At 41.8% G+C, this 72089-nt stretch overlaps 6 non-coding genes across 6 annotated transcripts; 3 read left to right on the plus strand and 3 right to left on the minus strand.

Moving 5' to 3' along the window:
- Positions 1-24870: 24870 nt before the first annotated feature.
- Positions 24871-24943, plus strand: trnar-ucg (transfer RNA arginine (anticodon UCG)). Its single transcript has one exon. It is a non-coding gene; the product is annotated as a tRNA-Arg (tRNA).
- Positions 24944-29011: 4068 nt separating this feature from the next.
- On the minus strand, positions 29012-29093 carry trnal-aag (transfer RNA leucine (anticodon AAG)). The gene has a single exon. It is a non-coding gene; the product is annotated as a tRNA-Leu (tRNA).
- A 13909-nt stretch (positions 29094-43002) lies between these two features.
- On the plus strand, positions 43003-43076 carry trnan-guu (transfer RNA asparagine (anticodon GUU)). Its single transcript has one exon. It is a non-coding gene; the product is annotated as a tRNA-Asn (tRNA).
- Positions 43077-45149: 2073 nt separating this feature from the next.
- On the plus strand, positions 45150-45222 carry trnar-acg (transfer RNA arginine (anticodon ACG)). Its single transcript has one exon. It is a non-coding gene; the product is annotated as a tRNA-Arg (tRNA).
- A 1770-nt stretch (positions 45223-46992) lies between these two features.
- On the minus strand, positions 46993-47074 carry trnal-aag (transfer RNA leucine (anticodon AAG)). Its single transcript has one exon. It is a non-coding gene; the product is annotated as a tRNA-Leu (tRNA).
- Positions 47075-49082: 2008 nt separating this feature from the next.
- Positions 49083-49165, minus strand: trnal-cag (transfer RNA leucine (anticodon CAG)). Its single transcript has one exon. It is a non-coding gene; the product is annotated as a tRNA-Leu (tRNA).
- Between the last annotated feature and the right edge of the window lie 22924 nt (positions 49166-72089).

A 72089-nucleotide genomic window follows, 5' to 3' on the forward strand; every position in this document is an offset into this window, starting at 1 on the left:
ACAGCCAAGGAGAAGCTGGCTCAGGTGCAGCAACAGATGGGAGGGCCAACCCTGAAACTCATCAGTGAGGTGCCAACACGCTGGAACAGCACACACAGCTGTCAGGGCTGCATGATGAGAGGGAACCAGTGTGGGAACCTCTGGCCTCTCTAAGACAGATTTGACTCCACTGACAGCTGAGGAGTTCACCACCATAGGAGAAGCACTTCTAGTAAACAGAGGTCATTCTAGTAGCCTGGTCCCTCTGTGGTTGAGCTATAATTTTAGGAAATATGGTCATTATTCAATGGTGACGTCTCTCTGCTGAATAATGTAGAACTGAACGGATCCACTGGACCTTCTTTTTACAAACAGCAGCATGCAGCAGCTGTCCTGAGTGGAAAACTGCACATTTCTGTTGGTGAGAGTTAATCAAGTGATGGACTTTGTCTCTCAACAGAAGCTGTGTGGAAAAACCCTGCAGCTACGAGCGCTTCAGATTCTGAGAGTGATTCTTACGCCATTGGCTGGTTTAACCTGGCGTCTGACCATGGAGGTGGCCGAGAGGAGCGTGACATGGCTGCACAGGTAAATCAACTAAAGCAGAGTTACTCTTTGGCAGCAGGCCAGGCTGACAAATGCTAATGTCTCTGACTGACTGACAGATGAAGTTGGACCATTGTTCAGCAACAATGATGCATGACCACAAATCGTGGCCTGTGTCTTGATGAAGCTCACAAGACTGTTAGCATCATTTTGAGATTCGTAGTAACTCTCACTCCATGACTGTAGCATCATTTTGAGGTTGTAAGCAACTCTCACTACATCACTGTCGCATCATTTCTCAGGTTAGTAGCAACTCTCATTACATCACTTTAGCATCATTTTGAAATTAGTAGCAACTGTCATTGCATCACTGTCAGCATCATTTTGACATTAGTAGCAACTCTCACTACATTACTGTAGCATCATTTTGACATTAGTAGCAACTCTCACTACATCACTTAAGCATCATTTTGAGATTCGTAGCAACTCTCACTACATCACTTAAGCATCATTTTGACATTAGTAGCAACTCTCGTTACATCACTGTAGCATCATTTTGAGATTCGTAGCAAATCTCACTACATCACTGGAAGCATCATTTTGAGATTCGTCGCAACTCTCACTACATTACTGTGGCATCATTTTTAGATTTTTAGCAACTGTTTCCACATGACTGTAAAATCATTTTAGGTTAGTCGCAAATCTCACATCACTGAAGCATCATTTTGAGATTAATTGAAACTCTCACTACATCACTGTAGCATCATTTCTTAGATTAGTAGCAACTCTCACTACATCACTGTAATCATCATTTTGAGGTTTGTTGCAACTTTCATTACATCACTGTCAGCATCATTTTGACATTAGTAGCAACTCTCACTACATCACTGTAGCATAATTTCTTAGGTTAGTAGCAACTCTCATTACATCACTTTAGCATCATTTTTAAATTAGTAGCAACTCTCACATCACTCTAGCATCATTTTGAGGTTCGTAGAACTCTCACCACATCAGTGTAGCATCATTTTGCATTACTTGATTATCATTTCTTATTTGAGAAGAAACTCTTATTACATGACTGTCGCATAATTTTTAGATGAGTAGCAACTCTCACTACATGACTGTAACATCATTTTGAGGTTAGGAGCAACTCTCACATCACTGAAGCATCATTTTGAGATTAGTTGAAACTCTCACTACATGACTGTAAGCATCATTTTGAGCATCCCAGCAACTCTCACTACATCACTGTCGCATCATTTCTTAGGTTAGTAGCAACTCTAATTACATCACTTTAGCATCATTTTGAGATTAGTAGCAACTCTCACCACATGACTGTAACATCATTTTGAGGTTAGGAGCAACTCTCACATCACTGAAGCATCATTTTGAGATTAGTTGAAACTCTCACTACATCACTGTAGCATCATTTCTTAGGTTAGTAGCGACTCTCATTACATCACTTTAGCATCATTTTGAGATTCGTAGCAACTCTCATTGCATCACTTTAGCATCATTTTGAGGTTAGTCGTGACTCTCATTACATCACTGAAGCATCATTTTGAAAATAGTAGCAACTCTCACTACATCACTGTAGCATCATTTCTTAGGTTAATAGCAACTCTCATTACATCACGTTCGCATCATTTTGAGGTTCGGAACAACTCTCATTATATCACTGCAAGCATCATTTTGATGTTCGTCGCAGTTTCACTACATCACTGTAAGTATCATTTTGAGGTTCGTCGAAACTCTCATTACATCACTGTCAGCATCATTTTAACATTAGTAGCAACTCTCACTACATCACTGTCGCATAATTTCTTAGGTTCGTAGCAACTCTCATTACATCACTTTAGCATCATTTTTAAATTAGTAGCAACTCTCACATCACTCTAGCATCATTTTGAGGTTCGTAGAACTCTCACCACATCAGTGTAGCATCATTTTGAGGTTTTTAGCAACTCTCACCACATCACTAGAGCATCATTTCTGAGGGTAGTAGCAACTCTTACTACATCACTGGAGCATCGTTTTGAGGATAGTAGTAACTCTTACTACACCACTGTCGAATCATTTAAAGGTTCCTAGCAATTCTCACTACATTACTGTCAGCATTATTTTGAGGTGAGGAGAACTCTCACGACATTACTGTAGCATCAATCTGATGATAGTAGCAACTCTCACTACATGACTGTAGCATCATTTTGAGGTTTTGAGCAACTCTCACTACATCACTGGAGCATCATTTTAATGTTAGTCGCAACTCTCACCACATCACTGTAGCATCATTTTGAGGTTCGTAGCAACTCTCACCACATCACTGTAGCATCATTTTGAGGTTCGTAGCAACTCTCACTACATTTCTGTGGCATCATTTTGAGATTTTTAGCAACTCTTTCTACATTATTGTCAGCATGTTTGAGGTTTTTCGCAACTCTCACCACATCACAGTAGCATCATTTGTTAGGTCAATAGCAACTCTCATTGCATTACTGTAGCATCATTTTGAGGTTAGTAGCAAATCTCACTACATCACTGAAGCATCCTTTTGAGAATAGTTGAAACTCCCACTACATCACTGTAGCATTATTTTGAGGGTAGTCGCATCATTTTGAGATCATTAGCAATTCTTCCGACATCACTGTCGCAATATTTTGAGGTTTGTAGCAACTTTTACTACATTACTGTCGCATTATTTTGAGGTTCGTAGCAACTCTTACTACATGACTTTCAGCATCACTTTGAGGTTATTCGAAAGTTTCACTCCTTTACTGTTAGCATCATCTTGAGTTCATTAGCAATTCTTCCGACATCACTGTTGCATCATTTTGAGAACTTTTGCAATTCTTCTGACATCACTGTCGCAATATTTTGAGGTTCGTAGCAACTCTTACTACAAGACTGTCAGCATCACTTTGAGGTTGTTCGAAACTCTTACTACATTACTGTAAGCATCACTGAGATTATTAGCAACTATCACTGCATTACTGTTAGCATCATTTTGAGTGCATTCGCAATTCTTCGGACATCACTGTCGCATCATTTTGAGATCATTACCAATTCATCTGACATCACTGTCGCATTATTTTAAGGTTCATAGCAACTCTTACTACATTACTGTCAGCATCACTTTGAGTTTATTAGCAACTATCTCTACATTACTGTTAACATCATTTTGAGTTTATTAGCAATTCTTACTAAATCACTGTCGCATTATTTGGAGGTTCGTAGCAACTCTTACTACATGACTGTCAGCATCACTTTGAGGTTGTTCGAAACACTTACTACATTACTGTAAGCATCACTGAGATTATTAGCAACTATCACTACATTACTGTTAGAATCATTTTGAGTTTAATTGCAATTCTTACGACATCACTGTCGCATCATTTTGAGATCATTACCAATTCTTCTGAAATCACTGTCGCATTACTTTGAGGTTCGTAGCAACTCTTACTACATGACTGTTGCATTATTTTAAGGATCATAGCAACTCTTACGATATTACTGTAAGCATCACTGAGTTTATTAGCAACTATCACTAAATTACTGTTAGCATCATTTTGATTTTAATAGCAATTCTTATGACATCACCGTCAGCATCATTTTTAGGTTACTCGCAACTCTAACCACATGACTGTCAGCATCACTTTGAGGTTATTCGAAACTTTCACTCCATTACTGTTAGCATCATTTTGAGTTCATTAGCAATTCTTCTGACATCACTGTCGCATCATTTTGAGATCATTAGCATTTCTTCCGACATCACTGTAGCATTATTTGGAGGTTAGTAGCGACTCTTACTACATGACAGTCAGCATCACTTTGAGGTTGTTCGAAACACTTACTACATTACTGTAAGCATCACTGAGTTTATTAGCAACTATCACTACCTTACTGTTAGCATGATTTTGAGTTTAATAACAATTCTTACGACATCACTGTCGCATCATTTTGAGATCATTAGCAATTCTTCTGACATCACTGTCGCATTATTTTGAGGTTCGTAGCAACTCTTACTACATTACTGTCAGCATCACTTTGAGTTTTTTAGCAATTCTCACGACATCATTGTAGCATTGAATTGAGTTCATTCGCAACTCTTACTACATGACTGTCAGCATCACTTTGAGGTTATTCGAAACTTTCACTACATTACTGTAAGCATCACTGACTTGATTATCAATTATCACTACATGACTGTTAGCATCATTTGGAGTTCATTAGCAATTCTTCCGACATCACTGTCGCATTATTTTGAGGTTTGTAGCAACTCTTACTACATGACTGTCAGCATCACTTTGAGGTTATTCGAAACTTTCACAACATTACTGTAAGCATCACTGACTTGATTATCAACTATCACTACATTACTGTTAGCATCATTTGGAGTTCATTAGCAATTCTTCCGACATCACTGTCGCAATATTTTGAGGTTCGTAGCAACTCTTACTACATGACTGTCAGCATCACTTTGAGGTTATTCGAAACTTTCACTACATTACTGTAAGCATCACTGACTTGATTATCAATTATCACTACATGACTGTTAGCATCATTTGGAGTTCATTAGCAATTCTTCCGACATCACTGTCGCAATATTTTGAGGTTCGTAGCAACTCTTACTACATGACTGTCAGCATCACTTTGAGGTTATTCGAAACTTTCACTCCATTACTGTTAGCATCATTTTGAGTTTATGAGCAATTCTCACGACATCACTGTAGCATTGAATTGAGTTCATTAGCAACTCTTACTAAATGACTGTCAGCATCACTTTGAGGGTGTTCGAAACTCTTACTACATTACTGTTAGCATCATCTTGAGTTCATTAGCAATTCTTCCGACATCACTGTCGCATTATTTTGAGGTTCGTAGCAACTCTTACTACATGACTGTCAGCATCACTTTGAGGTTGTTCGAAACACTTACTACATTACTGTAAGCATCACTGACTTGATTAGCAACTACCACTACATTACTGTTAGCATCATCTTGAGTTCATTAGCAATTCTTCCTACATCACTGTCGCAATATTTTGAGGTTCGTAGCAACTTTTACTACATTACTGTCGCATTATTTTGAGGTTCGTAGCAACACTTACTACATGACTGTTAGCATCACTTTGAGGTTATTTTGAAAGTTTCACTCCATTACTCCTAGCATCATTTTGAGTTCATTAGCAATTCTTACTACATCACTGTAGGATCATTTTGAGATCATTAGCAATTCTTCCGACATCACTGTCGCATTATTTTGAGGTTCGTAGCAACTCTTAGTACATGACTGTCAGCATCACTTTGAGGTTATTCGAAACGTTCACTCCATTACTGTTAGCATCATTTTGAGTTCATTAGCAATTCTTACTAAATCACTGTCGCATCATTTTGAGATCTTTAGCAATTTTTCTGACATCACTGTCGCATTATTTTGAGGTTCGTAGCAACTCTTACTACATGACTGTCACCATCACTTTGAGGTTATTCGAAACACTGAATACATTACTGTAAGCCTCACTGAGTTGATTAGCAACTATCACTACATTACTGTTCGCATCATTTTTATTTCATTAGCAATTGTTCCGACATCACTGTCGCAATATTTTGAGGTTCGTAGCAACTTTTACTACATTACTGTCGCATTATTTTGAGGTTCCTAGCAACTCTTAGTACATGACTGTCAGCATCACTTTGAGGTTATTCGAAACACTTACTACATGACTGTAAGCATCACTTTGAGGTTATTCGAAAGTTTCACTCCATTACTGTTAGCATCATTTTGAGTTCATGAGCAATTCTTACTAAATCACTGTCGCATCATTTTGAGATCTTCAGCAATTCTTCTGACATCACTGTCGCATTATTTTGAGGTTCGTAGCAACTCTTACTACATTACTGTCGCATTATTTTGAGGTTCTTAGCAACTCTTCCTACATGACTGTCACCATCACTTTGAGGTTATTCGAAACACTTACTACATTACTGTAAGCATCACTGACTTGATTAGCAACTACCACTACATTACTGTTAGCATCATTTTAAGTTCATTAGCATTTCTTCCGACATCACTGTCGCATCATTTTGAGATCTTAAGCAATTCTTCCGACATCACTGTCGCATTATTTTGAGGTTCGTAGCAACTCTTACTATATGACTGTCAGCATCACTTTGAGGTTGTTCGAAACACTTACTACATTACTGTAAGCATCACTGACTTGATTAGCAACTACCACTACATTACTGTTAGCATCATTTTAAGTTCATGAGCAATTCTTCCGACATCACTGTCGCAATATTTTGAGGTTCGTAGCAACTTTTACTACATTACTGTCGCATTATTTTGAGGTTCGTAGCAACACTTACTACATGACTGTAAGCATCACTTTGAGGTTATTCGAAACGTTCACTCCATTACTGTTAGCATCATTTTGAGTTCATGAGCAATTCTTACTAAATCACTGTCGCATCATTTTGAGATCTTTAGCAATTCTTCCGACATCACTGTGGCATTATTTTGAGGTTCGTACCAACTCTTCCTACATGACTGTCAGCATCACTTTGAGGTTGTTCGAAACACTTACATCATTACTGTAAGTATCACTGAGTTGATTAGCAACTATCACTACATTACTGTTAGCATCATTTTAAGTTCATTAGCAATTCTTCCGACATCACTGTCGCAATATTTTGAGGCTCGAAGCAACTTTTACTACATTACTGTTGCATTATATTGAGGTTTGTAGCAACTCTTACTACATGACTGTCAGCATCACTTTGAGGTTATTCGAAACTTTCACTACATTACTGTAAGCATCACTGACTTGATTAGCAACTATCACAACATTACTGTTAGCATCATTTGGAGTTCATTAGCAATTCTTACTAAATCACTGTCGCATCATTTTGAGATCATTAGCAATTCTTCTGACATCACTGTCGCATTATTTTGAGGTTCGTAGCAACTCTTACTACATTACTGTCGCATTATTTTGAGGTTCGTAGCAACTCTTCCTACATGACTGTCACCATCACTTTGAGGTTATTCGAAACACTTACTACATTACTGTAAGCATCACTGAGTTGATTAGCAACTATCACTACATTACTGTTATCATCATTTTGAGTTCATGAGCAATTCTTCCGACATCACTGTCGCAATATTTTGAGGTTCGGAGCAACTTTTACTGCATTACTGTCGCAATATTTTGAGGTTCGTAGCAACACTTACTACATGACTGTAAGCATCACTTTGAGGTTATTCGAAACACTTACTACATTACTGTAAGCATCACTGAGTTGATTCGCAACTATCACTACATTACTGTTATCATCATTTTGAGTTCATTAGCAATTCTTCCGACATCACTGTTGCAATATTTTGAGGTTCGTAGCAACTTCTACTGCATTACTGTCGCAATATTTTGAGGTTCGTAGCAACACTTACTACATGACTGTAAGCATCACTTTGAGGTTATTCGAAACTTTCACTACATTACTGTAAGCATCACTGACTTGATTATCAATTATCACTACATGACTGTTGGCATCATTTGGAGTTCATTAGCAATTCTTCCGACATCACTGTCGCAATATTTTGAGGTTCGTAGCAACTCTTTCTACATGACTGTCAGCATCACTTTGAGGTTATTCGAAAGTTTCACTCCATTACAGTTAGCATCATTTTGAGTTTATGAGCAATTCTCACGACATCACTGTAGCATTGAATTGAGTTCATTAGCAACTCTTACTAAATGACTGTCAGCATCACTTTGAGGGTGTTCGAAACTCTTCCTACATGACTGTCAGCATCACTTTGAGGTTATTCGAAACGTTCACTCCATTACTGTTAGCATCATTTTGAGTTCATTAGCAATTCTTACTAAATCACTGTCGCATCATTTTGAGATCATTAGCAATTCTTCTGACATCACTGTCGCATTATTTTGAGGTTCGTAGCAACTCTTACTACATTACTGTCAGCATCACTTTGAGTTTTTTAGCAATTCTCACGACATCACTGTAGCATTGAATTGAGTTCATTAGCAACTCTTACTAAATGACTGTCAGCATCACTTTGAGGGTGTTCGAAACTCTTACTACATTACTGTGAGCATCATCTTGAGTTCATTAGCAATGCTTCCGACATCACTGTCACATTATTTTGAGGTTCGTAGCAAGTCTTACTACATGACTGTCAGCATCACTTTGAGGTTGTTCGAAACACTTACTACATTACTGTAAGCATCACTGACTTGATTAGCAACTACCACTGCATTACTGTTAGCATCATCTTGAGTTCATTAGCAATTCTTCCGACATCACTGTCGCAATATTTTGAGGTTCGTGGCAACTTTTACTACATTACTTTCGCATTATTTTGAGGTTCGTACCAACTCTTCCTACATGACTGTCAGCATCACTTTGAGGTTATTCGAAACTTTCACTCCATTACTGTTAGCATCATTTTGAGTTTATGAGCAATTCTCACGACATCACTGTAGCATTGAATTGAGTTCATTAGCAACTCTTACTAAATGACTGTCAGCATCACTTTGAGGGTGTTCGAAACTCTTACTACATTACTGTTAGCATCATCTTGAGTTCATTAGCAATTCTTCCGACATCACTGTCGCATTATTTTGAGGTTCGTAGCAACTCTTACTACATGACTGTCAGCATCACTTTGAGGTTGTTCGAAACACTTACTACATTACTGTAAGCATCACTGACTTGATTAGCAACTACCACTACATTACTGTTAGCATCATCTTTAGTTCATGAGCAATTCTTCCGACATCACTGTCGCAATATTTTGAGGATCGTAGCAACTTTTACTACATTACTTTCGCATTATTTTGAGGTTTGTAGCAACTCTTACTACATGACTGTCAGCATCACTTTGAGGTTATTCGAAACTTTCACTCCATTACTGTTATCATCTTTTTGATTTCATTAGCAATTCTTATTACATCACTGTTGCATCATTTTGAGATCATTAGCAATTCTTCCGACATCACTGTCGCATTATTTTGAGGTCCGTAGCAACTCTTAGTACAAGACTGTCAGCATCACTTTGAGGTTATTCGAAACGTTCACTCCATTACTGTTAGCATCATTTTGAGTTCATGAGCAATTCTTACTAAATCACTGTCGCATCATTTTGAGATCTTTAGCAATTCTTCTGACATCACTGTTGCATTATTTTGAGGTTCGTAGCAACTCTTACTACATTACTGTCTCATTATTTTGAGGTTCGTAGCAACTCTTCCTACATGACTGTCGCCATCACTTTGAGGTTATTCGAAACACTTACTACATTACTGTAAGCATCACTGACTTGATTAGCAACTACCACTACATTACTGTTAGCATCATTTTAAGTTCATGAGCAATTCTTCCGACATCACTGTCACATTATTTTGAGGTTCGTAGCAACTCTTCCTACATTACTGTCAGCATCACTTTGAGTTTTTTAGCAACTATCACTACATTACTGTTAGCATCATTTTGAGTTTATGAGCAATTCTCACAACATCACTGTAGCATTGAATTGAGTTCATTAGCAACTCTTACTAAATGACTGTCAGCATCACTTTGAGGGTGTTCGAAACTCTTACTACATTACTGTTAGCATCATCTTGAGTTCATTAGCAATTCTTCCGACATCACTGTCGCATTATTTTGAGGTTCGTAGCAACTCTTACTACATGACTGTCAGCATCACTTTGAGGTTGTTCGAAACACTTACTACATTACTGTAAGCATCACTGACTTGATTAGCAACTACCACTATATTACTGTTAGCATCATCTTTAGTTCATTAGCAGTTCTTCCGACATCACTGTCGCAATATTTTGAGGTTCGTAGCAACTTTTACTACATTACTTTCGCATTATTTTGAGGTTTGTAGCAACTCTTACTACATTGTTTTTGCATTATTTTAAGGTTCGTAGCAACACTTACTACATTACTGTAAGCATCACTGACTTGATTAGCAACTACCACTACATTACTGTTTGCATCATTTTAAGTTCATTAGCATTTCTGCCGACATCACTGTCGCATCATTTTCAGATCTTAAGCAATTCTTCCGACATCACTGTCACATTATTTTGAGGTTCGTAGCAACTCTTACTATATGACTGTCAGCATAACTTTGAGGTTGTTCGAAACACTTAGTACATTACTGTAAGCATCACTGACTTGATTAGCAACTACCACTACATTACTGTTAGCATCATTTTAAGTTCATGAGCAATTATTCCGACATCACTGTCGCAATATTTTGAGGTTCGTAGCAACTCTTACTACATTACTGTCGCATTATTTTGAGGTTCGTAGCAACTCTTAGTACATGACTGTCAGCATCACTTTGAGGTTATTCGAAACACTTACTACATTACTGTAAGCATCACTGACTTGATTAGCAACTACCACTACATTACTGTCTTATCATTTTAAGTTCATGAGCAATTCTTCCGACATCACTGTCGCAATATTTTGAGGTTCGTAGCAACTTTTACTATATTACTGTCGCATTATTTTGAGGTTCGTAGCAACTCTTAGTACATGACTGTCAGCATCACTTTGAGGTTATTCGAAACACTTACTACATTACTGTAAGCATCACTGAGTTGATTAAATTACTATCACTACATTACTGTTAGCATCATTTTGAGTTTATGAGCAATTCTCACGACATCACTGTAGCATTGAATTGAGTTCATTAGCAACTCTTACTAAATGACTGTCAGCATCACTTTGAGGGTGTTCGAAACTCTTACTACATTACTGTTAGCATCATCTTGAGTTCATTAGCAATTCTTCCGACATCACTGTCGCATTATTTTGAGGTTCGTAGCAAGTCTTACTACATGACTGTCAGCATCACTTTGAGGTTGTTCGAAACACTTACTACATTACTGTAAGCATCACTGACTTGATTAGCAACTACCACTACATTACTGTTAGCATCATCTTTAGTTCATTAGCAATTCTTCTGACATCACTGTCGCATTATTTTGAGGTTCGTAGCAACTCTTACTACATTACTGTCGCATTATTTTGAGGTTCGTAGCAACTCTTCCTACATGACTGTCACCATCATTTTGAGGTTATTCGAAACACTTACTACATTACTGTAAGCATCACTGACTTGATTAGCAACTATCACTACATTACTGTTTGCATCATTTTAAGTTCATTAGCATTTCTGCCGACATCACTGTCGCATCATTTTGAGATCTGAAGCAATTCTTCCGACATCACTGTCGCATTATTTTGAGGTTCGTAGCAACTCTTACTATATGACTGTCAGCATCACTTTGAGGTTGTTTGAAACACTTACTACATTACTGTAAGCATCACTGACTTGATTAGCAACTACCACTACATTACTGTTAGCATCATTTTAAGTTCATGAGCAATTCTTCCGACATCACTGTCGCAATATTTTGAGGTTCGTAGTAACTTTTACTACATTTCTGTCGCATTATTTTGAGGTTCGTCGCAACTCTTAGTACATGACTGTCAGCATCACTTTGTGGTTATTCGAAACACTTACTACATTACTGTAAGCATCACTGAGTTGATTAGCAACTATCACTCCATTACTGTTAGCATCATTTTGAGTTCATTAGCAATTCTTACTACATAACTGTCGCATCATTTTGAGATCTTTAGCAATTCTTCTGACATCACTGTCGCATTATTTTGAGGTTCGTAGCAACTCTTCCTACATTACTGTCGCATTATTTTGAGGTTCGTAGCAACTCTTCCTACATGACTGTCACCATCACTTTGAGGTTATTCGAAACACTTACTACATTACTGTAAGCATCACTGACTTGATTAGCAACTACCACTACATTACTTTCGCATCATTTTAAGTTCATGAGCAATTCTTCCGACATCACTGTCGCAATATTTTGAGGTTCGTAGCAACTTTTACTACATTACTGTCGCGTTATTTTGAGGTTCGTAGCAACTCTTAGTACATGACTGTCAGCATGACTTTGAGGTTATTCGAAACACTTACTACATTACTGTAAGCATCACTGAGTTGATTAGCAACTATCACTACATTACTGTTAGCATCATTTTGAGTTCATGAGCAATTCTTCCAACATCACTGTCGCAATATTTTGAGGTTCGTAGCAACTTTTACTACATTACTGTCGCATTATTTTGAGGTTCATAGCAACACTTACTACATGACTGTAAGCATCACTTTGAGGTTATTCGAAAGTTTCACTCCATTACTGTTAGCATCATTTTGAGTTCATTAGCAATTCTTACTACATCACTGTCGCATCATTTTGAGATCATTAGCAATTCTTCCGACATCACTGTCGCATTATTTTGTGGTTCGTAGCAAGTCTTACTACATGACTGTCGCATTATTTTGAGGTTCGTAGCAACTCTTCCTACATGACTGTCGCCATCACTTTGAGGTTATTCGAAACACTTACTACATTACTGTAAGCATCACTGACTTGATTAGCAACTACCACTACATTACTGTTAGCATCATTTTAAGTTCATTAGCATTTCTGCCGACATCACTGTCGCATCATTTTGAGATCTTAAGCAGTTCTTCCGACATCACTGTCGCATTATTTTGAGGTTCATAGCAACTCTTACTATATGACTGTCAGCATCACTTTGAGGTTGTTCGAAACACTTACTACATTACTGTAAGCATCACTGACTTGATTAGCAACTACCACTACATTACTGTCGCATCATTTTAAGTTCATGAGCAATTCTTCCGACATCACTGTCGCAATATTTTGAGGGTCGTAGCAACTTTTACTAAATTACTGTCGCATTATTTTGAGGTTCGTAGCAACTCATCCTACATGACTGTCAGCATCACTTTGAGGTTATTCGAAACACTTACTACATTACTGTCAGCATCACTGAGTTGATGAGCAACTATCACTACATTACTGTTAGCATCACTTTGAGTTCATTAGCAATTCTTCCGACATCACTGTGGCAATATTTTGAGGTTCGTAGCAACTTTTACTACATTACTGTCGCATTATTTTGAGGTTCGTAGCAACACTTACTACATGACTGTGAGCATCACTTTGAGGTTATTCGAAAGTTTCACTCCATTACTGTTAGCATCATTTTGAGTTCATTAGCAATTCTTACTACATCACTGTCGCATCATCTTGAGTTCATTAGCAATTCTTCTGACATTACTGTCGCATTATTTTGAGGTTCGGAGCAACTCTTAGTACATGACTGTTAGCATCACTTTGAGGTTATTCGTAACGTTCACTCCATTACTGTTAGCATCATTTTGAGTTCATTAGCAATTCTTACTAAATCACTGTCGCATCATATTGAGATCATTAGCAATTCTTCTGACATCACTGTCACATTATTTTGAGGTTCGTAGCAACTCTTACTACATTACTGTCAGCATCACTTTGAGTTTTTTAGCAACTATCACTACATTACTGTTAGCATCATTTTGAGTTAATGAGCAATTCTCACGACATCACTGTTGCATTGAATTGAGTTCATTAGCAGCTCTTACTAAATGACTGTCAGCATCACTTTGAGGGTGTTTGAAACTCTTACTACTTTATTTTTAGCATCATCTTGAGTTCATTAGCAATTCTTCCGACATCACTGTCGCATTATTTTGAGGTTCGTAGCAAGTCTTACTACATGACTGTCACCATCACTTTGAGGTTGTTCGAAACACTTACTACATTACTGTAAGCATCACTGACTTGATTAGCAACTACCACTACATTACTTTTAGCATCATCTTGAGTTCATTAGCAATTCTTCCGACATCACTGTCGCAATATTTTGAGGTTCGTAGCAACTTTTACTACATTACTGTCGCATTATTTTGAGGTTCGTAGCAACTCTTCCTACATGACTGTCAGCATCACTTTGAGGTTGTTCGAAACACTTACTACATTACTGTAAGCATCACTGACTTGATTAGCAACTACCACTACATTACTGTTAGCATCATTTTGAGTTCATTATCAATTCTTCCGACATCACTGTTGCATTATTTTGAGGTTCTTAGCAACTCTTACTACATTACTTTCAGCATCACTTTGAGGTTATTCGAAACTTTCACTCCATTTTTTTTCGCATCATCTTGAGTTCATTAGCAATTCTTCCGACATCACTGTCGCAATATTTTGAGGTTCGTAGCAACTTTTACTACATTACTGTCGCATTATTTTGAGGTTCGTAGCAACTCTTCCTACATGACTGTCAGCATCACTTTGAGGTTGTTCGAAACACTTACTACATTACTGTAAGCATCACTGACTTGATTAGCAACTACCACTACATTACTGTTAGCATCATTTTGAGTTCATTATCAATTCTTCCGACATCACTGTTGCATTATTTTGAGGTTCTTAGCAACTCTTACTACATTACTTTCAGCATCACTTTGAGGTTATTCGAAACTTTCACTCCATTTTTTTTCGCATCATTTTGAGTTCATTAGCAATTCTTACTACATCACTGTCTGGAAGGTGTCCCATGTAACAAACTGATCAATGTGGTTCTAATGTTCTGGTTCATTTCTTGTCCTTCAGAAAAATGAAATTCATTTCTTACTGTCATGAACTCAGACTGTGTGTTTAATGTTAACATTTTAAAAAATTCTACTTTGTCAATGAACTAATTCATTTGATATTGAAGTCTGCACCTTTCAGTGTCTGTCAGGATGGCTGAGCGGTCTAAGGCGCTGCGTTCAGGTCGCAGTCTCTCCTGGAGGTGTGGGTTCGAATCCCACTTCTGACAAAGGACGTTTTCTCCACATTCCTGTGCATCCACAATGGAAACCAGTTGAAGCTGCTCTCCACTGATGGGAGTGAGTGGTTGAACTGGCAGCAGAGGAGGCAAAGGAGCTTCCCTGTGAGGGTCCAACATTGCCTGGTTTCCTCCAACATGGAGGAGCCACCAAAACTGATCTTCAAATGTTGGATCAAAGTCTACTGATCCACCTTTCTCATGTTGATGAGGTCATCCAGCCTGATGATCTCGAGGTTCTCCTTTGAGTGGTTCCCTCTGGGAGAGTTCTCTCTCTGTAACTTGTGTGTGTGTTTGCTCGTATCCTGTTTCTCCTTGACAGCACTTTAGTGTTTTTACCACTGGTGTCTCATCTGTGGTTCACCTTTTATTTGACTTCTTTGTCAAAGATGAAGGTGTTTGTGGTCATTCATCAATCATGTGATGGCTCATGTGACTGTGAGTCTGATGAAGAGCATGAGACTCTTAATCTCAGGGTCGTGGGTTCAAGCCCCACGTTGGGCGTTCATCTTGAACATCCCTGCTTGTTCTCTCACTTTCTGCAGCTGTGATTGGGAATTGAAAGAAAAATCACTGAATGAACAACACAAACACAGGCTGTGTCTGAAGTTCCACACCTGCACCCGACTCAAAATGAAAAAACCAGTGTGGACTCAATTGTATCCACTGTCAATACTGATTCTGGAGAAATTTCTTTGTGTGTTTTGATGGACGCGAGCCAAGCAGAAATTTCCCATAATGCAATAGGGTGGCGTTTGGTCAGTGTTGAGCAGGCGTCAGTCTGACAATGATCTCGTATTATTGTGTCATCACTTGACCAGACCCAAAAGTAGGCTCAGGTATCAGTTTCTTCTCAATGCTAATGTCTGCTAGCTTAGTCTGCTACTTTGATGGCTCTGCCTGCTCAAAGGTCCAGACCCCTGGATGTGGTGGTTCCTACCTGAACATAGATTCTGTCAGCTCATGTTGTTAAATCAACTCACCAGGAACACCAGTAGATTTCAATGGACTGACAATGAGTCTCATTGAATGGGTGTCTCGTCCAACGAGAAACAATCAGTCTCAGGTTGAAGCTCATCAATGAGGTCTTGTGGATCAGTGGCTTGCATGAATGAATGAGTTGGAAGACTTCTTGGAAATTAAAGAGGATTTAATACAATTAAGAAAACCCTTAAGACAGAGTGATAATTCCAGCAGAGTAATTAAGGCCCATATTGAGTAGCAGGTATGAATTAGCCTGGATTTATCTGAGCTTAAAGACGGCAAAGAGGCAGGTGGAAAGGTGTGTAGGATGAACGATGGTGACCTCCAACCAAATGAAGAGGACTGAGTGGAGGCTGACCAGCTCTACGGAGTCAGGCGGAGTTTGGCAGCGAGACAGGAGTCCAGGCCTGAATCGGTGAAAACCAACGTAACCGGCTTACGTTCTCAGCTGGATTCTCCCATCGATGTACGACGCCTCTCCAACGAACTGGTGGGAGGACCGCCTCCAAAGCCTCCACCTCGTCGACCGTGGTTCCCGCTGAGATTCGCTCGATGAAGAAGGGAAGCGCGTTGATGGGCTACCCTCTGGTCTCAGGCTGCTGGCTGCCTGGACTAAGCTGCTCTTCTCCGACACAAAGGTGGCTTCTCTCTCTTCAAGGCTCACAGGAGGTCAAGAGTGTAGCGACCGTGAGCCGAGATCGATGATGAATTACAAAAATAGAAAATCAAAAAATAAATTAGAGGAATAGAAAAGAAAAGGGGGGGGGCGGACCAGCTGCTCTAGGAGCTCACACACAAAGGGCAGAAACAAGAAGCACTGAAGAGAGCGCCAGCAGTGGATGGTGCCACCACTGTTACAGTAAACTGGTCCGCCTCAGAGCAGTGACCTTTGACCTGTGAGGGGTTGTTGGCCAATCAGCACACTTTGCTGTCTTCAGTCCTTCTCAGATATCAACAAATGAAGCTGGTTGAACAGACAGCAATCATCATCACTCAGAGACATCACCTGGAGAGGAAGACTGCTCAGAGTTCTGACAATGACAGTGAAGAGGCAAGGAGAGCTGGACAACCACAGACAGTGAAACATTCGGAACATCATGTTGATACACGTGTGTGTGTGTGTGTGTGTGTGTGTGTGTGTGTCAGAATCGGAATCAGAATCTTTTATTTTCGTTGTACGGGGGGGGGGGGTACAGTGACAATAGTTAGAGTGCTCTTCCAGAGCCACCGTGCACCACAGAATGCAGATACAAAGAAAAGATAGAAAAGATAAAAGCAAGATAAAAGACACTGTTAGAACAGAAAGATCCATAAACCCACCAACCAGAGGTGTGTCTGGTACAGATGTGGAATTATTGGCTCACACAATGTTGAGGACACTGGAAGAAGACAAACAAAAAAGGCTGGTGTGATCCAGACCTTCATCAAAAATGGTCCTGGAGAACTGTTCAATGTGTCAGGACTTCTGTCCATTGTCTTCTGCTTATCCTGTTCAGGGTCATGGAGGGGTGGAGCCTATCCCAGCAGCTTTTGGGCGACAGGCCGTGTTCACCCTGGACAGGTCACCAGTCCATCACAGGGCCAACACATCCACAGAAAAACATTCCAAGCCAGACTCAGGAGGATCTCTCCACCCTACAGACTGTAAAGGAACCATCAAAGATGGCAGTTGGAGTTCTGTGGATCTGTGCTGGATTCCTCGTCCTCACGGACCAGAAGTCTGTCTGAAATACGGCACTGATTGATGATCTTTTCATGAATCTGGAAAAGCTTCTAAAATGAAAGGAAAACAATCCTATCTTCTTCATGTCTCAAGCCAAATCAAACCAAGAGTTCTTTTATCATATTTTTTTGACTGGTTGGTTGTTGAAAGAGAGCAGGACAGGACAGACAGCAGAAGACAAATATAGAGAAGGAAAGACAAAAGACAGAGAGAAAGGAGGGAGAGAATGACAAAAAGATGGGAACAAGATGAGGGTGAAAGACAAGCAGAGAGAAAGACAGAGGGACAGGGGGATGGAAGACAGACACACAACAAACAACAGCAGCAGCAATAATAGTAAACTAGCTGCCAATGATAACGTCTCCTGGTCGCTGAAGCAATCAACTTCATAATAGGAGGATTGAAGAGCCAGGAAATAAAATATTAGCACAATACTGATGTGAATGTTCGTGCAATACTGAGAACACTGATATGAAGACGACTAGTAGGGGCGGCACGGTGGTGCAAGAAGACAAACAAAAAAGGCTGGTGTGATCCAGACCTTCATCAAAAATGGTCCTGGAGAACTGTTCAATGTGTCAGGACTTCAGAAGCTCTAATCCTCTCTAAGGTCCAGTGAGAGTGGAAGAGATTATAAATGAGAGAAGCAGGGCCCTCACTCAGAACTGAACCAGCTCAGTTGGGAGAGCCTTAGACTGAAGATCTAAAGGTCCCTGGTCCGATCCCAGGTTTCAGCAGAGGAGCAGCATTGACTTTACTTTCCAGTGGAGGAACTGCAGACATGAAGGAAACTAACATCTTGTCCTGTGCATTCTTGTGACATTCAGGACATTTTTGGAACCTCTTGTTGGATTTTGCCACAGAGAATCAGAGCCAATCAAAAGCATGGTGGACTTCAACATGGAGGACTGAACAAGTCAAGAAAGCATCAGTTTGACCTTCACAAGTGTTTCTGTTCCTGTCTCAATGCTGTAGAAAGAGCCTGAGGAGCTCAGAGGGTAGAGCATCAGACTTTTAATCTGAGGGTCCATGGTTCAAGTCCCTGTTCAGGTGCTGTGGAGGTTCCAGTGTTTGACAACATGGTACTAGATGAAGTTTAGTGTTGAACAAACTGTCATCATCAAAAGTAGAAGTGTTCTTGTCTTGCCACTGTGAGACAGTTGCTAGAAAACTGACCAATAATAATTTCATGTGGCATGCAATTAACAAAACACCCACATTGATGGTCGAGGGGGGGGCTGGAGCCTATCCCAGCATCTACGGGCCGGAGCCTGGACAGGTCGCCAGTCCATCACAGGGTCAGCACACAGAGACGAACAACCATTCATACCTACGGTCAATTTAGAGTGTCCAATCAGCCTCGTCCCCAATTACATGTCTTTGGACAGTGGGAAGGAGCCGGAGTACCAGAGAGAACCCACGCATTCATGGGGAGAACATGCAGGCTCTACACAGAAAGATTCCCCACCCGAGCCTGGACTCAAACCAGAACCTTCTTGCTGTGAGGCCACAGTGCTCACCACTGCACCATCATGCTGCCATGCTCTCTTCTACTTTCCTCAATTGTGTTTCTTTCATGTCCTCCTGAGATCAAAGACAGAATTCTAGCTACTGTCAAAGCCCTGATGACATCATCAGGAATTCTGACTTTGATCTGGAGACTCTTGCTTTAATCTGAATTTGATCTGACTAATGTTTTAGTTTAGGTTGCATGATACCGACCACCTCATTTCTCCTGATGGACTGGTGACCTGTCCAGGGTGAACCCTGCCTCTTGAACAATGTCACCTGGGATCGCCCCCCCCCCCCGTGACCCTTAAAGGATAAGAACAGAAAGTGGATGGAGGGATGGACTCAACACTGAAATCAGCTGATCTGATCCACATTCTAATGTTTCCTGTCCCTCTTTAGGAGTCAATGAGAATAGAAGTGTATATAATAATGTATATCCAACCTTGTAGTATCTTTCCAAAGCTTTGAGTATTTCTTCTTGTTTCTACTTGTAGTTTTAGTGTCTGGATCTTTTCTTTTGATGTCCTGCTGTCTGCTCTTTGCTTTTGGAGCTTCCTTCAACAACTACCAGGCCTCCTGGGTACTGTAGGAAACATGGTCAAGTTCTTCTGACTTCTCCAGGAACGTCCTGCTCTCATTGGTCTGTCTTCATTTTGACTCCTCCCACTGCCACAATGACCAGCCTTTATACTCTTGGTGACTGGGGTCCTGGTTGCTGCAGGCCTCAACACCAGCCTGTGGTTGTGAGCAGGGCAGAACAGAACTGACAGTATCTCCCATGCAGGACCTGGGTCAGCGCCTGGTGCCAGCTGGGGCACCGCTTTAACCTGGACCCCTGGAAGATCTTGTCCAGGAACTGGTCTTTTTCAATCGAAACAGCGTGAAACTTCAAGTAAAGAATTAAAATTATTTAATTCACAATGAGGCCTCTGTCATAAAACAAAGGAACAACTGACTACCTCACCATGACTTCACCCTGATAACCAGGAGGTAACCTGGTAGTCAGAGCAGCAATGCTCAGGTCTGTGGACTCAAAGGAGGGTTCTTCTTTTGGTCACAGGTTTGAAGATATCAGTGGAAGAGAGAGGAGAGGCTGTGAGAGACCTGCCACACCTCTCCAGTGACCTGGGACATGATGGCAGTGGTGGGATTTGAACCCAGGCCTCCTCAGAGACTGGAGCCTTAATCCAGCCCCTTAGACCGCTTGGCCACACTACCTCACTGTGCTGCTCTCTGAGTTGGTCTGCAAAAGGCATTTTGAAGAGGAAGTAACAGTGATATCAAACTGATTCTGAAGGGGGACCCCTTCCCTCCACGGTCACAGGAAGTGACGACAGCGCTGCTAGAAGCAGGAAAGAAATGGTAAAAGGACTCAGTTTGTACAGAGCCTTTCTACCTCAGCAGCACTCAAGGAGCTGAACAATGTCCTCTCATTCACACACTCACACACTGATGCTGAAGGCTGCCATGCAAGGAGCCAACCTACTCATCAGAAGTATTTAGGGGTTCAGTATCTTACTCAAGGACACTTTGACATGGTCACTGGAGAAAGTGAGGATCAAACCAGCCACCCTTTGGTTGCCAGACGGCCACGCTACTCCTGAGTCATGTGACCTGGATAAGATGGTGAACTACAGCTGATCGCCATGCTAGCAAACCTCTTTTGTTTGGTTTGGTTGTTGTTTAGTGACTGTGGATGAATACACAGGAGAAGTTGAGCATAAATTTGTGTTCCCTGTTCACTTGAATATCTGCAGGAGTGTGAGGTGGAAATAATAGTTGGAGGAGAATGAGAGTTCAGTCTCAGCGCTATGACCTGTGCTGACACTAAAACATGTCAGCCCACAGAACAAAGATGGCAGTCCTCTGGGAAAGCAGGTACACCACACATACATGAAGAAACCCTACAGGAAACAAATATGTTGCCAGAGACTTTTACTCTGTTTTTGTTGTTTACCCAAGAACAGGATTGGAGGGAGACTGATGGTCGCTGTTTGGGTTTTTGGAAAACAAGGAGGCTGTGGGTTCAAGCTGGATTCTCAGAGACTATTTCCCCAACCTCTACATTGGTATCTACACTGTCATCCAGTCATGTGACTGAAGTCATCCAGTCACGTGACTGAAGTCATCCAGTCACGTGACTGAAGTCATCCATTTATGTCAGTGATGTCACTTGGCAGGACTGTCATTGCCGTCTCATTCTAGAAAAGAATCCAGACTCCACCTGTGGCTCCATGATAACTGATGGACCTCTGGTTGGAGGCTGGACGATGATGTTTGGACTGGAAGGAAAACTCCTTGTCCAAATTCCATTGTGTTCAAGTTTAAAGTCCCACAATAAGAAGTAGCTGAATCTGACAGGTGGAGGTTTGGAACTACAAGATGGTGATGTTTCCTTGACTTGATGCTCTGACTGTCAGGGTAGATGACAGCGTCTTTCTGCTGCTGCATCTGAGTGGCTATGATTGGAGCTTTTACCTCCCAAGGTTGTCTGGTTCCAGGGGAAATTTTAGAATTCCAGTCCCCAACCTGGGCTGTTCTGAAACTCTTCTCCTGAATCACTCCTGAGCTGCAGCAAGAACAAATACCAGTGCCAACCAGATCAACTTAATGGCTGCTAACAGCCTCAGACACTTGATTTCCATCAATCTGGAGCCAAGAAGGCCCTCACCTGTGGTTCTCCTCCAGGAGGGTCCAGGTTCTGCCATTGTGGCTCCTGGTGCCACTGCCAGAGAGCCTCAGCTGCACACTGCAACATTTCAACAGGAGATTGACATTCCTTCAAATGTCCTGACATCTGATTCCAATGGTTCTGTTCCATATTTATATTTTAAATCAATCACACAATGAAAGCTGCCTCAGCTGCTTTAAGAGAGAGAACAAGCTAAGAGGTCTGAAACCAGTAAAATATGCTTTTCTGTGTGCAAACTAGTGAGGGGCATGGAAGGATATTTTACCACCAATACAGAACCCAGACTTTAGTCATGTGATGAGATGGCGACTCTGATTATGAAGTTAATGGACAAAATGTGACTTGAAAGAAAACACATTCCTTCAGCAGACTTTGATCCAACATTGAAGTTAGAGTTTGGTGGCTGCTCCATGTTGGAGGAAACCAGGCGATGTTGGGACGTCACAGGGAAGCTCTTTTGCCTCCTCTGCTGCCAGTTCAACCACTCACTCCCATCAGTGAGAGCAGCTTCAACTGGGTTTGGAGTTTACCATTGTGGATGCATAGGAATGTTGGTCCTTTGTCAGAAGTGGGCTTTGAACCCACGCCTCCCGGAGCGACTGCGACCTGAACGCAGCGCCTTAGACCGCTCGGCCATCCTGACAGAAACTTAGATGCAGACTGAATTAATTCATTGACAAAGTAGAATTTTTTCCACAGGAGCTACTGGCTCCTTAGTTGTTGCATTTATTGTTAACATTAAACACACAGTCTGAGTTCATGGCAGTAAGAAATGCTTTGCCACAGATGTAAAGGCAACAAATACACAGAATCAGACATTAAATAAACCAATATGTTTAATAGAAATTGATCCGTCAGCCATGCCGCCAACGTGCAGCACCCCTGCCGGCTCCCGCGCCAGCCCGTCCACGGGCTCAGAGTCATCCGCCAGGACCAGCAGCATTCGGGCAGCCCGTCCCCCGGCCCCAGCACCAGCACCAGGCCAACAAGCGGTGGACGGTCCTCCCGCCCACCTGGACCCAGCGGCACATCCTCCGGCCCACAGGGATCCAGAGGGAGGGTCCTCACACAGGCAGTCCTGCAGTCGCACGAGGACATTATTAGGGGAATAACGGGGATCAGTGAGCGGCTCGACCGCCTGATAAATGTTCTGGAACGTTTAGTGGACAAAATAAATTAATCTGGCTTCAGGAATCGTGTGGTAGCTTCTTACCCTTTCACACTGTGGAAATGAAATTCTGGCGTGCGAGGACGGCTGCCCGGCCGGGATCGATGTCCATCCCTCCAGCCTCTGCGCATCGATGATCTGCACATTGGAGTGGAAACCCTTACGATGAACGTAAGCGTGTTCCTCATGGGACGGCATTTTTCTGGCAACATGAGTGCAGTCATTAGAGAATTAGACATTAGAGAATCCGGCTCTTGCTGCAAATTAATATTGGTCTGTTCAATGATCAGGTCCCCCACCCAGGGCCTGGCCTGGCCGAGGGTCGACTGACTCACCCCGGAATGGTCCGCCATCTCCCGCTGGAAGGCTTTTTGGACCCAATGTATGTGCGGTTATCAAAAAATGCCAGTTACCAAACACCGCCACAGGGTGTCGCCAACTGACCAAAGTGCAGTTAACGCAAGAATCGGCTTTCCGCCAACTTCTACGGCAGCTCTAGAGTTCGGGTGAAACAACGCAAGAATCGCAGAATTTTTCGCATTGATACATCTGAACATGAGCGTCGATCCTGGCGTACGCAAGTTTTTCTTGCGTAAACCTCGTTGATACATGAGGCCCCGGGACTGCTCCAAGCTGAGAGGGATCCCTCCTTTGAGCTCCATGGAGCTCCTGTTCCTGCTGTCACTCCATTTGGTGGCCATTCTTGAAAAAACCCTTTCCACATATCCAGGGATGCTGGGATGCTCCAGATGTGGCTGATGATAGATCCGCCCCCTGTGTGGGTGGAGCCAAGAGAGTGGAAAAAGACTGAGACCCAGAAATCAGGGCTTCTTCTCCTCCATCTTAAGGTGGTTGGACTGAAGTCTCAGGTCTGACTCTGCATCTGGTCTCTGTGAGCCAACATCAATTTTCTTGGACCAGAGAAGCTGATGAGTATTTAGTGAACCTCTCCCCTGAGGTGGAACCATCCTGGGCAGAAGAAGAGGCAACAGTTCCTCCTTCAACACTTTACTGTGTTGTGAATAATCTGCAATTCTAGGGAGAGACAGTGTTCAGGAAGCTGCTGAAGGGTGTTCTTGTTGGCCTCACGTCTCCATTTGAGGCGTCAGTTTCTGTCAGTGACACTTAGCAGTCATTAAGAGGGCCAAAGCCGTCCCGCTGGTCGCTACACGTCGTGTGCAGAGCCCTGGTCGTTTAGGTTGTCTTTCTTATTTTCTTCTTCAAAAAGTGAATCATTTCATGTAAAATAATTCATGTATGATATATTTTGTAAATGATCATGTTTTTATTACTGTATTCTCTCCTCGTGTTCCAGTGATAACTTGATGATGTAAACTTGATATTTAGACAATCTGGCAGCACAAAACCAGAAAATGCCACCCTATCATTGAAACTTCCTGTCAAATCAAGTACAAATGAACATGTTGCCTTTCTTCTATTCAGACAAACCTTTCCTGTAGGGCTGGTGGCGTAAAGGAGAACGCGTCTGACTTCGGATCAGAAGATTCTAGGTTCAACTCCTGGCCAGCTCGGTTGGAACTTCCTACTCAAGTGGGACCTTTGATAAAAGTCACTGAAATCCTCCAAGGTGGCTTCTCTTTGGTGCTTAAAGCATGTGACCAGGACCGCCTTCTTCCATCTGCGAAGTATCGCTAAGATTAGGAAGATCCTTTCCCAGAGTGATGCTGAAAAACTGGTGCATGCATTTATCACTTCTCGGCTTGACTACTGCAACTCTCTCCTGTCAGGATGTCCTAAATACTCTCGAAAGAGTCTCCAGCTGGTCCAGAACGCTGCAGCGAGGGTTTTGACGGGAGTTAAGAAGAGAGAACGCTTCTCTCCCACTTTAGCTTCTCTCCACTGGCTTCCTGTAGGATCTAGAATCGACTTCAAAGTCCTTCTGCTAACTTATAAGGCTCTCAATGATAAAGCTCCATCCTATTTGAAAGAGCTCATTAGTCCCTACTGTCCGACCAGAGCACTCCGCTCCCAGAATGCAGGTCTTTTAGTGATTCCCAGTATCTCTGAAAACAGACTGGGAGGTAGAGCCTTTAGTTACCGGGCTCCTTTACTGTGGAACCAGCTCTCTCCATGGGTCAGAGAGGCAGACACTTTAACTACGTTTAAGTCCAGGCTTAAGACCTTCCTCTATGACAGAGCCTTCAGTTAGGACTGGTTCAGGTAGCTCTGAACCATTGATAGCTATGCTGCTACAGGCTTAGACTGCTGGGGGACACATCAGGTTACATGGAGCCCTTCCCTCCTCCTCTCCTCCCTGCACATTTTTGGAACTGTCACTACCACTACTTGTTGCACTTTGTAGTTTGGCCTTGGTGTCTCGCAGTCTCTCTGTGTTTCCACAGATCCACCAGAGCCCCAACCGCCGCCTGCATCGCCCCCCCCCCCCCTTATTCCCTACCGGCCTGCGCTCCCCTTCCATGAACCAGTCTGCCATCCAGTCCCCCATCAAGCTGGCTTGCTCTCCCTGCCTCCCCTACCAGAAGCTTCCTTCTTCAGCTGTTATTAACATTTCCATGTTTCCCACATTCTGCATTGTAAACTGTTTTCTTGTCTGTAACAACATCTACTGCACGTCTGTCCTCCTGGGTGAGGGATCCTTCCTCTGTTGCTCACCCTGAGGTTTCTCAGATTTTTCCCTGTTAAAAGGGTTTTCTATGGAGTTTTTCCTCAGTCGATGTGAGGGTCTAAGGGCAGAGGATGTTGTTATGATGCCATGTGAAGCCCTTTGAGACAAACTGTTTGTGAAAACGGGCTCTACAAATAAAATTGCCTTACCTTGTGACATTCAGGACATTTTTGGAGCCTCTTGTTGGATTTTGCCACAGAGAATCAGAGCCAATCAAAAGCATGGTGGACTTCAACATGGAGGACTGAACAAGTCAAGAAAGCATCAGTTTGACCTTCACAGGTGTTTCTGTTCCTGTCTCAATGCTGTAGAAAGAGCCTGAGGAGCTCAGACGGCAGAGCATCAGACTTTTAATGTGAGGGTCCAGGGTTCAAGTCCCTGTTCAGGTGCTGTGGAGGTTCCAGTGTTTGACAACATGGTACTGGATGAAGTTTAGTGTTGAACAAACTGTCAACGTCAAAAGGAGGTGTTATTGTCTTGCTACTGTGAGACAGTCGCTCGAAAAGTGACCAATAATAATTTCATGTGGCATGCAATTAACAAAACACCCACATTGATGGTCATGGGGGGTGGAGCCTATCCCAGCATCTACAGGCCAGAGGCGGGGTTCACCCTGGACAGGTCGCCAGTCCATCGCAGGGCCAACATACAGAGACGAACAACCATTCACACTCACATTCATACCTACAGTCAATTTAGAGTATCAATCAGCCTCGTCCCCAATTACATGTCTTTGGACTGTGGGAGGAAGCTGGAGTACCAGAGAGAACCCACGCATGAACGGGGAGAAGATGCAGATTCTGCACCCGAGCCTGGACTCATACCCAGAACCTTCTTGCTGTGAGGCCACAGTGCTGACCACTGCACCATCATGCCGCCGTGGTCTCATATACTGTTCTCAATTGTCTTTCTTTCATGTCCTCCTGAGATCAAAGACAGAATTCTAGTTACTGTCAAAGCCCTGATGACATCATCAGGAATTCTGACTTTGATCTGGAGACTCTTGCTTTAATCTGAATTTGATCTGACTAATGTTTTAGTTTAGGTTGCATGATACCGACCACCTCATTTCTCCTGATGGACTGGTGACCTGTCCAGGGTGAACCCTGCCTCTTGAACAATGTCACCTGGGATCGCCCCCCCCCATGACCCTTAAAGGATAGAACAGAAAGTGGATGGAGGGATGGACTCAACACTGAAATCAGCTGATCTGATCCACATTCTAATGTTTCCTGTCCCTCTTTAGGAGTCAGTGAGAATAGTAGTGTATATAATAATGTATATCCAACCTTGTAGTATCTTTCCAAAGCTTTGAGTATTTCTTCTTGTTTCTACTTGTAGTTTTAGTGTCTGGATCTTTTCTTTTGATATCCTGCTGTCTGCTCTTTGCTTTTGGAGCTTCCTTCAACAACTACCAGGCCTCCTGGGTACTGTAGGAAACATGGTCAAGTTCTTCTGACTTCTCCAGGAACGTCCTGCTCTCATTGGTCTGTCTTCATTTTGACTCCTCCCACTGCCACAATGACCAGCCTTTATACTCTTGGTGACTGGGGCCCTGGTTGCTGCAGGCCTCAACACCAGCCTGTGGTTGTGAGCAGGGCAGAACAGAACTGACAGTATCTCCCATGCAGGACCTGGGTCAGCGCCTGGTGCCAGCTGGGGCACCGCTTTAACCTGGACCCCTAGAAGATCTTCTCCAGGAACTGGCCTTTTTGGTTCCATCAAGGCCTGAGAGGATGGTGAAGAGTGATCCTCCACCAGGCAGCACAGTCAGCAGCAGCCATTTTGTTCCACTAGAATCAAGTATGATAGTGACAGACTGGTGAGTACTTGCTAACTAACACTTCCTTTTTTTACTGCTATTCTTCCATGAATGTGCTCATGTTTGCTGGTCCCCAACCACAGTTTCAAAGCCATGATGACATCTTTCATCAACAATCAGACTTATTTTTTTCTCTATTTGGACAAATAAGGTTTCAACTGACACGGCTGGCCAACGTCCTGGAGTTCATTCAGCCTGGAGAAACAGGTGCTGGTTCCTTCTTTTACCAGGCAGGAACGGGCAGCAGATCCAAGCTCAGTAGGTGCGGATGTCTGCTTTGACTGGTAGGAGGAAAGAGAGCAGGAGAGCTGGTCAGAGACAAAGACAGATCATGAAGAAGGAGTGCTGTATTCTGCTAGCACATGCTAGTGACAGTCAGAGATCAGGAGTCTCAGCAGGGAAAGATTCATCTCTTATTTCAGAGGACAATTGGATGTTCACTGGAAGACTGAATGTTTGAGGGTCAGAGGTGAAAAGAGGACAAGTGCACCTGTTGTGTGTGATGGGGCACCAGCATGGAGGAAGTTGGAAAACATTTCCAGCTAAACAGCATGAAACTTCAAGTAAAGAATTAAAATGATTTAATTCTGTGTTTAACTACCAGGCCTCTGGAATAAAACCCAAGGAACAACTGACCACCTCACCATGACTTCACCCTGATAACCAGGAGGTAACCTGGTAGTCAGAGCAGCGGTGCTCAGGTCTGTGGACTCAGGAGGGTTCTTCTTCTGGTCCTGGGTTTGAAGACATCAGCAGCCTTGTTGGAGTCAACTGGGATGTTCCTCTCAATAGACAGCAGCATTAAATCAGAGAGCCTGTCTGCTCCATGGCTCCTCCTGAGCTGGTCCTGGATCAGCTTCAGTTTGGAGCGTCACCGTTACACTGAAGCAGAGGTCACTGGCAGTGCTGCATATACTGGGAGGAGCCTGTGGCTCTGGGTACACTGTGCCCATGTTGTTGGCTTGAAGGCAGCTCAGCGTTACTGCACATTGTTGTTTTGGAGAGTTCAAGATGAGGAGAACACCTCAACTTCAGGACATTTTCTTCCCAGAGTGATAAAAGCAGCCAACACCTGCAGCACAGAGAGGCTGGCAGAGACCTGCCACACCTCTCCAGAGACCTGGGACATGATGGCAGTGGTGGGATTTGAACCCACGCCTCCTCAGAGACTGGAGCCTTAATCCAGTGCCTTAGACCACTCAGCCACACTACCTCACTGAGCTAGTCAGTGAGTTGGTCTGCTAAAGGCATGTTGAAGAGAAAGTAACAATGATATCAAAATGATTCTGAAGGGGGACTCCTTCCCTCCACGGTCACAGGAAGTGACAACAGCGCTGCTAGAAGCAGGAAAGAAATGGTAAAAGGACTCAGTTTGTACAGAGCCTTTCTACCTCAGCAGCCATGCTAGCAAACCCCCTTTGTTTGGTTGTTGTTGTTTAGTGATTGTGTATGAACACACAGGAGAAGTTGAGCATGAATCTGTGTTCCTGTTCACTTGAATACATGCAGGAGTGTGAGGTGGAAATACTGTTTATTTTTGCATCTCCACCTTCCAGATGCTGGTCTCCTTCTGGGGTCCTGACTGACCTCCACCTTGTGTTCTGGATCCACCTGAACTTATGGTCTTTCCAGCTTGTCCATCTGTTCAGCCTCACGTCAGTGTCCAACTTGACCCGAGCCTACTTGCACCCACAAACTCAACCAGAAACCTGGGTGTCATGATTGATGACCAACTGACCTTTCAGGTTCATGTGGCCTCAGTTTCTCGGTCTTGCCGTTATGCCCTTTACAACATCAGGAAGATCAGACCCTTCCTGATCCAACAGACCACACAGATTCTGGTTCAGGCTCTTGTCATCTCACGCATTGACTACTGCAACTCTCTTCTGGCAGGCCTCCCTGCATGCTCATTCAAGCCTCTGCAGATGATCCAGAATGCAGCAGCACATCTGGTCTTCAACCAGCCCAAAAGGACACATGTCACCCCGCTGCTGGTTTCTCTTCACTGGCTTCCAGTGGCAGCCAGGATCAAATTCAAGGCACTTCTCTTGGCTTACAAAACAGTCACAAGAACAGCTCCAGCCTACCTGGAATCCCTGATCCAGGTCTACTCTCCTCGCCCACTACGCTCTGCATGCGAAAGACGCCTGGTGCTTCCAGCCCAGCGCTGCTCCAAATCCCTAGCCAGACTCTTCACTTCTGTTGTTCCCAAATGGTGGAACAAACTACCGAACTCTGTGCGTTCTGCTGAGTCCCTCTCTACTTTTAAGAGACAATTGAAGACTCAATTGTTCAGAGAGCACCGAGGCACTTAACCTGACTCTGCTCCTCTTTGTCCTGTGGGGTAGAATCAGTCAGAGGGTCCAAGACCCAGCACTTAGTGATTATGTAGCACTAAGTGTGTTGTATGTCTGTTATATTAAAAAAAAAGAGGGGGGCGACACTTCTTCTGCCGCTAGATGGCGGTACCTGTGACCAAGTCACCACTGTAGTACTTTTGTGCTTCCTTTGGACTTTTCCTTAATTAGGTCTTAATTCTTTCTTGTGTTGTACGTTGCTTTGGACAAAAGCGTCTGCTAAATGAAATTGTAGAAAGGCAGTGACATCAAGACAAAACCTCCTTACAAAAGGTGATGGTCACGTGATTTAACCTTCCTCCTGTGTGAGGTTTTAAATGCAGCAAAGAACCACATCAATTTGTGGACTGCATCAAGGCTTTTTGACTTTGTCAGGAAGCTCTAGTTCAACCAAATCAAACCAACAAATGTTCACTGAATGATCAAATAGTGAGGGTCTGTCTGGACCAGTGATCAAAATAGGATGATGCAACAATCAGAGCCAAACCTTAAGTCAGAAGTGCACTGTCAGCAACACTGCCAGCAGCTCCTCTCCCAGTCATGGGAGCTTCAGGGACTCTAAGCCTTGTTCTCCTATCGACCTGCACAACACCACAACAAACAAAGACTGCAGGTCCAGTGTGGTCCTGATAAGACCACTGGACTGCAGGGTCCCAGTATCACTGGTGACAATGATTTTACCAGCTGGGACCTTGGACAAGAACTTCTCAGAGGAAACTCATCATGGAGGCTCAGTGAAGAAAACTAGACCTGAGCTGCCTGCTGGAACCTAGCAGGTGAAGGACAGAGCTCCACCTCTTTAGAGACACCACCACTGTGGGCTCATGTTGGCAAAAGAAGTGGGTCAGTTTTTGACACACACATGTTGTTACACACGTAGACTTTTCCTCCGTTTTTGTTTTTTACTGGTTTTGAACCAGTAACTGGTTTCTGTTGGTTTGATTTGCTTGACTGGTTGTTGCTTGTTGACCTTCTGTCACACCCCAGACACGGGTATGGGTAGTGTGAGACCCAGACATTAAACCATTGATGGCAAAACACGACAGAGTTGCATAAGTTGTAACAATATTTCCCCAGTTGTGATACACAAATGTAATAAAGCAGCTATATACAGAAGGGACCAGAGGTCTGTAATAAAAATAATCAAAACTCAATAACAAGTTCAAAACAAAAGCATAATAACTCATACAAATTAATTTAGCAAAATGCAAATCAAATTATTTAACAATGATCAAACACATACATTCTATGTTTTAGCAGTTACTTTCAACAAGAATAAATCAAATATGCATATTCTATGTTTTAGCAGTCACAACACTTTCAACAAGAATAAGTCAATGCACATATCAACCATGGTTTACTCTTAGCTTAATCAATAGAAAGAACATCATAACTTGGAAACAATAGAACTTTTGAGAAACAATATTCACCTCTGGACCTCAGCAATGAGCACCTCACCCCAGCAGAGTTAACAGCAGACTGCCTTGTAAGCCCACTCTCACCCCTTATATACTCTCATGGCCCCTCCCACCAGACAGACCAAAGACCAGTTAAGGGGAGTTGTATTGTTTTCCCAAATTGTTCTGTGTACCTTAACATACAGCAAAGAAACACCATGTCCTTCAGTGACCATATATATCTGCCACTTTGCAATAAACAAATGTCCAGTGTCCTTCATTGACCAAACCCATTCACATGTCCATGTACTGTTCAAGTTCCCCTGTCTCCGGACAGGGAATGGTTCGCCCCAATTTGGGCGTAGCCTTCGACGCCTACTTAAAGGCTCCAGCCCCACCCTGACTCTTTTAGGATCCAGTTCAGAGCCCTGGTGAGGGAGAAGGTTGTAATTTGTTTGTTTGATGCATGGTTTTGTTGAATAAATGTCCTTTAATGTTGCTGGTTGTTTCCGGGTTTGTCCATGTTATCCCACCAAACAATTGTGCACTTATTGAGGTGGGTTAGGGACAAACAGTGACAGTGGGGTCTAGACTGTCACACCTTCCAAATCCATATTTTGGGTTCTGGCTTGTTCTGCTTTTCATTTTGTGTTTGTATTAAAGTTCTGTTGCTGAAAAAGAGACTTTTTTTCTCTTTTTCTTGAAGTAAATTTATGAGGGTCTAAACTGACCCATAACACCATGGATGTTCCGATAGTTAATGATATTAAAATGAATACTAAATCAAACCAATCCATGTCAGAGATGTGTTCTAACACCCTCAGTAACGGTCAGGAAACACAACAACCTTTGGTTTATTTCTAGGATTTTCTTGAGGTTCATTTTACCATTTTTTTAACTGAAATCGAGGGTTTAGTGACTAAAAAAAGGTCCAGAGGCCCACAACTAAATATTCAAACCAATATTTCCATGGATAAGGAAGCCTAACAAGGAAACAAGAGATGGAAACAACTTGGAGGATAGAAAATTGTTTGTTTATTTGACAGCTGATTGAAGACGTGGGTCAAAACTGACCGTTAACATAGAGATGGGAACAGAAAGCTGACACTAGAGGAAGGTTCCAGCTCTGAAAAAGGAGTTTGATCAAAATATTGAACTGCCAGTAGAAATGTCCTTTTGTATGTTGACCTTTGTTGACAGAAGTCACTTTAGCTTGGCAGTGACAAGAATGGCTGCTAGCTTGACAAAGAGCTGCACAAACCAGGTTCAAGCTGGACTTTGGACCCTGGTATCTGCAACGACTCCATCAACTCCGAATCTAGCAGCTCTGCTGGGTCCAACTATTTTACAGAACATTTGACAGACCTGTGGAGCAGTGAGGACACACATGAGTTGATCACATGATCCACTGAAGCACCATTTTACCTGCCACTGAGGCCAGAGAGAACCCACGCAGGAACAGGGAGAACATGCAGACGCACACAGCTGGGGCTCCAATCTGGAACCTTCCTGCTGGGAGGCAGCAGTGCTCACCACTGCACCATTGTGTCCCCTGAAAATGCCACCAGATCGTTTGGATTCTCTGTAAAATGAAGTACACATGAACATGAAGAGGTTTTCACAGGGCTGGTGAGCCAATGGATGGCATGACCATGGGCGCTGCTGGGGGGGGGGGGTACATGGGAACGGTTCTAAGGGCCCGAGCACTGACAGGGGCCCTCAGTGGGGCTGTAAAGTAAAAAAAAAAAAAAGATCATTTAAAATGATCTAATTAAACATGGTTGTCGATTTCCATTACTTTTTTCTTGAGTTCTTCATCACATTGTCATTTCCCCCCCCCCCTCTTGCACAATGGTGCAGTCCAATTCAAACCCGCGAATGCCGCTCTGAGCTCCGTCACTCTGCCGCTGCTGCAGGTGTGCGCTCACAGCCGCTGAGTCGCTGATGGACGGTGTGAGAAACGAGCGGTAATAATGAAGTCTGGTTGGCTCAAACGAAGAGGAAGACGGGAGAAAGAAGAGAGGAAGAAAAGAGGCAGACAACTGGTCCCTCAGTTCTTCTCCAAGAAGGTAGGCTCACTGGCCTTGAGAGTTCTAAACGCTCGTGAATGAGAACAGGGTTCTGGTGAACGCGGCCCGATGAGCCAACCAGGAGAACAAGTTTACAGCGAGCGGTGCAGTGCCAGTTCTCATTTAAAAACGCTGCCTTTGTCGTCATGGTGAACAAACAGCTGAAGTGGGTGAACTTGCGAGATAAACTGGACTCAGTACAAGATAAAATACTACGTTCTGCTGGTGCTGAACTCATGACTAATCGGTGCCTTCAATATGCACAGATTCAGCTTCAGGAGGACACGCCCACCCAAACTACTGGAACCAGGTTTGGAGAAGGAGCTAAGCAGTACATAAAGGCTGTAGGATTCTAGTTTTTAAGGCCCTGGTCCATCAGTGCTCTGCCACAAACCCAACTTGTGGGTTGGGGGCGTGTGGGTATCCCTATGTGGGTCTAATCTGTCACACATTCTTTATAGTTGATTTCTTTATTGTGTTACTTCCAGCCTTCATCACAGTTCAGTTAAATTATTGACTGTTAGGGGAACTCATGGAAGGCTGAGTGTGAGTTCACTACAATGCATCTCACTGGCCTGCATCCCTGAAACAGTGCAGTCCATTCTGCCACTCTCCCTTCTGACTGCACTCGTCCTGATCTGCTCTATGCAGTCTATCAAATGCAACTCCAGAGCATTTTTGGAGAGGTTTGTGTGCACTTTGGATTTTTTTGCCCTCTGCCCGTTACGGTTGCTGGTGGAGGAAGGGCATTCAGTGAACTCAGACTGATCCTGAGTCACCTCAGGTCGACCATGGGGCAAGAGAGCCTGAAGGGTCCTGCAACACTTTCAGCTGAAAGGGAATTGGCTCGCTCACTGGACTTCAAATATTGAATTTGTGACTTTGCTACAAAGAAGACTCGGCACCTCGACCTGGGCATTGAAGTCTTTACTGTGTGAGCAGTGTAAGTGAAGATGTCTTCATGTTGTTTGTATGTAGTGGAAATATTTTGGTGATGAACTTGAAGTACAAAAAGGCAGCAAATGGCAGGGAAAAGACAAAAAAGGATTGGAATTGCTTTTATCTCTGCACAGACTGGGACAGAAAAAAAGGCAGCCACTCAGTGAAAGCTGGAACCCCATTGAGACGCATTATTTTGAAACGTGGTGAAACCTCAACGAGCTGGTGGGAGAGGTGGGGTGGTGCTGGTGCTGGGGGCTTGTCTCACATGTTTTTGCCCCTCGACCCTCTTCCTGTACGTTGGGGTTTACCCCGGTGGACGAAAGGGTTGCTTCCCTGCGCCTTCGGGTCGGGGAACGGGTCCTGACGGTGGTGTGCGCGAATGCTCCGAACACCAGTTCAGAGTACCCACCCTTTTTGGAGTCCTTGGGAAGAGTACTGGATGGTGCTCCGGCTGGGGACTCCATTGTCCTACTGGGAGACTTCAACGCTCACGTGGGCAACGACAGCGTGACCTGGAGGGGTGTGATTGGGAGGGACGGCAGGCCCGACCTGAACCAGAGTGGTGTTCAGTTATTGGACTTCTGTGCAAGTCGCAGTTTGTCCATAACGAACACCATGTTTGCTTGAAGGATGCCCACCGGTGCACGTGGCACCAGGACACCCTAGGTCGCAGGTCTATGATCGAGTTTTGGTCAGATTCTTAGTTCAAATCAACACAACATTCAGCACTTCAGAAAGTTTTCCAGGCTTTGTAATTAAGTAACTTGTAATAAGTTTATACGTTTATTTAAAGTCACACAAACTCATGGTCCATGAACAGGCAATGAAAAGTCTGACAAAGAAGGCAGTTATGATGATGGGGGGGGGGGGATTTGGGGGGCAAAATTTGAATCTTTCAAGGGGCCCAAAATTTCTGGCGGCGCCCCCGGTCCGGTGGATGAATGCTGCTGCATTTTTCAAATTTATTTCTGTGCAGAAATAAATTACACCACCTGTTTGGGCGAATACCAAACACTGAGTCTCCTTCTCCCACTCAACACTCAACACAACGCAGAGCAGTAGCAAGGGTCTGCTGAGATGTAGGCCCAGACCGGCTCCATGTACACGAGGTGGTAAAAAGACTAACGCGGTGCAAGTGAAAAAAGCGTGATGCAACAAACAAAAACAAATGCATCATCACATTTTGCGCCGCAAACAGAGAAACGATGCATCGCACAACAGGAAGCGAACCAAGAAAGCGGCTCCAAAATGAAAACGCTGCAAAACCAGTTGCCCCCAACGGAAGTGCACCGAACCTGCAGGGGGCGCTCTCAGCCCAACAGCTCAATGCAGAGACGCGTAGGAGAGGAGACGAGACGGCTGACAGACGTTTGGTTTCCAAGAAGAGCGGGAAGAAAATCAAGTTACGGCGTAGCGTGGTAATGTGACTTTATTTGACTGTGTTTACATAAAATTAACTTAAAATGCTAATTCAAAGATATCACTGTACAACGCCTCACATTACGGGACGTTCATGTTATTAACATGTTCACGCTGCCCCTTTGCTTGTCTATTGTGAGCCTGCTTGCTGGTAGCGATGAGATAAACTGAGATTAGAGACTGATTATCGTTCAAATACTACATTCAACCCTCTATCCCAGGCGTCCAAGCCTGTCCTCTTCTTTCTAATTTCAGATGTGCTGTCCATTCTGTGGCGCCGCAGGTAGTGACCACATTAATCAGAGCCAGGAGGACTCCTGACGCCAGTTTGACACCAGAATAATCGGTCATCACGTCGGCCAACTCATTCCGCCCTGCTGGGAGTCTGAACCCTGACACCTTCAGGAGTGGAGCACATGCAAATCAGAGAGATATCCTTTGACTGTTGGTAGATGAGCTGCTGCTGCTGCTGCTGCTGCTGCTGCTGCTGCCTCACGCTGTGGGGGCGGTGCTATGCTGAATCTCCATTCTTCTGTCAGGGTTTATTGGAGCCATAAGAGCACCTCAGTTTGTAGGAGCACCCTAAAATGCACATTTCTTCTACTGGTCTTAGCACACAGCTGTTTTGTGCTGATGTGAGGAATGTTTGTTGTTATTGTTTAGAGAACAAGTCTTCATGCAAAGTGGTGTATTTTATGCAAAGAGAGAAAAATGGGGATTTATTCGCATATTTATTTTATTCTGAGTTAAAACACTAACAATGTTGATTTCACCAAAAACTGGTGAGGTTATTGATTTAAAGCATGTTAAACATGTGAAATAGTTGATATTTTTATTGACACGTTGGTTAAACAGGAGCAGTTTAATATGTAATGGTATTCTTATTGTGTCAAAATATGCTGAGCGTATTTTTTTTTTTTGTGTGAGAGTGAAATAATTTTACTGTGAATTCATTCAAGAATTGAATTCAAGAAATTGAACCACAAGAGAGAATCTTCATACAAGTACTTGCATTCAGCAGGACTGAGTGCTTTGCTCATCAGGTCTAAAGTTGTTCAACAACAGAGAAACAGAAGAGAGATCAGTCCTGAATGAATCACAACAGAGACTGGAACCCTGTGTCTTTAGATCAGTGGGGGCGGTCCACAAGATTCCAGTAGATTCCAGAGATGGTGAGCCACCCAGCTTGATTCCAGACACCAGTGTCTACATGCTCTGGAATAGCAGGTGAACCATCTGCTCTGTGGTAGGATCACGCCAGGCATCTGGATCGGCACCAGCTCCAGTTTACGGTAGAAAGAATGCACTCATTGCTACTTTCAATCTCAGGGATTATTAGCTTTGGAACTCACAGATCAAACCCCACTTGATCTGAAGGAACTCTGACCTGGAGCCTGTGAACTTTCAAGGTTAACAAAAGTGAGAAAACTCACATGAGGACACTTTATTTTCTTAAAGGGCCCAGTTCATTATTGTTCATATGAATGTATTTTTGTGTTTTATGTGGTACAATCTTAGAATTACAAACCAAAACTAAAGTTGCAATCAACTGTAACATCTGGTGTTAAGGTGGAGATGGCACTCGAACCCCTGCTCCACATGAACCCAGAGAGACATGGATATTCCAGGATTGGGTTACAAAAGCAAACAGAAACCTGCATCAGGAGGTTTTATCAGGGTCTGGGGTCAGAAGGAATAAAAACATGAGAGAATCAGGAACAACCTTCATCAGGAGGGTTACCAGGGTCAGCAGGAAGACAAACAAGAGACAATCAGGAACAACCTTCATCAGGAGGGTTACCAGGGTCAGGGGTCAGCAGGAATAAAAACATGAGACAATCAGCAACAACCTTCATCAGGAGGGTTACCAGGGTCAGGGGTCAGCAGGAATAAAAACATGAGAGAATCAGGAACAACCTTCATCAGGAGGGTTACCAGGGTCAGGGGTCAGCAGGAAGACAAACAAGAGACAATCAGGAACAACCTTCATCAGGAGGGTTACCAGGGTCAGGGGTCAGCAGGAATACAAACATGAGACCATCAGGAACAACCTTCATCTGGAGGGTTACCAGGGTCAGGGGTCAGCAGGAAGACAAACAAGAGACAATCAGGAACAACCTTCATCAGGAGGGTTACCAGGGTCAGGGGTCAGCAGGAATACAAACATGAGACAATCAGGAACAACCTTCATCAGGAGGGTTACCAGGGTCAGGGGTCAGCAGGAATAAAAACGAGAGAATCAGGAACAACCCTCATCAGGAGGGTTACCAGGGTCAGGGGTCAGCAGGAATACAAACATGAGAGAATCAGGAACAACCTTCATCAGGAGGGTTACCAGGGTCAGGGGTCAGCAGGAATACAAACATGAGACAATCAGGAACAACCTTCATCTGGAGGGTTACCAGGGTCAGGGGTCAGCAGGAATACAAACAAGAGACAATCAGGAACAACCTTCATCAGGAGGGTTACCAGGGTCAGATTTATGATTGAGGGGAACAAACCACTCTGATGTCTGGGTTCATCAAGGATATCATTAAAGAAATCCTAACTATCTGGCCAGTTAAATTGATCCTAACTGTTCTTCAGATATTGTGCTGGTAATGTCATGTAGTTTCTTTTCCAATGTAACTTTGTCGTTCTGATGTGTGTATTTTTACTGCTCCAACAAAGCTGTTCCTCTTCTGGGTAAATCAATCTTTCAGGCAATCAATAACTGAGTGTCTCTGATGCTGTACTGTAGTATTGCAGTACAACAACACTCTGATCCTTCCTTTTCAAATGTTTTTATTGTGTTTCTCTTATCAGGTGTTCAAAATGATGACAATAAAAATCAATAATTGATATTCAGCTTTGTTTCAACAATAATAACTGATCAGAAATGAGGCCTGATGGCTGCAATAGCAGCTTTGTGCTGTTCAGTGACTCCTGCTATAAAAAGGAGTCAAGGCGGTCTTAAAGATGTGAAAATGTTCCAAAGATCCTTCATGTTGGTCCTGAACAAGATTGGTGACAGGCCTTTTTTCAAAGGAGCTCCAAAAGGCTCACTTAACCCTTTGAGGCCTGGCTGAGACACGAGGCCTGTTGACCTTTGACCCTGTTGCTCTTTTGCTCTCATTGGCCTCTCCAGTGGGTACAGACCTGAAACTTTATGAAATCCTAATCTGGTGGAATAATTCTAGAACCCCCTCCCAAACAGGAAGTAGCTTCAGGAAGGAGGTGGGGCTTCAAAGTTTTAAATATTGGTTTCTGGCAGAGGTGTGAACTCCTCCCAGAAATCTCATCTCATTTGGAGCAACTTTGACCAGTTATGATGCTTCATTTCAAGACTTTACTGGACTTTGCCACGCCCTTTACGGACAGCAGAAAGGACTTAGGGGGGTCAAACCAGCACAGATGCGATCCTTCGAGAACAGAACAACACACTCAAATTTCAACTTCCTAGGTTCAAAGAGAAAAAACTATCCCCTTGTGAAACTGGGCAAAATCAGGGTCTGGGACTTCTGCACTCCGAGAGCCTTTTGGAGCAGAATTGAGGATCAAATCTGGGTTCTGGTGTTTGTACTTGGGCTACATCCACCAAACTTTACACACATAGTGTGATGCCCCAGAGTAGCATGTGCTGGGAATTTCAGCCATCTAGGTGCTAAGGGGCCCAAGCACGGTCCCGGGGCATCCACTAACCCTAAGGGGCTCCTCAAAGTCTGGCCCCTCTTCCCTGGTTTCATTTGAGCTGAAGCCACCAAAAGTCACACCAATGGTGGATGTCAGTGAGAGGACTGATTCTGACATTTTCAGCCATCCAGAAGTTACAGAGCTGAAACACAAGACCCCAAAGCCCCTTCCATGTTTGTTGCCAGAGATATCGTAGTCATGACTGTGCACCTCCTTTATGAAGAAAAACAAAACAACTACTGCTTTGGGGCTTGTGTTCAGCGTTATTATATTATATTATTATATTATATTATGTGTGTAAAGTTTGGTGGATGTAGCCGGATGGGCCGGTGTGAGCAGGCATTTCAAAATATATATTTCTGGTAAAAACGCAGGAACAGCGGTTAGTTTGTTTTTGTGTTAAAATGAGAAACAGACCCATCCAGTTGTAGTGCCACCACTCAGCGGCCGCCTTGCAGTCAGAAGCCATGAAGAATGTTGCCCAGTAAGAGGAAGGAGAAAGGAGGAGCCGAAAAAGAGAGACACCGGAGAAGAAAAGCAGCCGAATTTCCAAAACTCGACGCGTTCTTTCCAGGGCTGGACTGGGAAGAAGAGACGTCAGGTGTTGGAACGTGTAGTGGAAGAAGAAGGTCTCTGAGTAGTGAAAGAGTATCACTCTTTTAACATGGTTACTGTCTTCCATGTAGAATACTGCACTTTATTTTAATTTTTGAAACTTCAAAATGTGCGCATACATCCTCTGGTATGGCGTGTGCTTACACATATCGTGTAAATAACCATGGAGGGCTGCCAGGGATGAGAAATGCCAGGGCCATTTTTTGGTCCCAGTCCAGCCCTGCTTCTTAACCTGCTCACGGTGTCCTGTCAGCTGTCTTCCCTCAAGGAGGAGGCCAGTCTTGCTCTGGAGCAGTTTCAAAAATAGGCCTCAGCACACTGCCTCTGTGCCATGCCTCTCTCATGCTCCTCTACTCTTTGGTGCACATGCCTCCAGTCTGTCAGGCCTCTAATGAAGACACTTGGATCACTGGGCTTGCTAAAAGCAGGGCAAACAAAACAAAACAAAGCATGACGTTGACCACAATAAGTCAGCCATTTCCACGTCGTGCCGTCCGTTCTAATGAAGAGCCTCTGGACGACAGGGTTTATGGAATCTTGTTGAGGATGAAACTTAAAAAAATCAGTCCTCTGTGTGGAAGAAGGGTGACTAAAATAGTCTCCAACTGTCTGATCTGACTCCTCCATTTCCATTGCAACAGCATGGCTTGACTAAGAGAAAGAGAGAGAGCTGAGAGATTTCATTGGACGAGCCCAATGTCCTTCAAGAAAATCAACCAATGGGCCGCGTTTCGCGTCTCCGATACCGTTACGGTCGATTAAAAACTATACACTTTTGAAAAAAAAATTATGACAGTTATGGGCCGGCCCAAAGATGTGCATCGGCCAGATGGCCAGTCCAGCCCTGGGTTCACCCTTGATGGGTCACCAGTCCATCCCAGGACCAACACACACACACAGACAGACAACCATTCACACTCACAGTCATTTAGAGTGTCCAGGTAACCACTACCCTCTTGATGTCTTTGGACTGTGGGAGGAAGCTGGAGAACCAGAGAGAACCCACACAGAGACAGGGAGAACCTGCAGGAGGGGTGAAGGTCGATGAGTCCGGGAGACGTTCAATAATGTCCACAAACTTTGGCACCAGGAAGACAGCAGGTGGTGGCTCCTGGGAGTTCAACAGACCTGATGATTGAACCACCAATCACAAGGATTTCAGCCTCCATTGTAAACAGAGAGTTTAGATGAGAGAGAACCTGCTGTCAGCCTCACCAGTCAGGGCAGTGGCAGAGGCAGCAGAGTTGAATGAAGCAGGATCACCTGGCAGGTCTCAGCTGGAGGTGATGACATCACTGGCCTCAGTCCTCACCAGTGCTCTGCCTCGCAACAGGGACGATGGGGAGAAACCAGTAGAAGCACTCTGAGAGTTGGAGACAGCAGGAGGAGAGAGACCACGACAGAGTCACCCATGGGAAACTGTTGGATCCACTCAGGACAGGCTGGACAGACACAGATCAAAGACAGAATTGATGATGTCATCAGGAGGCTTTGATAGTGTATTTATTTGTACCTAGAATTCTGTCTTTGATCTCAGGAGGACATGAAAGAAACCCAATAGAGAAAAGTAGAGGAGAACATTCAGCTTCATTAGAAACACTTGAACTGTTGAACAGTAGAATTTGTTTGAAACAGTTTACAACACTGAGTGACAGGATTGAAGAAGGAAGATTTTGGTATTTTCAGTTTAATTCTAACTTAAAACTGGGCATGAACATTTTTAGTCGTTCATATTCTAACATACAGAGGAAGTCATGACTCCCTTTTTTTAACCTGTCCTGTTCAGGAAATGGAAATGGAAATTTAGCTGCTATGTTGAATCAGAAGAACCTTTTGAAGTCTACTTTTGCTTCAGTCAGAAAGTGGACTGTTGTTAACTCTCACAATGGTTGGTGATTGTGGAGGAAGACAAAATCCTGATGAACCTCTTTTTAACAGACACACATTTCTAAAGACACTGGATCATTTTATTTTTCTTCTTTTAGCAGAGGATGGTTTCGATCCATCGACCTCTGGGTTCTGGGCCCAGCACGCTTCCTCTGCTCCACTCTGCTCTACCATTGATGGTGCCAGGAGGCCTAAAAACACAAAACACCAATTCAATCCAGGACCTTGGATCCTAAACTGAAACTCCATCACACGGTGGCTCTGCTGGGGCTCCCACAGGTGAGTGAGGCTGAGCTCCAGTCTGCTCTGAGGAGGCAGCAGACATCTGCACCACTCAGAGGTTTGGTTGGTGGCTTTGACAAAATCCCAACAAACTCAAATCCTGTTGAATCAGGAAGTTCTAGTTGAACTCTCATCCACGTCACATGACCAAGAAAACCTCCTCTTTCATTCAGACCAGAACTGACAAACATAGAAACATTGTTTCAGCTTCTGATCAAACAATAACATGTTCTTGATTGTTTGTCATGTTCTATTAATCAGACTGATGATCTCTGGATGTTCTAGGAGGTGTGTCTGTTTCTGATGAAGCCTGTTTGGTCTGGGGGGGTTCAGATGGTGGGGCTGTTTCAGTTCTAGTGCTGAAGGCTTTCACCATGACAGCCAGACTCTCCTCTGTCCTTCATGGTCCCTCAAATGTGCAGTGTGGACCTCACACACTGAATTTAGCCTGAAAACTCTTCATGAAAAGCAGGTGACTCAGAGTCTCTGTGGCGCAATCGGTCAGCGCGCTCGGCTGTTAACCGAGAGGCTGGTGGTTCAAGCCCACCCAGGGACGATGAACAGGCTCTACTGGTGCTTAGGAGTCGCTGCGTTAATGATCTGAATGTGGACGGATAGATTGACCCTCCACAGTAGACACCTGTGACAGATCTCTTGATGAGAAGTGTTAAATTTAGTCGTCGTGTGTCATGCAGTGTTGAGGAGGCCTGCTGGCTGTGGGTAAAGTGGGGGCTCAGAGTTTGTGGAGTCGGCTCTGGAGTGAAGGGGGTCACTGTTTGGTTCTCAGATGCTCCAGCTCAGGTTAGCGAGGTGGTGGAGAAACCAGTGAGAGCTCTGCCAGCTGGAGCCTCTTGGGTCCCGGGAGGCTTCACTCCTGGAGGTGGAAATGATGAGGAGTTTTAAAATCTGCTCCTCTTTCACGCTGACTTGTTTTCTAGGGTTCCCTCTTTTATTCTCCTGGAGATCAAGAGGATCCTGCCATGTTTGTCCAGGAGACCCACAGCACAACAGTCAGTGAATGGGGATGCAGGCAGGCTTTTAATGGGGGTCATTTGAAGTCCCAAGTCCAGTTGGAGCAGAGGGTGGAGTTTGATTCTCCAGGAGTTTTTGTTGTTGTTTTTTTTTTTACCAGTTTCTTTTGGTTTGGAGGAAATCATTCCAGGTGTTTGAAAGAAGGTGAGAGCAACTTTGGCAAATGTTCAACTTGTGTTTTTAAATGTCTTTGCACCAACAAATGGTGGACAGGACAGCTTTTGAGACATTTTAATGCCACTGTTCAACACTGAATCTGCTGGTTTCCTGTTTTTAGGAGCTGATGGGAGCTGCACAGAGAAGCTCTTTGAGACAGGAACCATTCAGAGCTCCACCCTGCTTCTTCCAGCAGGATCCACAGATCCACCAACACACCAGCTGTTTGATGAGTGGAGGCTTTTGACCAGGATTCCTAGACAGCACAGCTGGACTCACTCAACAGCTAACTTGTTAGCACCGACTAGACAGGAGCGCTTCTATGGTTTTACTCAGTGGTTCAATTTTTTAAAAGATGTCCCATTCAGCCTGTGGGTTTGAGTGATCACTCTTCAGTCTCCTGTTCTGTTTTATTAAAATTTTCATTTAAAAGCTCCTGAGAGAGAGACAGAGAGAGGGGGGAGAGAGAGATAGAGGGAGGGGGGGAGGGGGAGAGAGAGAGGGAGAGGGGGGGTAGACAGAGAGAGGGGGGAGACAGAGAGAGAGGGAGAGAGGGGGGGAGACAGGGAGAGAGAGGGGGGAGGGAGATAGAGGATCAAACTGATCTCAAACTTGACTTCAAAATTCTGATTATAATCATTTTTACTCCTTGATAGATTCATCACTACAGTGTCATAGAGGGTCCATTACTATTGCAGTATATTAAAGAATATAAGAACGAGGTTACCATTCATGTAAATATAATATTTCATGTATTGCAGTATATTTTCAAAGATATAACACTTTAATTTTTTTAATAAGAGAGACTTTAATGTGAGACTTTAATGTCTGTCTTTGATCTCTAAACTCTGACTCTGATGTCATGGTGGTGACTGAACTCTACCCCCTGACAGACTGAAGGCTCCTATTGGTGATGTCATCATAAATACATGAAGGTCTTTTTTCAATGGTATAACATTAAAGCTCATCTTAGTAAAACAATCAAGTTACCTGAACTAAATTCTTGAAAAAATGACTGTCACTGACTTAAATAAATCAAATCTACTTCAAAGTTCCTTCTGTTGTCATAAGTCAGCCATTTTAAGTGTACTTGTAGTTCCAGAACATTCCAAGAGGAGATGATATGAATCATTTTGTTCGATGAACTCAGTTCCTCTGCTTTGATGTTGGTGGACCGAGGGGAGTTTGCCTGAACCTGCTTGAACCTGCTTGGACCTGCTGGCTCCTGCTCAGTCCCTCACTCAGCCTCACTCAGCCTCAGCAGCACCGCTCCACTGAGGACTGATTCAGGTTCCTAGCAACCAAATAGGAGGAGAGCTGAACCTTCTTGCTGGGAGGCCACAGTGCTGACCACTGCACCATTGTGTCCCCTGAAAATGCCACCATGTTGTTGGGATTTTCTGTAACAGCAAGCACACATGAACATAGCAGCTTCTTCACAGGGCTGGTGGTGCAATGGATAACGCGTCTGACTACGGATCAGAAGATTCTAGGTTCAACTCCTGGCCAGCTCGCTTTAAACTTTATACTGAGAAGATGAAGTGAGAACCACTGATCAGAGTCACTGAAGTCCTCCCAGGTTTCCTCCTTGTCTGCTGGAAACATGAACACATGAATGATCCTGCTACCTCTCATGTTAAGCTGCACTTGACAGTGACAGCAGGAGAACAAAAATCCCAGTGTGTCATCAACATTTCCTGTCAATCAATGATAGAAGCTGTTGAATTTCTGGATCAGAACAAGGAGAAAGGAGCCCCAATGAAAGAGTGATGGTTCTTGATTCTGATTTTGTTCTTCACTCCTACACCAGAGAGTGAAAGTGAGGGCTGGCTGGGAGCAACTGCCTGCTTCAGAGTGGGAGGAGCCTCAGGACTTTCCAGTGAGAGCTGCAAACTTCCACCAGCGCCCAGTGCCAGCAGGTCTTCATGATGGAGCTGAGAAGAACACAACAACACCAGAGCACTGGAGAGGAGCACAACACTTCTTTGCTTCCTGGCCACTCTCATGTCTGTCTGTCCATCTGGAGTTGGGGGGAGGAGCTTCACATGTTTTTTCTTTTTTTAAAAAGGGAATGACATGACTTCCTCTGCATGTTAGAATATGAACGACTAAAAATGTTCATGCCCAGTTTAAAGTTAGAATTAAATTTTAAGTAGAAAAATCTTCCCTCTTCAATCCTGTCACTCAGTGTTGTAAACTGTTTCTAACAAATTCTACTGTTCAACAGTTCAAGTGTTTCTAATGAAGCTGAATGTTCTCCTCTACTTTCCTCAATTGTGTTTCTTTCATGTTCTCCTGACATCAAAGACTGAATTCTAGTTACTGTCAAAGCCCTGATGACATCATCAGGAATTCTGACCTGTCCAGGGTGAACTCTGAACCCACGCCTCCTCAAAGACTGGGGATCTGCTGACCCTGCCTCTTGAACAATGTCACCTGGGATCGCCGCCCCCCCCCCCCATGACCCTTAAAGGATAAGAACAGAAAGTGGATGGAGGGATGGACTCAACACTGAAATCAGCTGATCTGATCCACATTCTAATGTTTCCTGTCCCTCTTTAGGAGTCAGGAGAATAGTAGTGTATATAATAATGTATATCCAACCTTGTAGTATCTTTCCAAAGCTTTTAGTATTTCTTCTTGTTTCTACTTGTAGTTTTAGTGTCTGGATCTTTTCTTTTGATGTCCTGCTGTCTGCTCTTTGCTTTTGGAGCTTCCTTCAACAACTACCAGGCCTCCTGGGTACTGTAGGAAACATGGTCAAGTTCTTCTGACTTCTCCAGGAACGTCCTGCTCTCATTGGTCTGTCTTCATTTTGACTCCTCCCACTGCCACAATGACCAGCCTTTATACTCTTGGTGACTGGGGCCCTGGTTGCTGCAGGCCTCAACACCAGCCTGTGGTTGTGAGCAGTGCAGAACAGAACTGACAGTATCTCCCATGCAGGACCTGGGTCAGCGCCTGGTGCCAGCTGGGGCACCGCTTTAACCTGGACCCCTAGAAGATCTTCTCCAGGAACTGGCCTTTTTCAATTGAAACAGCGTGAAACTTCAAGTAAAGAATTAAAATTATTTAATTCACAATGAAGCCTCTGTCATAAAACAGAGGAACAACTGACCACCTCCCCATGACTTCACACTGATCACCATGAGGTAACCTGGTAGTCAGAGCAGTGGTGCTCAGAGGAGGGTTCTTCTTCTGGTCACAGGTTTGAAGACCTCAGTGGAAGAGAGAGGAGAGGCAGTAAGAGACCTGCCACACCTCTCCAGTGACCTGGGACATGATGGCAGTGGTGGGATTTGAACCCACGGCTCCTCAGAGACTGGAGCCTTAATCCAGCGCCTTAGACCGCTCGGCCACACTACCTCACTGTGCTGCTCTCTGAGTTGGTCTGCTAAAGGCATGTTGAAGAGGAAGTAACAATGATATCAAACTTATTCTGAAGGGGGACCCCTTCCCTCCACGGTCACAGGAAGTGATGACAGCGCTGCTAGAAGCAGGAAAGAAATGGTAAAAGGACTCAGTTTGTACAGAGCCTTTCTACCTCAGCAGCACTCAAGGAGCTGAACAATGTCCACTCATTCACACACACTCACACACTGATGCTGAAGGCTGCCATGCAAGGAGCCAACCTACTCATCAGAAGTATTTAGGGGTTCAGTCTCTTACTCAAGGACACTTTGACATGGTCACTGGAGAAAGTGAGGATCAAACCAGCCACCCTTTGGTTGCCAGATGGCCACGCTACTCCTGAGTCATGTGACCTGGATAAGAGGGTGAACTACAGCTGATCGCCATGCTAGCAAACCCCTTTTGTTTGGTTTGGTTGTTGTTTAGTGACTGTGGATGAATACACAGGAGAAGTTGAGCATAAGTTTGTGTTCCCTGTTCACTTGAATATGCAGGAGTGTGAGGTGGAAATACTACTTGGAGGAGAATGAGAGTTCAGTCTCAGCGCTATGACCTGTGCTGACACTAAAACATGTCAGCCCACAGAACAAAGATGGCAGTCCTCTGGGAAAGCAGGTACATCACACATACATGAAGAAACCCTACAGGAAACAAATATGTTGCCAGAGACTTTTACTCTGTTTTTGTTGTTTACCCAAGTACAGGATTGGAGGGAGACTGATGGTCGCTGTTTGGGTTTTTGGAAAACAAGGAGGCTGTGGGTTCAAGCTGGATTCTCAGAGACGATTTCCCCAACCTCTACATTGGCATCTCCACTGTCATCCAGTCATGTGACTGAAGTCATCCAGTCATGACTGAAGTCATCCATTCATGTCAGTGATGTCACTTGGCAGGACTGTCATTGCCGTCTCATTCTAGAAAAGAACCCAGACTCCACCTGTGGCTCCATGATAACTGATGGACCTCTGGTTGGAGGCTGGACGATGATGTTTGGACTGGAAGGAAAACTCCTTGTCCAAATTCCATTGTGTTCAAATTTAAAGTCCCACAATAAGAAGTAGCTGAAGCTGACAGGTGGAGGTTTGGAACTACAAGATGGTGATGTTTTCTTGACTTGATGCTCTGACTGTCAGGGTAGATGACAGCTTCTTCTGCTGCTGCATCTGAGTGGCTATGATTGGAGCTTTTACCCTCCAAGGTTGTTTGGTTCCAGGGGAAATTCTAAAATTCCAGTCCCCAACCTGGGCTGTTCTGAAACTCTTCTCCTGAATCACTCCTGAGCTGCAGCAAGAAAAAATACCAGTGCCAACCAGATCAACTTCATGGCTGCTAACAGCCTCAGACACTTGATTTCCATCAATCTGGAGCCAAGAAGGCCCTCACCTGTGGTTCTCCTCCAGGAGGGTCCAGGTTCTGCCATTGGGGCTCCTGGTGCCACTGCCAGAGAGCCTCAGCTGCACACTGCAACATTTCAACAGGAGATTGACATTCCTTCAAATGTCCTGACATCTGATTCCAATGGTTCTGTTCCATATTTATATTTTAAAATGAATCACACAATGAAAGCTGCCTCAGCTGCTTTAAGAGAGAGAACAAGCTAAGAGATCTGAAACCAGTAAAATATGCTTTTCTGTGTGCAAACTAGTGAGGGGCATGGAAGGATATTTTACCACCAATACAGAACCCAGACTTTAGTCATGTGATGAGATGGAGACTCTGATTATGAAGTTAATCGACAAAATGTGACTTGAAAGAAAATACATTTCTTCAGCAGACTTTGATCCAACATTGAAGTTAGATTTTGGTGGCTGCTCCATGTTGGAGGAAACCAGGCCATAACAGGGAAGCTCCTTTGCCTCCTCTGCTGCCAGTTCAACCACTCACTCCCCTCAGTGGAGAGCAGCTTCAACTGGGTTTGGAATGTACCATTGTGGATGCATAGGAATGTGGAGAAAATGTCCTTTGTCAGAAGTGGGATTCGAACCCACGCCTCCAGGAGAGACTGCGACCTGAACGCAGCGCCTTAGACCGCTCGGCCATCCTGACAGACACTGACAGTTGCAGACTGAATTAATTCACTGACAAAGTAGAATTTTTTCCACAGGAGCTACTGGCTCATGAGTTGTTGCATTTATTGTTAACATTAAACACACAGTCTGTGTTCATGGCAGTAAGAAAGGAACGAGAACATTAGAACCACATTGCATCTCTTGATCAGTTTGTTACATGGGACACATTCCAGACAGGAAGGTCCCACCAAGACTTGAACTGGGATCACTGGATCCAGAGTTCTCACCCTTCCACCATGGAACCAAACACAAGGAGGAGGTTCCTCTAAATACCACTTGACATCACCTGCAATCAACCTGTTGATATTTGGAGGTTCATCTTGCTCTTGTTCCAGACTACATTGGCAAAAGGATCATGAACCACAAGGAAATCATGGAACTCCAGATTGATTCAGGACTTTCTAACTCCATCGTATGACCTGGGAGCAAAGACTGGCCAGGCCTTCCTTAATTTATCAGTTAATTACTGCTTCAACAAACATGCCACTTAATTAAGTTACCAGAATTTCTCTCATTGAAAAACCCACCAGCCTGATTTCTTGACATGACATGAAAAATTCTCCAAGAACACACAGTTGGGTGGAAAGATACCAGGTTAACCAGGAGGAGTCCTGTTCCTGAACCATGGATGGAACAAAGTCCACTGGAAAACTCAGCAGTTCCTGAGTGCCAGATCCATCCAGGAGCTTGGGTCTCCCCTTGACTGTGGAGATCCATGAGATCAAGGAGGACAGAGGAAAGAAGGATCCTGTTGGAGATCTCCTCCCTTCTTCCTCCACTTCACTACTACTTGGATGTCAGGAATATGAGGTACTTTACTCAAATGACTTATTAGGAGTTTCCTGTTTGACAAGAAGGAAGTCAGAGGTTCATCCCTCACTTGTTGGTGGTGCCCTCAACCTGCTGAGAGCATCACTTAGTTCTCTACAGAGAAACATGGCAGCTCTGCTGAAGGCTGCAGGAAACCTGCTGGAACGGAGACTTGGACTCAGGTCACTGGATTCAAAGTCCAGGGTGCCAACAGGTCCACCAGGGCATCTGTGCTTTACTTACCGTGTAAAAAGGACCACAGTGGTCGTCTGGTTTTAATTTAACAAACAAATACGGTTTGAAAACTTTGAGACAGAGACACAGGGCTCTTATTTGAAGGGCCATGGGATGGGAAATATCCCAGACCTCAGAGATCAGAGCGCTCACTTTGATCTCAGGGTCCTGACTTTGGGGGTTCTTCCTTTGGTCTTCAAATACTTGTGGTTTTTATTGGCAGAACTTTCAACTTGCATGCAAAAAGAGAATCACAGTCAATGTAAACCCAGCAGACAGTGTTTATTTCTAATAAATCAGACAATCGCACAAATGAGAATGAAAGAAAAAAAACAATAAAATGTTTTAAAATCCTTCTCCACTCTAAAGCTTTTTAAAGTTCATTTGAAGGTTCAAAGGTGGTGGTGAGGAGGTCACCCTGATCCTCCCTGTCGTCACTGCCAGGATTCTTTCTTCTTGTGCTGTGGTTCTTCTGATGAAGGGGGCGGGATGTTTGCTGTCTCAGTCTCCACCAAATGTCCTCTTTAGGACGCCACAATGTGGTCTCTTCACTGCTCCATCTTCCCTGCATCGGAGACACCAGCGTTCCTCCTGGTGCCGACCCCATCGTCCTTCTACCCAATGGTGCGGCCATGGATCCTCAGAAGAGGCTGGGATCCTTTTCTCATCAGAGCCAAAGTTTTTCCTGGAGGGAACAACAGGAGCTTTGTTGTAATGTTTTGCTCTGTGTTTCCTGCTTAGAGTGTCAGGATCTGTGACGCCATCTTGTGGTAGTGGATCATCATCTTGTTGTGTGGTAGTGGATTCATTGATCTGCTGTTTCAACACATTCAAGTTCATTATCCTACAAGTCAAAGTACATTTGGTGTGGAGTTTTAGTTTCTGGCCTCAATCATAACGTGTGCCTTTCTTCTTCATGAACATTTCTCAGCTTTGTAAGTTTATTCTAGTTTTTCTTCCTCACTTTTCTATTCCATTGTTGTTGAAGATTCTACTGCAGGTTGGAGTTCCCTGTTGACTGAAGCAGAAACAGGAACAACAAGCTGGAGGCTGTGGGGGCTGATATTAAAGTAGGAGATGAACACATCCAGGTTAGCATCCCTCTCAGAAGCTGCTACTTTAGCTCTTCAGAATACAGCAGCCTAGCATAGCTTCATCTGGCCAGTTAGTGGCCCACTTTGTCTGGGATATCAGGTTCAGGGTTCTTCACAGCTCTGAATGAAGGCTTTCTAAAGTGTTAACCAGTACTCCAGTTGTAAAAAACAATCAGGGGGATGGTAGATTTTGATGTTTAGGAACAGATCATTTGTGCTGATGACAGCGCATCAGGTGAGAGACCAACAGTGTACCCTTACTCCTCTCAAACAACAAGCATGCTATGGATATTACCTGTCTGCTACTCCTGTCATTGATCTTGACCAAGCCCCCAGGCTGACACTGCTACCACTGCTCCTACATAGTTAAGTCAAATGCAGAGGACATTTTCCCACCGGGTGCAAGTGCAACTTCATACTCATGCTACCTATAAATCTGGGAATTCTTCTATATTTTGAAACAAAACATTCTCAAGTCAAGTCCATTTTAATGAAAGTGCAAGAGCAAAAGAATGAAACAAATGTACTGTGGCAGGATGGCGCTACACTCCCCACCGTGAGGGGCAGTGTGGCAGACGATAGTGAGTGGTCACCTAGCAGTAGACCTGGTCCGACCCTTCTCCGTCCTTTCCACTTCCTCTCCCTCCTTTACAGAGCCGACAGCCGTGCGTGGTGGCGTCTCGCTGGTCAGCAGATCGGTTACAAACAAAGGTACCTCAAAACCTCAAAATAATGCTACAGTGATGTTGGAAGAATTGCTCATGATCTCAAAATGATGCGACAGTAATGGAGGAAGAGTTGCTAATAACGTCAAAATAATGCTACAATGATGTTGTAAAAATTGCTAATGAACTCAAAATGATGCGAACAGAAATGTAGTGAAAGTTTCGAATAACCTCAAAGTGATGCTGACAGTCATGTCGTAAGTGTTGCTACGAACCTCAAAATAATGCGACAGTAATGTAGTAAAAGTTGCTACGAACCTCAAAATATTGCGACAGTGATGTCCGAAGAATTGCTAATGAACTCAAGATGATGCTAACAGTAATGGAGTGAAACTTTCAAATAACCTCAAAGTGATGCTAACAGTAATGTAGTGATACTTGCTAGTCAACTCAGTGATGCTTACAGTAATGAAGTTAGTGTTTCGAATAACCTCAAAGTGATGCTGACAGTCATGTAGTAAGAGTTGCTACGAACCTCAAAATATTGCGACAGTGATGTCGGAAGAAATGCTAATGAACTCAAGATGATGCTAACAGTAATGTAGTGGTAGTTGCTAATCAAGTCAGTGATGCTTACAGTAATGTAGTTAGTGTTTCGAAAAACCTCAAAGTGATGCTGACAGTCAATTAGTAAGAGTTGCGAATGAACTATATTTACTACTACAGTGATGTCGTGAGAATTGCTCATAAACTCAAAATGATGCTAACAGTAATGTAGTGATAGTTGCTAAAAAACTCAAAGTGATGCTGAAAGTAATGTAGTAAGAGTTGCTCCGAACTTTAAAATAATGCAACAATAATGTAGTAAAAGTTGCTACGAACCTCAAAATAATGCGACAGTGATGTCGGAAGAATTGCTAATTATCTCAAAATGATGCGACAGTGATGTAGTAAGAATTGCTAATGAACTCAAAATGATGCTAACAGTAATGGAGTGATAGTTGGTAATAAACTCAAAGTCATGCTGACAGTAATGTGGTAAGAGTTGCTACGAACCTTAAAATAATGCAACAGTAATGTAGTAAAAGTTGCTACGAACCTCAAAATATTGTGACAGTGATGTCAGAAGAATTGCTAATGATCTCAAAATGATGCGACAGTGATGTCGGAAGAATTGCTAATGAACGCAAAATGATGCCAACAGTAATGTAGTGATAGTTGCTAATCAACTCAGTGATGCTTACAGTAATGCAGTAAGTGTTTCGAATAACCTCAAAGTGATGCTGACAGTCATGTAGTAAGAGTTGCTACGGACCTCAATATAATGTGACAGTAATGTAGTAAAAGTCGCTACGAACCTCAAAATATTGCGACAGTGATGTCGGAAGAATTGCTAATGAACTTAAAATGATGCTAACAGTAATGTAGTGATAGTTGCTAATCAACTCAGTGATGCTTACAGTAATGTAGTAAGTGTTTCGAATAACCTCAAAGTGATGGTGACAGTCATTAGGAAGAGTTGCTACGAACCTTAAAAAATGCAACACTAATGTAGTAAGAGTTGCTACGAACCTAAAAATAATGTGACTGTGATGTCAGAAGAACTGCTAATGATCTCAAAATGATGCGACAGTGATTTAGTAAGAATTGCTAATGAACTCAAAATGATGCTAAAAGCAATGGAGTGAAAGTTTCGAATAACCTCAAAGTGATGCTGACAATCATGTAGTAAGTGTTGCTACGAACCTCAAAATAATGCAACAGTAATGTAGAAAAAGTTGCTACGAACCGCAAAATATTGCGACAGTGATGTCGGAAGAATTGCGAATGAACTCAAAATGATGCTAACAGTAATGTAGTGATAGTTGCTAATCAACTCAGTGATGCTTACAGTAATGTAGTAAGTGTTTCGAATAACCTAAAGTGATGTTGACAGTCATGTAGTAAGAGTTGCTACGAACCTCAAAATAATGCGACAGTGTTGTCGAAAGAATTGCTAATGATCTCAAAATGATGCGACAGTGATTTCGTAAGAATTGCTAATGAACTCAAAATGATGCTAACAGCAATGGAGTGAAAGTTTCTAATAACCTCAAAGTGATGCTGAAAGTCTTGTACTTAGAGTTGCTACGAATCTCAAAATAATGCGACAGTAATGTAGTACAAGTTGCTACGAACCTCAAAATATTGCGACAGTGATGTCGGAAGAATTGCTAATGAACTTAAAATGATGCTAACAATAATGTAGTGGTAGTTGCTAATCAAGTCAGTGATGCTTACAGTAATGTAGTAAGTGTTTCGAACAACCTCAAAGTGATGCTGACAGTCATGTAGTAAGAGTTGCTACGAACCTTAAAATAATGCGACAGTGATGTCGGAAGAAGTGCTAAAGATCTCAAAATGATGCGACAGTGATTTAGGAAGAATTGCTCATGAACTCAAAATGATGCTAACAGTAATGGAGTGAACGTTTCGAATAACCTCAAAGTGATGCTGACAGTCATGTAGTAAGTGTTGCTACGAACCTCAAAATAATGCGACAGTAATGCAGTAAAAGTTGCTACGAACCTCAAAATATTGCGACAGTGATGTCGGAAGAATTGCTAATGAACTCAAAATGATGCTAACAGTAATGTAGTTGTAGTTGCTAAGCAAGTCAGTGATGCTTACAGTAATGTAGTAAGTGTTTCGAACAACCTCAAAGTGATGCTAACAGTCATGTAGTAAGAGTTGCTCCGAACCTCAAAATAATGCGACAGTGATGTCGGAAGAATTGCTAATGAACTCAAAATGATGCTAACAGTAATGTAGTGATAGTTGCTAATCAAGTCATTGATGCTTACAGTAATGGAGTGATAGTTGCTAATCAACTCAGTGATGCTTACAGTAATGTAGTAAGTGTTCCGAATAACCTCAAAGTGATGCTGACAGTCATGTAGTAACGGTTGCTACAAACCTTAATATAATGCGACAGTAATGTCAGAAGAATTGCTAAAGATCTCAAAATGATGCGACAGTGATTTAGTAAGAATTGCTCATGAAATCAAAATGATGCGAACAGTAATGGATTGAACGTTTCCAATTACCTCAAAGTGATGCTGACAGTCATGTCGTAAGAGTTGCTATGAACGTCAATATAATGCAACAGTAATGTAGTAAAAGTTGCTACGAACCTCAAAATATTGTGACAGTGATGACGGAAGAATTGCAAATGAACTCAAGATGATGCTAACAGTAATGTAGTGATAGTTGCTAAGAAACTCATTGATGCTTACAGTAATGTAGTAAGAGTTTCGAACAACCTCAAAGTGATGCTGACAGTCATTTAGTAAGTGTTGCTAATGAACTGAATTTAATACTACAGTGATGTCGTGAGTATTGCTCAACAACTCAAAATGATGCTAACAGTAATGTAGTGATAGTTACTAAAAAACTCAAAGTGATGCTGACAGTCTTGTACTAAGAGTTGCTACGAACCTCAAAATAATGCGACAGTGATGTCGGAAGAATTGCTAATGATCTCAAAATGATGCGACAGTGATGTAGTAAGAATTGCTAATGAACTCAAAATGATGCTAACAGGAATGGAGTGATAGTTGCTAAGAAACTCAGTGATGCTTTCAGTAATGTAGTAAGAGTTTCGAACAACCTCAAAGTGATGCTGACAGTCATTTAGTAAGAGTTGCTAATGAACTCAATTCAATGCTACAGTGATGTCGTGAGAATTGCTCATGAACTCAAAATGATGGTAAAAGTAATGTAGTGATAGTTGCTAATAAACTCAAAGTGATGCTGACAGTAATGTAGTAAGAGTTGCAAATGAACTCAATTCAATGCTACAGTGATGTCGTGAGAATTGCTCATGAACTCAAAATGATGCTAAAAGTAATGTAGTGATAGTTGCTAATAAACTCAAAGTGATGCTGACAGTCATGTAGTAAGAATTGCTAATGAACTCAATTCAATGCTACAGTGATGTCGTGAGAATTGCTCATGAACTCAAAATGATGCTAAAAGTAATGTAGTGATAGTTGCTAATAAACTCAAAGTGATGCTGACAGTAATGTAGTAAGAGTTGCTAGGAACCTTAAAATGATGCAACAGTAATGTAGTAAGAGTTGCTACGGACCTCAAAATAATGCGACAGTAATGTAGTAAAAGTTGCTACGAACCTCAAAATATTGCGACAGTGATATCGGAAGAATTGCTCATGAACTCAAGATGATGCAACAGTGATTTAGTAAGAATTGCTAATGAACTCAAAATGATGCTAACAGTAATGGAGTGAACGTTTAGAATAACCTCAAATTGATGCTGACAGTCATGTACAAACAGTTGCTACGAACCTCAAAATAATGCGACAGTAATGTATTAAAAGTTGCTACGAACCTCAAAATATTGTGACAGTGATGTCGGAAGAATTGCTAATGAACTCAAGATGATGCTAACAGTAATGGAGTGAAACTTTCGAATAACCTCAAAGTGATGGTGACAGTCATGTAGGAAAAGTTGCTACGAATCTCAAAATAATGCGACAGTGATGTCAGAAGAATTGCTAATGAATTCAAAATGATGCTAACAGTAATGGAGTGAAACTTTCGAAGAACCTCAAAGTGATGCTGACAGTCATGTAGGAAGAGTTGCTACGAATCTCAAAATAATGCGACAGTGATGTCAGAAGAATTGCTAATGAACTCAAAATGATGCTAACAGTAATGGAGTGAAACTTTCGAAGAACCTCAAAGTGATGCTGACAGTCATGTAGTAAGTGTTGCTACAAACCTCAAAACAATGCGAACAGTAATGTAGTAAAAGTTGCTACGAACCTCAAAATATTGCGACAGTGATGTCGGAAGAATTGGTAATGATCTCAAAATGATGCTAACAGTAATGCAGTGATTGTTGCGAATTACCTCAGAGATGCTTACAGTAATATTGTAAGAGTTTCGAACAACCTCAAAGTGATGCTGACAGTCATGTAGTCATGGTTGCTACTAACCTTAAAAAATGCAACAATAATGTAGTAAGAGTTGCTACGAACCTAAAAATAATGTGACTGTGATGTCAGAAGAATTGCTAATGATCTCAAAATGATGCGACAGTGATTTAGTAAGAATTGCTAATGAACTCAAAATGATGCTAACAGCAATTGAGTGAAAGGTTCGAATAACCTCAAAGTGATGCTGACAATCATGTAGTAAGTGTTGCTACGAACCTCAAAATAATGCGACAGTAATGTAGTAAAAGTTGCCACGAACCGCAAAATATTGCGACAGTGATGTCGGAAGAATACCGAATGAACTCAAAAAGATGCTAACAGTGATGGAGTGATAATTTCTAAACAAATCAGTGATGCTTACAGTAATGTAGTAAGTGTTTCGAACAACCTCAAAGTGATGCTGACAGTCATGTAGTAAGTGTTGCTACGAACCTCAAAATAATGCGACAGTGATGTGAGAAGAATTGCTAAAGGTCTCAAAATGATGCGACACTGATTTAGTAAGAATTGCTAATGAACTCAAAATGATGCTAACAGTAATGGAGTGAACGTTTCGAACAACCTCAAAGTGATGCTTACAGTCATGTAGTAAGAGTTGCTACGAACCTCAAAATAATGCGACAGTGATGTCAGAAGAATTGCTAATGATCTCAAAATGATGCGACATGGATGGAGTAAGAATTGCTAATGAACTCAAATGATGCTAACAGTAATGGAGTGAAAGTTTCAAATAACCTCAAAGTGATGCTAACAGTCATGTAGTAAGAGTTGCTCCGAACCTCAAAATAATGCGACAGTGATGTCGGAAGAATTGCTAATGAACTCAAAATGATGCTAACAGTAATGTAGTGATAGTTGCTAATCAAGTCATTGATGCTTACAGTAATGTAGTAAGTGTTCCGAATAACCTCAAAGTGATGCTGACAGTCATGTAGTAACGGTTGCTACAAACCTTAATATAATGCGACAGTAATGTCAGAAGAATTGCTAAAGATCTCAAAATGATGCGACAGTGATTTAGTAAGAATTGCTCATGAAATCAAAATGATGCTAACAGTAATGGATTGAACGTTTCCAATTACCTCAAAGTGATGCTGACAGTCATGTCGTAAGAGTTGCTATGAACGTCAATATAATGCAACAGTAATGTAGTAAAAGTTGCTACGAACCTCAAAATATTGTGACAGTGATGACGGAAGAATTGCAAATGAACTCAAGATGATGCTAACAGTAATGTAGTGATAGTTGCTAAGAAACTCATTGATGCTTACAGTAATGTAGTAAGAGTTTCGAACAACCTCAAAGTGATGCTGACAGTCATTTAGTAAGTGTTGCTAATGAACTGAATTTAATACTACAGTGATGTCGTGAGTATTGCTCAACAACTCAAAATGATGCTAACAGTAATGTAGTGATAGTTACTAAAAAACTCAAAGTGATGCTGACAGTCTTGTACTAAGAGTTGCTACGAACCTCAAAATAATGCGACAGTGATGTCGGAAGAATTGCTAATGATCTCAAAATGATGCGACAGTGATGTAGTAAGAATTGCTAATGAACTCAAAATGATGCTAACAGGAATGGAGTGATAGTTGCTAAGAAACTCAGTGATGCTTTCAGTAATGTAGTAAGAGTTTCGAACAACCTCAAAGTGATGCTGACAGTCATTTAGTAAGAGTTGCTAATGAACTCAATTCAATGCTACAGTGATGTCGTGAGAATTGCTCATGAACTCAAAATGATGCTAAAAGTAATGTAGTGATAGTTGCTAATAAACTCAAAGTGATGCTGACAGTAATGTAGTAAGAGTTGCAAATGAACTCAATTCAATGCTACAGTGATGTCGTGAGAATTGCTCATGAACTCAAAATGATGCTAAAAGTAATGTAGTGATAGTTGCTAATAAACTCAAAGTGATGCTGACAGTCATGTAGTAAGAATTGCTAATGAACTCAATTCAATGCTACAGTGATGTCGTGAGAATTGCTCATGAACTCAAAATGATGCTAAAAGTAATGTAGTGATAGTTGCGAATAAACTCAAAGTGATGCTGACAGTAATGTAGTAAGAGTTGCTAGGAACCTTAAAATGATGCAACAGTAATGTAGTAAGAGTTGCTACGGACCTCAAAATAATGTGACAGTGATGTCAGAAGAATTGCTAATGATCTCAAAATGATGCGACTGTGATTTAGTAAGAATTGCTCATGAACTCAAAATTATGCTAACAGTAATGGAATGAAACTTTCGAATAACCTCAAAGTGATACTGACAGTCATGTAGTAAGTGTTGCTACGAACCTCAAAATAATGCGACAGTAATGTAGTAAAAGTTGCTACGAACCTCAAAATATTGCGACAGTGATGTCAGAAGAATTGCTAGTGATCTCAAAATGATGCGACAGTGATTTAGTAAGAATTGCTAATGAACTCAAAATGATGCTAACAGTAATGGAGTGAACATTTAGAATAACCTCAAATTGATGGTGACAGTCATGTACAAACAGTTGCTACGAACCTCAAAATAATGCGACAGTAATGTATTAAAAGTTGCTACGAACCTCAAAATATTGCGACAGTGATGTCGGAAGAATTGCTCATGAACTCAAGATGATGCAACAGTGATTTAGTAAGAATTGCTAATGAACTCAAAATGATGCTAACAGTAATGGAGTGAACGTTTAGAATAACCTCAAATTGATGCTGACAGTCATGTACAAACAGTTGCTACGAACCTCAAAATAATGCGACAGTAATGTATTAAAAGTTGCTACGAACCTCAAAATATTGTGACAGTGATGTCGGAAGAATTGCTAATGAACTCAAGATGATGCTAACAGTAATGGAGTGAAACTTTCGAATAACCTCAAAGTGATGGTGACAGTCATGTAGGAAAAGTTGCTACGAATCTCAAAATAATGCGACAGTGATGTCAGAAGAATTGCTAATGAACTCAAAATGATGCTAACAGTAATGGAGTGAAACTTTCGAAGAACCTCAAAGTGATGCTGACAGTCATGTAGGAAGAGTTGCTACGAATCTCAAAATAATGCGACAGTGATGTCAGAAGAATTGCTAATGAACTCAAAATGATGCTAACAGTAATGGAGTGAAACTTTCGAAGAACCTCAAAGTGATGCTGACAGTCATGTAGTAAGTGTTGCTACAAACCTCAAAACAATGCGAACAGTAATGTAGTAAAAGTTGCTACGAACCTCAAAATATTGCGACAGTGATGTCGGAAGAATTGGTAATGATCTCAAAATGATGCTAACAGTAATGCAGTGATTGTTGCGAATTACCTCAGAGATGCTTACAGTAATATAGTAAGAGTTTCGAACAACCTCAAAGTGATGCTGACAGTCATGTAGTCATGGTTGCTACTAACCTTAAAAAATGCAACAATAATGTAGTAAGAGTTGCTACGAACCTAAAAATAATGTGACTGTGATGTCAGAAGAATTGCTAATGATCTCAAAATGATGCGACAGTGATTTAGTAAGAATTGCTAATGAACTCAAAATGATGCTAACAGCAATTGAGTGAAAGGTTCGAATAACCTCAAAGTGATGCTGACAATCATGTAGTAAGTGTTGCTACGAACCTCAAAATAATGCGACAGTAATGTAGTAAAAGTTGCCACGAACCGCAAAATATTGCGACAGTGATGTCGGAAGAATACCGAATGAACTCAAAAAGATGCTAACAGTAATGGAGTGATAATTTCTAAACAAATCAGTGATGCTTACAGTAATGTAGTAAGTGTTTCGAACAACCTCAAAGTGATGCTGACAGTCATGTAGTAAGTGTTGCTACGAACCTCAAAATAATGCGACAGTGATGTGAGAAGAATTGCTAAAGGTCTCAAAATGATGCGACACTGATTTAGTAAGAATTGCTAATGAACTCAAAATGATGCTAACAGTAATGGAGTGAACGTTTCGAACAACCTCAAAGTGATGCTTACAGTCATGTAGTAAGAGTTGCTACGAACCTCAAAATAATGCGACAGTGATGTCAGAAGAATTGCTAATGATCTCAAAATGATGCGACATGGATGGAGTAAGAATTGCTAATGAACTCAAATGATGCTAACAGTAATGGAGTGAAAGTTTCAAATAACCTCAAAGTGATGCTGACAGTCATTTAGTAAGTGTTGCTACGAACCCCAAAATAATGCGACAGTAATGTAGTAAAGTTGCCACGAACCTCAAAAGATTGCGACAGTGATGTCGGAAGAATTGCTAATGAACTCAAAATGATGCTAACAGTAATGGAGTGAAAGTTTCGAATAACCTCAAAGTGATGCTGACAGTCATGTACTAAGAGTTGCTACGAACCTCAAAATATTGTGACAGTGATGTCGGAAGAATTGCTAATGAACTCAAAATGATGCTAACAGTAATGTAGTGATATTTGCTAATCAACTCAGTGATGCTTACAGTAATGTAGTAAGTGTTTCGAACAACCTCAAAGTGATGCTTACAGTCATGTAGTAAGAGTTGCTACTAACATCAAAATAATGCGACAGTGTTGTCGGAAGAATTGCTAATGATCTCAAAATGATGAGACAGTGATTTAGTAAGAATTGCTAATGAATTCAAAATGATGCTAACAGCAATGGAGTGAAAGTTTCGAATATCCTCAAAGTGATGCTGACAATCATTTAGTAAGTGTTGCTACGAACCTCAAAATATTGCGACAGTGATGTCGGAAGAATTGCTAATGAACTCAAAATGATGCTAACAGTAATGTAGTGATAGTTGCTAATAGACTCAGTGATGCTTAGTATGTAGTAAGTGTTTCAGACATGTCGTTAGAGTTGCTTCTAACCTTTAAATAATGCATCAATAATGTAGTAAGAGTTGCTATGAACCTCAAAATAATGCGACAGTAATGTAGTAAAAGTTGCTACGAACCTTAAAATAATGCAACAGTAATGTAGTAAGAGTTGCTACGAACCTCAAAATAATGCCACAGTGATGTAGTAAGAGTTGCTACGAACCTCAAAATAATGCGACAGTGATGTCAGAAGAATTGCTAATGATCTCAAAATAATGCGACAGTGATGTCGTAAGAATTGCTAATGAACTCAAATTGATGCTAAAATTAATGGAGTGAACGTTTCGAATAACATTAAAAGTGATGCTGACAGTCATGTACTAAGAGTTGTTACGAACCTCAAAATAATGCGACAGTCATGTCGGAAGAATTGCTATTGAACTCAAAACGATGCTAACAGTAACGTAGTGATAGTTGCTAATAAACTCAGTGATGCTTACAGTAATGTAGTAAGTGTTTCAAACAACCTCAAAGTGATGCTGACAGTCATGTAGTAAGAGTTGCTACTAACCTCAAAATGATGCTAACAGTCATGTAGTAAGAGTTGCTAATGAACTCAATTAAATGCGACAGTGATGTCGTAAGAATTGCTAAAAAACTCAAAATGATGCTAACAGTAATGTAGTGATAGTTGCTAATAAACTCAAAGTGATGCTGACAGTAATGTAGTAAGAGTTGCTCCGAACCTTTAAATAATGCAACAATAATGTAGTAAGAGTTGCTACGAACCTCAAAATAATGCGACAGTAATGTATTAAAAGTTGCTACGAACCTCAAAATATTGCGACAGTGATGTCGGAAGAATTGCTAATAAACTCAAAATGATGCTAACAGTAATGTAGTGAGAGTTGCTACGAACCTTTAAATAATGCAAAAATAATGTAGTAAGAGTTGCTACGAACATCAAAATAATGCGAAAGTGATGTCGGAAGAATTGCTAATGATCTCAAAATGACGCGACACTGATGTAGTCAGAATTGCTAATGAACTCAAAATGATGCTAACAGCAAAGGAGTGAAAGTTTCGAATAACCTCAAAGTGATGCTGACAGTCATGTAGTAAGAGTTGCTACTAACCTCAATTTAATGCTACAGTGATGTGGTGAGAGTTGATCGTAATTTCAAAATCACGCTAAAGTGATTACATGAGAGTTGCTACATACCTAAGAAATGATGCTAAAGTGATGTGGTGAGAGTTGCTACTTACCTAGAAAATGATGCTACAGTGATGTGGTGAGAGTAGCTATGAACCTCAAAATGATGCTACAGTAATGTCGTGAGAGTTGCGACGATCCTCAAAATGATGCTAAAGTGATGTAATGAGAGTTGCGACAAACCTAAGAAGTGATGCTACAGTGATGTCTTGAGAGTTGCTACTGACCTAAGAAATAATGCTACAGTGATGTAATGAGAGTTGCTACGAATCTCAAAATGATGCTACAGTGATGTAATGAGAGTTGCTACGAATCTCAAAATGATGCTGCAGTGATGTAGTGAGAGTTGCTACGATCCTCAAAATGATGCTAAAGTGATGTAATGAGAGTTGCTACTTACCTAAGAAATGATGCTACAGTGATGTGGTGAGAGTTGCTACGAACCTCAAAATGTTGCAACAGTGATGTAATGAGAGTTGCTACGAATCTCAAAATGATGCTACAGTGATGTGGTGAGAGTTGCTAGGAACCTCAAAATGATGCTCCAGTGATGTGGTGAGAGTTAATACGAACCTAAAAATGATGCTACAGTGATGTAATGAGAGTTGCTAGGAATCTCAAAATGATGCTCCAGGAATGTCGTGAGAGTTGCGACTATCCTCAAAATTATGCTACAGTGATGTAATGAGAGTTGCTACAAATGTCCAAATGATGCTAGAGTGATGTAATGAGAGTTGCTACAAACCTAAGAAATGATTCTACAGTGATGTGGTGAGAGTTGATAGTAATTTCAAAATCACGCTGAAGTGATGTCATGAGAGTTGCTACTTACCTAAGAAATGATGCTACAGTGATGTGGTGAGAGTTGCTACGAACCTCAAACTGATACTTCCAGTAATTTCGTGAGACTTGCTACAAACCTCAAAATGATGCTGCAGTGATGTCATGGGAGTTGCTACTAACCTCAGAAATGATAGTACAGTGATGTAGTGAGAGTGACTACGATCCTCAAAATGATGCTACAGTGATGTGGTGAGAGTTGATAGTAATTTCAAAATCACGCTAAAGTGATGTCGTGAGAGTTGCTACGATCCTCAAAATGATGCTAAAGTGATGTAATGAGAGTTGCGAATAACCTAAGAAGTGATGCTACAGTGATGTGGTGAGAGTTGATACTAATTTCAAAATAATGCTAAAGTGGTGTAGTGAGAGTTGCTACGAACTGCAAAATGATACTACAGTGATGTCTTGAGAGTTGCGAATATCCTCAAAATGATGCGACAATGATGTAATGAGAGTTGCTACAAATGTCCAAATGATGCTTAAGTGATGTAATGAGAGTGGTTACAAACCTAAGAAATGATGCGACAGTGATGTAATGAGAGTTGCTACAAATGACCAAATGATGCTAGAGTGATGTAATGAGAGTTGCTACAAACCTAAGAAATTATGCGACAGACATGTGCTTAGAGTTGATAGTAATTTCAGAATCATGCTAAAGTGATGTAATGAGAGTTGCTACTTGCCTGAGAAATGATGCGACAGTGATGTGGTGAGAGTTGCTACTTACCTAAGAAATGATGCTACAGTGATGTGGTGAGAGTTGCTACTAACCTAAGAAATGATGCTACAGTGATGTAATGAGAATTGCCACGAATCTCAAAATGATGCTACAGTGATGTGGTGAGAGTTGCTAATAAACTCAGTGAGGCTTAAAGTAATGTAGTAAGTATTTCGAACAACCTCAAAGTGATGCTGACATTCGTGTTGTAAGAGTTGCTACTAACCTCAAAATAATGCTACAGTGATGTCGTAGGAATTGCTAATGAACGCAAAATAATGCGAACAGTAATGTAGTGATAGTTGCTAATAAACTCAGTGATGCTTCGAGTAATGTAGTAAGTGTATCGAACAATCTCAAAGTAATGCTGACAGTGGTGTAGTAAGAGTTGCTACTAACCTCAAAATAATGCTACAGTGATGCAGTAAGAATTGCTAATGAACTCAAAATGATGCTAAATGTCATGTAGTGATAGTTGCTAATCAACTCGTTTATGCTTACAGTAATGTAGTGTTTCGAACAACCTCAAAGTGATGCTGACAGTCATGTCGTAAGAGTTGCTTCGAACCTCAAAATAATGTGAAAGTGATGTCAGAAGAATTGCTAATGAACTCAAAATGATGCTCACAGTAATGGAGTGAAAGTATCGAATAACCTCAAAGTGATGCTGACAGTCATGTAGTAAGAGTTGCTACAAACCTCAAAATGATGCGACAGTAATGTAAAAGTTGCTACAAACCTCAAAATATTGCGACAGTGATGTCGGAAGAATTGCTAATGAACTCAAAATGATGCTAACAGTAATTTAGTGATAGTTGCTAATCAACTCAGTGATGCTTCCAGTAATGTAGTAAGTGTTTCGAATAACCTCAAAGTGATGCTGACAGTCATGTACTAAGAGTTGCTACGAACCTCAAAATAATGTGACAGTAATGTAGTAAATGTTGCTACGAACCTCAAAATAATGCGACAGTAATGTAGTAAGAATTGCTAATGAACTTAAAATGATGCTAACAGTAATGTAGTGATAGTTGCTAATCATGTCAGTGATGCTTAGAGTAATGTAGTAAGTGTTTCAAACAACCTCAAAGTGATGCAAGCAGTCATGTAGTAAGAGTTGCTACGAACCTCAAAATAATGCGACAGTGATGTCGGAAGAATTGATCAAGATCTCAAAATGATGCAACAGTGATGTCAGAAGAATTGGTAATGATCTCAAAATGATGCTAACAGTAATGGAGTGAACGTTTCGAATAACCTCAAAGTGATGCTGACAGTCATGTACTAAGAGTTGCTACGAACCTCAAAATAATGCAACAGTAATGTAGTAAAAGTTGCTACGAACCTCAAAATATTGCGACTGTGATGTCGGAAGAATTGCTAATGAACTCAAGATGATGCTAACAGTAATGGAGTGAAACTTTCGAATAACCTCAAAGTGATGCTGACAGTCATGTAGTAAGTGTTGCTACGAACCTCAAAATAATGCGACAGTAATGTAGTAAAAGTTGCTACGAACCTCAAAATATTGCGAATGTGATGTCGGAAGAATTGCTCATGAACTCAAAATGATGCTAACAGTAATGGAGTGAAACTTTCGAATAACCTCAAAGTGATGCTGACAGTCATTTAGTAAGAGTTGCTAATGAACTCAATTTAATGCTACAGTGATGTCATGACAATTGCTCAAAAACTCAAAATGATGCTAACAGTAATGTAGTGATAGTTGCTAATAAACTCAAAGTGATGCTGACAGTCATGTAGTAAGAGTTGCTACGAACCTTAAAATAATGCAACAGTAATGTAGTAAGAGTTGCGACGAACCTCAAAATATTGCGACAGTGATGTCGGAAGAATTGCTAATGATCTCAAAATGATGCGACAGTGATGTAGTAAGAATTGCTAATGAACTCAAAATGAAGCTAACAGTAATGGAGTGAAACTTTCGAATAACCTCAAAGTGATGCTGACAGTCATGTAGTGATAGTTGCTAATCAACTCAGTGATGCTTACAGTAATGTAGGAAGAGTTTCGAACAACTCCAAAGTGATGCTGACAGTCATGGAGTAAGTGTTTCGAACAACTTCAAAGTGATGCTGACAGTCATTTAGTAAGAGTTGCTAATGAACTCAATTCAATGCTACAGTGATGTCGTGAGAATTGCTCATAAACTCAAAATGATGCTAACAGTAATGTAGTGATAGTTGCTAATAACCTCAAAGTGATGGTGACAGTCCTTAGGAAGAGTTGCTACGAACCTCAAAATAATACGACAGTGATGTCAGAAGAATTGCTCAAGATCTCAAAATCGTGCGACAGTGATTTAGAAAGAATTGCTCATGAACTCAAAATGATGCTAACAGTAATTTAGTGATAGTTGCTAATCAACTCAGTGATGCTTACAGTAATGTAGTAAGTGTTTCGAATAACCTCAAAGTGATGCTGACAGTCATGTACTAAGAGTTGCTACGAACCTCAAAATAATGTGACAGTAATGTAGTAAATGTTGCTATGAACCTCAAAATAATGCGACAGTAATGTAGAAAGAATTGCTAATGAACTTAAAATGATGCTAACAGTAATGTAGTGATAGTTGCTAATCCTGTCAGTGATGCTTAGAGTAATGTAGTAAGTGTTTCAAACAACCTCAAAGTGATGCAAGCAGTCATGTAGTAAGAGTTGCTACGAACCTCAAAATAACGCGACAGTGATGTCGGAAGAATTGATAAAGATCTCAAAATGATGCAACAGTGATGTCAGAAGAATTGGTAATGATCTCAAAATGATGCTAACAGTAATGGAGTGAACGTTTCGAATAACCTCAAAGTGATGCTGACAGTCATGTACTAAGAGTTGCTACGAACCTCAAAATAATGCGACAGTAATGTAGTAAAAGTTGCGACGAACCTCAAAATATTGCGACTGTGATGTAGTAAAAGTTGCTACGAACCTCAAAATATTGCGACTGTGATGTCGGAAGAATTGCTAATGAACTCAAGATGATGCTAACAGTAATGCAGTGAAACTTTCGAATAACCTCAAAGTGATGCTGACAGTCATGCAGTAAAAGTTGCTACGAACCTCAAAATATTGCGACAGTGATGTCGGAAGAATTGCTAATGAACTTAAAATGATGCTAAAAGTAATGTAGTGGTAGTTGCTAATCAAGTCAGTGATGCTTACAGGAATGTAGTAAGTGTTTCGAACGACCTCAAAGTGATGCTGTCAGTCATGTAGTAAGAGTTGCTACGAACCTCAAAATAATGCGACAGTAATGTCAGAAGAATTGGTAATGATCTCGAAATAATGCTAACAGCAATGGAGTGAACGTTTCGAAAAACCTCAAAGTGATGCTGACAGTCATGTGGTTTGAGTTGCGAGTAAATTAAAAATGATGCTGACAGTGATGTTCTAAGAATTGCTCATAAACTCAAAATGATGCCAACAGTAATGTAGTGATAGTTGCTCATAAACTCAAAGTGATGCTGACAGTCATGTAGTAAGAGTTGCTACGAACCTTAAAATAATGCAACAGTAATGTAGTAAGAGTTGCGACGAACCTCAAAATATTGCGACAGTGATGTCGGAAGAATTGCTAATGATCTCAAAATGATGCGACAGTGATGTAGTAAGAATTGCTAATGAACTCAAAATGAAGCTAACAGTAATGGAGTGAAACTTTCGAATAACCTCAAAGTGATGCTGACAGTCATGTAGTAAGAGTTGCTACAAACCTCAAAATGATGCGACAGTAATGTAAAAGTTGCTACAAACCTCAAAATATTGCGACAGTGATGTCGGAAGAATTGCTAATGAACTCAAAATGATGCTAACAGTAATTTAGTGATAGTTGCTAATCAACTCAGTGATGCTTACAGTAATGTAGTAAGTGTTTCGAATAACCTCAAAGTGATGCTGACAGTCATGTACTAAGAGTTGCTACGAACCTCAAAATAATGTGACAGTAATGTAGTAAATGTTGCTACGAACCTCAAAATAATGCGACAGTAATGTAGTAAGAATTGCTAATGAACTTAAAATGATGCTAACTGTAATGTCGTGATAGTTGCTAATCCTGTCAGTGATGCTTAGAGTAATGGAATAAGTGTTTCAAACAACCTCAAAGTGATGCAAGCAGTCATGTAGTAAGAGTTGCGACGAACCTCAAAATAATGCGACAGTGATGTCGGAAGAATTGATAAAGATCTCAAAATGATGCAACAGTGATGTCAGAAGAATTGGTAATGATCTCAAAATGATGCTAACAGTAATGGAGTGAACGTTTCGAATAACCTCAAAGTGATGCTGACAGTCATGTACTAAGAGTTGCTACGAACCTCAAAATAATGCGACAGTAATGTAGTAAAAGTTGCTACGAACCTCAAAATATTGCGACTGTGATGTAGTAAAAGTTGCTCCGAACCTCAAAATAATGCGACAGTAATGTAGTAAAAGTTGCTACGAAGCTCAAAATATTGCGACAGTGATGTCGGAAGAATTGCTAATGAACTCAAAGTGATGCTGACAGTCATGGAGTAAGTGTTTCGAACAACTTCAAAGTGATGCTGACAGTCATTTAGTAAGAGTTGCTAATGAACTCAATTCAGTGCTACAGTGATGTCGTGAGAATTGCTCATAAACTCAAAATGATGCTAACAGTAATGTAGTGATAGTTGCTAATAACCTCAAAGTGATGGTGACAGTCCTTAGGAAGAGTTGCTACGAACCTCAAAATAATACGACAGTGATGTCAGAAGAATTGCTCAAGATCTCAAAATGTTGCGACAGTGATTTAGTAAGAATTGCTTATGAACTCAAAATGATGCTAACAGTCATGGAGTGAACGTTTCGAATAACCTCAAAGTGATGCTGACAGTCATGCAGTAAAAGTTGCTACGAACCTCAAAATATTGCGACAGTGATGTCGGAAGAATTGCTAATGAACTTAAAATGATGCTAAAAGTAATGTAGTGGTAGTTGCTAATCAAGTCAGTGATGCTTACAGGAATGTAGTAAGTGTTTCGAACAACCTCAAAGTGATGCTGTCAGTCATGTAGTAAGAGTTGCTACGAACCTTAAAATAATGCAATAATAATGTAGTAAGAGTTGCTACGATCCTCAAAATATTGCGACAGTGATGTCGGAAGAATTGCTAATGAACTCAAAATGATGCGACAGTGTTGTAGGAAGAATTGCTAATGAACTCAAAGTGATGCTAACAGTAATGTAGTAAGAGTTGCTATGAAGCTTAAAATAATGCAACAATAATGTAGTAAGAGTTGCTATGAACCTCAAAATAATGCGACAGTGATGTCGGAAGAATTGCTAAAGATCTCAAAATGATGCAACAGTGATGTCAGAAGAATTGGTAATGATCTCAAAATGATGCTAACAGTAATGGAGTGAACATTTCGAATAACCTCAAAGTGATGCTGACAGTCATGTACTAAGAGTTGCTACGAACATCAAAATAATGCGACAGTAATGTCGTAAAAGTTGCTACGAACCTCAAAATATTGCGACAGTGATGTCAGAAGAATTGCTAAAGATCTCAAAATGATGCAACAGTGATGTCGGAAGAATTGCTAATGAACTCAAGATGATGCTAACAGTAATGGAGTGAAACTTTCGAATAACCTCAAAGTGATGCTGACAGTCATGTAGTAAGTGTTGCCACGAACCTCAAAATAATGCGACAGTAATGTAGTAAAAGTTGCTATGAACCTCAAAATATTGCGACAGTGATGTCGGAAGAATTGCTAATGAACTCAAGATGATGCTAACAGCAATGTAGTGATAGTTGCTAAGAAACTCAGTGATGCTAACAGTAATGTAGGAAGAGTTTCGAACAACCTCAAAGTGATGCTGAAAGTCATTTAGTAAGAGTTGCTAATGAACTCAATTTAATGCTACAGTGATGTCGTGAGAATTGCTCAACAACTCAAAATGATGCTAACAGTTATGTAGTGATAGTTGCTCATAAACTCAAAGTGATGCTAACAGTAATGTAGTAAGAGTTGCTATGAAGCTTAAAATAATGCAACAATAATGTAGGAAGACTTGCTACGAACCTAAAAATATTGCGACAGTGATGTCGGAAGAATTGCTAAAGAACTCAAAATGATGCTAACAGTAATGGAGTGAAACTTTCGAATAACCTCAAAGTGATGCTGACAGTAATGTAGTAAGAGTTCCTACGAACCTCAAAATAATGCGACAGTCATGTAGTAAGTGTTTCGAACAACCTCAAAGTGATGCTGACAGTCATGTAGTAAGAGTTCCTACGAACCTCAAAATAATGCGACAGTGATGTCAGAAGAATTGCTAATGAACTCAAGATGATGCTAACAGTCATGGAGTGAAACTTTCGAATAACCTCAAAGTGATGCTGACAGTCATGTAGTAAGTGTTGCTACGAACCTCAAAATAATGCGACAGTAATGTAGTAAAAGTTGCTACGAACCTCAAAATATTGCGACAGTGATGTCGGAAGAAATCCTAATGAACTCAAGATGATGCAAACAGTAATGTAGTGATAGTTGCTAAGAAACTCAGTGATGCTTACAGTAATGTAGTAAGAGTTTCGAAAAACCTTAAAGTGATGCTGAAAGTCATTTAGTAAGAGTTGCTAATGAACTCAATTTAATGCTACAGTGATGTCGTGAGAATTGCTCAACAACTCAAAATGATGCTAACAGTTATGTAGTGATAGTTGCTAAAAAACTCAAAGTGATGCTGACAGTAATGTAGGAAGAGTTGCTGCGAACCTTAAAATAATGCAATAATAATGTAGTAAGAGTTGCTACGATCCTCAAAATATTGCGACAGTGATGTCGGAAGAATTGCTAATGAACTCAAAATGATGCGACAGTGTTGTAGGAAGAATTGCTAATGAACTCAAAGTGATGCTAACAGTAATGTAGTAAGAGTTGCTATGAAGCTTAAAATAATGCAACAATAATGTAGTAAGAGTTGCTATGAACCTCAAAATAATGCGACAGTGAGGTCGGAAGAATTGCTAAAGATCTCAAAATGATGCAACAGTGATGTCAGAAGAATTGGTAATGATCTCAAAATGATGCTAAAAGTAATGGAGTGAACGTTTCGAATAACCTCAAAGTGATGCTGACAGTCATGTACTAAGAGTTGCTACGAACATCAAAATAATGCGACAGTAATGTCGTAAAAGTTGCTACGAACCTCAAAATATTGCGACAGTGATGTCAGAAGAATTGCTAAAGATCTCAAAATGATGCAACAGTGATGTCGGAAGAATTGCTAATGAACTCAAGATGATGCTAACAGTAATGGAGTGAAACTTTCGAATAACCTCAAAGTGATGCTGACAGTCATGTAGTAAGTGTTGCCACGAACCTCAAAATAATGCGACAGTAATGTAGTAAAAGTTGCTATGAACCTCAAAATATTGCGACAGTGATGTCGGAAGAATTGCTAATGAACTCAAGATGATGCTAACAGCAATGTAGTGATAGTTGCTAAGAAACTCAGTGATGCTAACAGTAATGTAGGAAGAGTTTCGAACAA

This window comes from Aulostomus chinensis, chromosome 1 (genome assembly GCF_037954235.1).
Source record: "Aulostomus chinensis isolate RoL2024-O1b breed Wild chromosome 1, RoL_Achi_v1.0, whole genome shotgun sequence".
NCBI lineage: Eukaryota > Metazoa > Chordata > Actinopteri > Syngnathiformes > Aulostomidae > Aulostomus > Aulostomus chinensis.